We start from the raw sequence: 72,089 nt of genomic DNA on the forward strand, positions 1-72,089 counted from the left end.
CATTTTTGGTGGATCTTTGCATCATATTCACAAGCTTCACCAGGTCCTGGGATTTAGCATATTACTTCGCTCCCTCTCTTAGAGTCTAATGTAGTATCATCACTTCAAGTATCATCTACACAGTGATGATTCCCAAATTTTTACTTCAGAAATTCAACTGCCACTCTATACCTCCACTCTTAATATGCCCCAAATTGAACACTGATTTTCTTCCCAAACCTGTGCCTCATGGTAATCTATTTTGTCTTTTTTTAAATTTTCTTAACTTTTTATTTTTTTCCCTCCTTCCCTTCCTTCTTTTCTGCATCTGTGTATTGTTTTGAAATTGAGGTATAATTTCTATACAATATAGTGCTCAAACTCAAGGGTCTATTGTCAATTTAATTTTTCAACAAGTATGTAGCTATGCATCTAGCACCCTGGAAGGCTTTCTCATGCACTCACACAATCAGTATACTCTTTAGGACTTAATTGATTTCTTGTCACCTTTTTTGTATTTATAGACCAAATTTTAAGAGAGTAGCAATGGAAGTCAACAGAATTGAGTCACTATGTGATTTCATAAAGTTTAAGGAAGTATTTTATTCCTGACTACCATTGAACTACAAGTCTTAAAAGTCACATAATCAAAAAGAAACACATTTCCATAAATATAGAATGAGAACTCTATAGCAGAACTTAATGTAAAGAAAACTTTTCAAAAGGAATAATGTAACTACATTTTTGGTCCAAAAGGTCAAATAAGTTTTGACTAGATTAAAAAAACAGCATTGTGTAGTGCTTAAAGGCACTAGGCTTTGTCAGGTATATCTGGATAGAGTTCATGCAATGACTTTTGCAGGCTATATCTGGACAAGGTACATAATTCTCCCTCCCCAATTTACTCATCTGCAAGGTGCAGACAAAGGACTATTGTGAGGACAAAGGGCAAAGGTGAATACGAAAAAATCAGAATAGCACCTGGAACGTAACAGGTTTCTAATTAACTCTGGTAGCAATAAGTGGAAACAGATAAGTAAATTAAAATTTATTGAGCATCATTAATATCTCTTACTCCTAAATATCTTATAAGCTTTATTTCACTTAAAATTGAGAAAAATTATCTCAATTTGAAATAAAGAAATAGGTATCTGATGACATTTTAAAATTCTACATACAAATCAAGAGTATCTTTTATAATTCTATTTCCCAACACTAGGGGATTTGGTTTTATGACAGTTCCCATTAATTGTTTTCGTGCGCGTGTGCACGTAGGTATGTGACAGGGACAGGCAGAGGTAGTGCTCCCCTCTATTTGCTCTTGAAAGAGCCATAAACCCTAAACTTTCCACCCTAGGGATTTTGTCATATGTACTAAGAAATATTGTCACCTCCCCCATAACATCTGCTCTTTTCCTACTCTTCTACTCAGCCTCTTTCACAGATCTAGGCTGCTAAGGACTCTGACACCTGGGAACACGCAGTGAGCATGTAGCCAGTAACTCCAGACCTCAAAGATGAGTTTGTCTACCAGATGCCATTGAAGCCTCCAGTGCCACTCATCAGCCACCAGTCTTTGCTGCTGGCTGCCAGTGTTACAGTGATAAAGATGAATGCTTCATGCAGCCAACATGAAGGTGTGTTTTCTGGAACTTTCTTTCATTCAAAGCCATGATGTGTTCCATTTAAAAGTCATGAGGGGACATATGTAATACTTTTGATAATGAAGATAAATTAAAATAAATGAATAAAAAGTGGTAAGCCTACATTTCTTTGGCACTATGTATTATATCATTTTATGAATAATTTTTACCATCCTGAAGAATGGTGTGTCCCCCTCAGTGGCTGGGAAATTTTATGTTCTTATCTCCTACTTTAAAAAGCTGTGCATTCTTAAGGGCAGGGATTCCTTCTGCTTTGTTCCTTAGCAGCTATATCTGTCTCAATGTGTTGAAAACTATCAATTCATAGCAATACCTCCAATTCTAATACAGCAACACAGGGTTTATTCCTGCATGCCTCTCTTCCATATGTGTAAATCTTTTCTCAAACAGTGAAAAACCTGATTCCCATTTTTTGTGATATTTTTATTTATTTGTTCAATTATAGGATACATAGTAGTTTCAGAACTATTAACCCGTGTGTCTAAGTTTAAAAACAAACAAGAAAGTCTTATTCACTAGAGTTGAACATTTGTTTACATAAGTATAGAAGACAGCCCGGCCGGGCGTGGCTCAGCGGTTGAGCATCGACCTGGGATCCAGGCAATCAGGTTCGATTCCCGGTCAGGGCACATGCCCGGGTTGGGGGCTCGATCCCCAGTGGGGGCGTGCAGGAGGCAGCTGATCATTGACTCTCTCATCATTGATGTTTCCCTCCCTCTCTGTCCCTCTCCTTTCCTCTCTCTGAAATCAATAAAGATATAAAGATATATATATATATAACATATATTCCAAAATGGCATCCAAACTTCCCTTCTATCCTTGGTTTACTGAGAGTTTTATCATGATTAGATATCAGATTTTGTCAAATACTTGCTTTTTAATTATTGAAACATGGTTTTCTCCTTTGGCCTGTTAACATGGCGGCACACGAGTTTGATCTGGATGTTAGCTCAACCCTGAACCTACAGAGCAGATCCCATGAGGTTAGGGTGTATTATTCTTATTTTATAATCCCAGGTTAATTTACTTAATTTTTGTTTGGAATTTTTCTATGCATGTTCGTGAAAGCTATCAATCTATAGCTTTTGTTTTTTTAACCCCCTTTAATGTCTTCGGATTTAGTAGTAGGATAATACTAGCCTCAAAGGAAGAATTAACAGTATTCCTTCTTACTCAATTTTCTGAAAAAGACTAGGTATAATTTGTATAAATTCTTTTTGAAATGTTTGGTATAACTCTGCAATGAAACTGCCTGGGCCTGGAAATTTCCCTTATAGGAGTGTTAGAATTATGAATTCAATTACTTTAATGAGTGTGAGATACTTTAGATGATTTCATCTTGGAGGCATCAACAGCTCATGCTAGTTCACCTTCTGTCTGGCCAGCCCTATTTTCAGACCACTATCAACAGTCATTTCACTTTTTTTAGATTTTCAAAGTATATTTTCCCATCCATGAAACGGGCCTACTTTATTCTGTTGTTTTATTAATCTTAAATTACAGTGTAGGCAAAGACTTATCAGTGGTAAATCTCTCCAAAACACTTATTACTATTGTTTTTCTTTTTGGGGGGAAAGGATATATTTGTATATATTGTCAGATAATACCCTCTTTTTTAACAATTTATCAACTAAAAGAGTTATCAAAATGTCAAAAAGTGAAACAACCACCAACCAAACAAAAACAAACAAATACTAAGTATACATTAATTCCTTTTGTTGTTGAAGTTTAATTTTATAGGTAAATATTTTGGAAATTTTGTTCTTTATAATAATTTATCTGGGCTGAGTCTAGTTGGAGTGATGATGAATTCTATAAAATATGCACAAGAATCACATCTATGTGGTTGCTTAGATAAGTTCTTTATTCTAAAAGCTGATTACTTTTGTTTAGAAAGGAGACCATACAACAAAGCCAGATTCAATCTTTGAATTCATTCTTTATACACATAAAAAGTCATGTAGTAGGAATGACAATGATGTTACAGTTGGTTTTTTCCAAGTTGTTTCAGGAAACAGATGATTCTTCATCTTAGTCTGAAATTCTAGTGACCTTTTAAATCCTATAGTTATACAACTTTAAAAATCCTCAGCTTGATTTAACTGATTAACTTTAAAGTATCAAGTTTATCAATCAGTCCAAAGCTGTGGTCATGGACTACACTGTTTTTGTAAATAGATGTATGAAAGAGATTTCTGTGAAGATCCAAGAGAAAAAGATGCATTACTATTTGGATTCAAATTTGTAACTAACATGCTTACAATTTCCCTCCTGGGATGTGTCAATTAAAGGATGAAGCCCTTCTCCACTTAGTCTTGCATGTTGCAAGGTTGAGTTTTTCAGTAAATTTTGTTTTCGCATAAGCAAGTAGCCTTGCACTTTTCCTTGAGCAAATCATGTCCACAGCCAGCTGTTTTCTTCAAGGAATCACAGTTACTAAGCAAATCCTCATAGGCACAACTGTTGGCTGTAACAAAAACAGATTAGTCACATTATTATCATTTTCCTTAGTAGCAGCAAAACAATTTATACATTCAAAATGCACAGGTGTGATGGGGCCTGGCTGGGCAGTTCAGCTGGTTAGAGTGTCTTCCCCATACACTAAGGTTTCGGGTTTGATTCCTGGGCAAGGCACATATAAGAATCAACCAATGAATGCAAAAATAAGTGGACCAACAAATGGATGCCTCTCTCTCTTTCTCTCTCTCTCAATCAATCAATCAATCAATCAATAAAAAATGCATAGGGGGGTAGGACTGAACAAAGAAGTCAGCGTCTCTTACACTATAATGGGCCTTTCACTTCTTGAGGGACACATAAGGTGCTTTAGTTGAGCTCCCTGTTTAATCCATCACTTTTAAAATTTTGAACTTGGTGACAGACTTGTTTCTAAACTGAATTGATCTACTTTCCTCCCCTAGCAAAGGCAGTAAAATGAATATAAATAAAGCTCTGTACACCTGCAGAGGCTAATATGGAAGCAACTAGCCACATATAGCTATTTAAATTTAAATTATTCTAAATTAGATAAAACAAATAATTTATTTTCTTAATCTTACTAGCCACATTTCACATGATCAAAGGCCATGCGTGACTAGAGAACTTTAAGACACATGTTGATAGAGACACTATTGGACCTCGCTGCTTTAGACTCCAGTGTTTTTCTTTCTGGAGAAAGTGATTTCTGAGGGAAGATTAAGGTGTTAAACAGTGATCGTATGCCCCCTTTCCTTCTGGTATTTCTTCTTGGATGTTCCCCAGGGGCCCCAAACTCAACACATCTCAAACTAAACTCATCATATCACCCACAACGCAAGGCTGACGACTCTGGGGGTTTGCCTTCCTACAGCCCTCCCACGAACAGAGAAATGGCTTTCTCACTACTCAGTACTTTGGGCCAGGAACTCAATCAGTCTGAACTGCTTTTCTACTTCTGACCAGCATCCAACCAGCACAGGTAACAAACACTGGCTATTCTACTTCTTGTCTCTCAACCCATTGCTCTTCATTCATTTTGCCAGTAATGCATTAAAAACATCCCTTTTTTTACAACCCATGTTTTTCAAAAGTTTTCTATCTAGATTCCATTCAGTTGTTCCTACACACTATTGCTAGAAACCTTTATATAAAGTATGATTCTGAACTTGTCAGTTTTTTGTTTAAAATCTTTCAGCTGAGCACTAGCCTGGTTGCTCAGTGGTTAGAACATGAGCCAGCAGACTGCTCCCGGGTTCGGTTCCCTGTCGAGGGCGAGTTCCTCGGTTGCAGGCTCGATGCCCCAGTCGGGGCATGTGTGGGAGGCAACCAATCGATGTGTCTCTCTCACATCAATGTCTCTCTCGCTCTCTCTCTCTCTCTGACTCTCTCTGAAAAGCAATAGAAAACAATATTCTTGGGTGGGGATTAAAAAATATATATATTTCAGTTGAAATGCTTATTGCTAATTGGATAATTCCAAGCTCCTTAGCAAACTGCATTCAGCAGAGGTATAAATATTCAACTTTTTTCTTCTTTAGTTGATTTATAGCTTTGATATCATCAGTACCCTGAATTACAGCTGTAGTTCAGCCAAAAAGAGTGCTAACTGAAGGTGAAAGCATTTGAAAAGTAAAAATCTCAGTGAATGGCTCAGCCCTGTTGTTCATAATTTTAATAAAAGCATCCCAACTATAAAAGGCCAACAGCTATTTTTACTTCTGTTTGTGACAACTTAAAAATGATGTATATGACATTTATCGTATTCTCTCCTTTTGCAACAACGTTTGTGGGTTCTATGAGTCAATTTTGTGTAAAGGTTGGATTTTGTCATTAAAAAGTGCACAAAAATACTGTAAAATTATAGGGTAAGTGATCATTTATGAAGCCAGACACTATGGCTCCAATTGTATTGTAAAAATGTGGTAATCAGCATGAAGAACACATTAGCACAAAAAGAAACTTAATAGTTGGCTTGCCTGTCTAGACTGAGCCACAATGTAATCTCACATCCGTAGATTTACACACTTTCAATCCTTTTAAAATACCACCTTTTCTGTGATGATACTTTGATGAAATGAACTAGTTACCAGAAATATGTACAGTTAATACTTATGAGCTCTGCATAGTCACAAAAACCCACTAATGGCAGATGTTTGATTATGTTAAAGATGACATTATTTTTATTACAAAAAATATGGAGATTACATGTATAACATGTTTACTTAGCACACATTCTGCTGAGGAATCTTTCTATCTTTTGCAGCAAGATAGTATTTAAATTGGTAACTTTAGGAGATTTCCTAATCCATAAAAAGAAGATAAAATATGGAGCCTTTGTGATAATAGCTGGTTAATCACTTTCCACTTACTGCACAGGCCGCTCTCACAGTTACCGGGGCAGCTGGCACAGGGTGTTCCTTGTTGGTAAGGGGTGTTCTTTTTATTCACATTGTTACCGCTGAAATTTAAAACACATGACGTCAGGTATGTTTCACTTTGCTGTTTCCTTTATGCTCAAAGTCTAGCATCAGTCACCAAATAGACACAGCTCTTACATGTAGTCAGTTATGTTAACAAAAGTGAAACGTTATAATTCCCAATGTGTAATTCAGATGGCCTCTAAATTAAAAAAATAGCTCAGACATTGCCCAGTCTCCTTGACTATAATTCTGCAGGTTGAACAACTGCGATAATTCAGAGTGTATTTCAACACTCGCTTCATCTCCCCGGAGACTTGGGCCAATGGGTAAGGCAGTGAACTCCAATGTGGTGGCAAGGGGTAGAACGTATCTCCTAGACAGAGATCTTTACTTCTAGACAGGGGGCGATGCTATATATTTCAGTAGTCAGTGGTGTGTGTATTTGTGGGGTTGGCAGAGTTGGGGAAGGTTTCTGTTTCCAGCAATGGTGTGTGAGAGATTTTTATGTTTACCAAAGAAGGAATAAACTGACCAAGAAAACAGAAACCGAGGCACGGATGCATGGACCAGACTGCCAGCTGTCAGAGGAGAGGGGCAGAGGGCACTGGATGAAAGAAGGTGAAGGGATTAGCCAAAGAACATATATGCATAATCCAAAGACACAGACAGCACAGTGGGGCCGGTTAGAGGGAGGGGGGCGCGGGAGCTGGGTGGACCTGAGCAACAGGCCGTGGAAAGGGGGACATCTGTAATAGTGTCAACAATAAAAATAAAGTTTTTAAAAAAAGGAGCATTAGTGTAAAAAAGTTTTGATAAACATCAATATCCAGGGTGTAATCACCTTACAGGGACCAAGTTGTCACTCCCTGATGATCCCTACCCTTTTGGCCAATTAATTCATTTGAAAATAGATGAGAGTCCAGATCTCAGCCAAGTGGGCCAAGGGCCCAAGGCTCCGCATGTGAATCTCAGTCTTCCTGCACAGAATAGAACTGTATGTGTGTGAGCCCTTGGAAAAATCATAAAATAGACACAGAAGTGTTTTGGATGTTCTCTCATCTCTGCTTTCCCTCGTTGCTCACGCCACCTCTCACTTCAGATGCCTGGCTCCAGACACCTCCCCTCTCACAGTCAGGCAGTGATTCTGAATGCATTCTGCCATGGCATTTTCACTTCTTTCTAGTAAATCTTAATAGATCCTTGTAGGAAAATGACTTTGGAGGCCACACTTCTCAAGTGGGAGATCAATATCCCAGGTTGTCTGCAATCTCAAAATAAATCCTGTGGGAGGTTTGGTTTGGGGGATCTCCCTGTCTCTAGTCATAAAGAATTTCAAACATTAAAAGAAACTAAGGCTAGCAGATATGTTGAGATTAGATCTTCAATATATCCATAGGATTTATCGAGGATGACTTCATATTGTTTGATGAGACAACATATTTCCTGCTACAAATCTAGACAGTATGAGATGGCTCATTATGGAGCTGTATGGTTTCTTTTGATGTTGTTGGTTGGTTGTGTGGGTTTTGTGTGTGTGTAAAAACTATTGAGAAACAAAGACTTAAGATGCTAACTTTTTCTGGACTCTGAAATACATTGAAGAGTTCTCAAAAACCCGTTGAAAAGCAAAGGAATGGGTCATTTTTAACGGCAAAAATGTAAACGGTTTTTAGAGAAACAGAAGAGGAAATATTTTAGCAGAAGAGGCATAAATCACAATTTTTGATCTCCAATTTGCCATGGCACCTCCACCTCTTGCTTAATCAAGCTTCCACCCTCCCAGAGTGTAAAATTAGCGAGCACTGATACCAAATCCAGAGAAACACACACTCCACAAGCTCACTGAGTAACCTTGAGCCCTAGGGAAAGGCAATGGGGAGAAAAGACATCATTTTATAATTGAGAAAAGAAAGCTTCAGATGTATCCTTGGACCTGAGCACTCGGTCTCTTCTCTGATAAGTTGAATGTTTCTCACCTTAAAAAGCACTGCCTAAGATTTATCGCTCCCCTTCACTGAAACATATATTTTTATTCTGATGTGTTGAATATATGAGAATTTAAAAATATTAAATTGCAGATGGAATTATTGACATTAAACCTTTATCGGACGAAAGGGGACTTTAGTTCCCGACAAAATGTAATTTAAATTGTAAATGTAATTTTTATATTTTTTAACATCAGTAACATATATTAAAAGATAACTTTAATAATAAACAATACATTTTCTTTATAAATGTTTTTACTTTTCATAAATAACTTAAAAAATAGATAAGATAGAGGCAAAAAAGTAAATGCCTACAGAGCTGAATTTAAATGCCGTCTTTTAAAGTTTAAACTCTAAAGTGTATACTCACGCAGGACAATAGTGGCAAACGTAGTAGTATTTTAGACTCTCTTGATTTGGGCAATAAGCAATTCCACATCCAACTTGGTAAGATGAATACCAAACAAGCTACAGATCCACCAGGGAATATATCAAGAATACAGTAAGAAAAGGAAAAGATTAAAAAACAAATACCAAATAAAAGCTTGAAAAAATGTTACTGCTATAGTTTGAAGCCGTGTATTGTATGGAAATATTTAAATGATTGAAACAGTCACAGACTTTAAACATATCTCATTTTCATGTACACTCACTACTTTATTCATTTATAAGGCTGGCAAAATGCAGAGTGTACTTTCCAACCAAGAGTTTTGCAAGAACTAAAACGGAAATAAAATGACAGCTGAGGTGAAGTACTGATCCAACGCGAGGACTGGATTGTACCTGTGCAGGCTCTTTCCCTCAAACTAAGCACTGGACTTGGTCATAATTTGAAGAAGCTTTCTATATTAGAACATTTGTGGCGGAAGTATTTGCACTTGTTCCCTTTACCTGGGTATAATGCCCAACCACGGCATTGGCAGGCTTTGGCCCTACACCATAGACAAAATCTTCGCTCTCATCGTACCAACTTTGGATTGCAGTTGACCAAGCAGTGGGGTCACTTGACATAAAGAGATTCTCACCACATTTTACACCTGTGAAGGAACAGATCATGAGGAAAGCAATAAGGTTGCAATGGTGAAAGACATCAACTGTATGACCACCAGGACGTTGCCTTTTGTGGTGCCTAAACTTGCCAACTGTTGATTAATACATTAAAAGGTGGTTCCACTCCTCACCAGCTAGAAAGCCACACAGAAGACAGACCTGCCTAGCACATTCACATGCAGTGGAACGCTATGGTCTCAACCTGAAAACTTGAATAGGTTGAGAAGAACTTATTCTTTAAACGTTTCCCGCCCTCTGGCTTCTGAGAGATGCATTTCTTTTCATGCTAAAGTCCTTGTGTGTGTAATGCCTCGCGGGCTCTCGGCTTTGTAAGCTTGCAAAAAGCAGCAACCAAATTTTATTCTTTCTTTCCTCCTCTTGCTCACCCTCACCAGAGATTTTTCACATACAGGACCCTGAATAAATGTTTATGATTGTGATTTTGTGTGAACTTTGGCAGGGGGGGTGGGGAGGGAGGAAGTTTTACAGGCAGTCTTTAAGAGCCCCAAGAAGCAACTGGCAGGAGGAGGAATGACAGTTTTCAAAACTTTGGATCTCTGCTTAATCAACAAATCGGAATGTTACAACGCTAAGTGCTCCTCAGAGAGTAAAGCAAGAAAGACTTTACTGAAGGTGACATTGGCAAGATGGTGGAATAGGAAGCCTGGACCTTCCTGCCCCCAACTCACTGAACCAACAATAGTTCATGAACAAATTGCCCTTGTGAGAAATCCAAAAGCTAATTGAAGGGCTCCTATACCTGGCAGAATATGAAACCAGAACCACTGAAGCCTGCAGGGAGATTGGAACACTTGCTAGAAGCCCTACTCTCAGCACAGTGCCATATGATCAGAAAGAGACCCCCCACCTCCCAGCTCCTACCAGGGGAGGGAATGATTTGGTTCCTGTGCCCAGTATCCCAACTTTCCCAAGGGGACTCTCCAGAGGGCTGCTTTCTGTCTTGCAGGTCTTGGAGCTCTGAGAGCCAGGCACAGACTAGCCACCTGAAGGAGAATGGATATGGTGGCTTGGGCAGGTAGACACCATAACTGTGTCCTCTTGACTCAGCACAGAATAAGAAAATGAAAAATCTTAGCTCTCAGCTTTGGAGGCAAAGAGTGATCAGTGAATTTAAATTTCCAATTTTGCCAGAGTTACCCAAAGAACTGGCATCTATCTTGCCAGTCTTGGAGCTCTGATGGGTTTGGCAGAGTCTTGCCCTCTGGGGAGAAGAGAGAAGAGAGAAGGCAGTTTGGTTTGGCTAATGCCATAAATCTTCCTCTCAGATCAGCATAGAGCAAGCAGACAAAAAACACAGCTGCTTGCTTCTCCCTGGGGAAGAAAGAAGTTGGCCTGGGCATCCAATGCCTCAAATTTCCAGAGGCTGACCAAAGAACTGGCTTCTGTCTTGACTGTTTGGGAATGTTCACAAGACCTAGCATAACCTAGCTGCCTGGGGCAAGTGAAAACAGACAGAGATTTGGGCTGATAGTTGCCATAGTTTCCCTTTCTGGTCCAGCAAATAGTGAGCAGATAAGAAGTTAGCTCCTAGCCTCTCCCTGGAGAAGGGAAGAATTTAATGGATTGGCCCAAATACCACTCATTTCTTGGGCCTGCCTGAGAAACTAAGGATCTTTTCTGACCACGGTGGACTAGAATAGACATTTCTTCAAATCTGATGTAAAAATGGCCAAACGGGTATATGAAAAGGTGCTCAACACCATTAGTTATCAGGGAATTGCAACTCAAAACCACAGTGAGGTCTCACCTTACACCTATCAGAATGCCTATTATATAAAAAACAAACAAACAAACAAACAAAAAACAACAAAAGGCAAGTGATGGTGAGAATGTGAGGTTGGAATTCCTGTACACTGTTGGTTAAAATGCAAAATGATGTACCTGCTATGGAAAAGAGTACGGAAGGTCCTCAAAAAATTAAAAGTAGAGCTACCAAATGATCCAGCAATTCCACTTTTGAGTATTTATCCAAAAGAATTGAAATTAGGATCTTAAAGAGATATGAGCTCTCTGATGTTCACTGCAGCACGATTCATGACAGCCAAGACGTGGAAACAACCAAATATCCACTACAGATGAATGGATTAAAAGTGTGATATATACACAATGGAATATTATTCATCCTCTAAAAAAAGACGACATTCTGCAACATGCGACAACATGGATGAACCTTGAGGACATTATGCTTAGTGAAATAAGCCAGTCACAGAAAGATGACTTCTGAATGGCTCTACTTTATATAAAGTGTCTAAGTATTCAAGTCAAAGAGTGGAATGGTCATTGTCGGGTCTGGTAGGAAGAGGAAATGGGGAGATATTAATCAACGGGCGTAACGTTTCAGTTATGCAACATGAATAAGCTCTGGAGGCCTGCTGTCCTACACTGCACCCAGAGTCAGTGCATGTACAGTTAACATTTTAAGAGGGTCATCTCATGTTAAGTGTTCTAAAATAAAAATTTTAAAAAAGAAACAAGGGCCTGTAGCCCCCAAACATTTCCTTATCTTTTCAAGACCTCACTTAATATTTACATTATGATGGCTTGAAATTTAATCTCTACATGAGTATAAAATATCCCCTTTAATAGCGAAGGAGAGAAACTAAGAATCTAGCGGTAGACTTGGATCTTTAAGAACATTTGTTTCCATCTTCTACTGAATGCAGTCATCTGTCTTCATAATTCCATCATAACGTGAGCACCAACAATACAAACAGTAATAGTTCTACTGAAACGACAGGTAAATTATTCACTACTTTCCAACTAGGCTTGCCTGTATGTGTACTGTGCTTGATAATGTAAATAGAGTATGTAAAGTTTATGCACACAAGTGTTTTTCTTTTCATAGTTTTCTTGGATCCTTGATATGTCTTATACGTTTTTTGACTCTAGCATATTATTCTATGCATTATAGTCACACAGTCCATACAGAATACTTGGAGGTATGTTATCAAAAGTTTTAAAAATGAATCAGCATACCCCAATTATTCATCTTGATTTAAAAAGGTTCAGTATTTTTTTAAAAAAGAATTGGGAACAACTTCACATAATTCAATACTTTTTATGAACACAAAATAAATAGATTTCAGAACACCAAATGGTTATACAATATCACAAAAGGACAGTGGAGGGGAAATCAGAAAGTTTGGTTAACTTTCCAATATATGTCACCACATCAGGTTATGTTCTTGGGTAAGTCATTCCTTCCACTTCCTAGTTTACTCACGAGCTGGTTAAGAGGAACAAATGAGATACTGCTTGAGGAATTTTTTGCATAACATAAATAATTGATAAGCACAAAATGGTACTTATCATAACTATCTCTCTGTATACAGATACTTGGTTTCAAAAAGACAAGTATAAGTAACATTTATTCACTGTCTTGATGCCACACCCCAGAATGGTCCATTCTAGTTTACTTGCCCACTGTTATTTTATTTCTTCATTTATTCAACGTATATTTGCTAAGCTACGTACTGAGTTTCCGGTCCTCGGGTTTACTGTGTTCTAAAGTGCACCTGTTTGCCCACTTCTGGGCATTCGTTGTTGCATCTCTGTTCCATTCCTAAGTGTCATAAGAAAAAAGTATACACTTAAAAATTCAACCCCAACAAAGCATATGTATTATAATCTGATTCAAAACTTCTATAGATATATTATCTATTTGTCATTGATCTTAAATATCTTTTGTTTTTTTAATATGTATTGATTTCAGAGAGAAGAAGTGGGAGAGAGAGAGAGAAACATCAATGATGAGAAGGTCACTGATCGACTGCCCCCTGCACACTCCCCACTGGGAATCGAGCCTGCAACCCAGATATGTGCCCTGACTGGGAATCAACTGAGATCTTCTGGACCCTAGGTCGATGCTCAACCCCTGAGCCATGCTGGCTGGGCTAAAATATCTTTTGTTGGTGTGTCTTTACTGCTGAAGTGCCAGTTTCCCACAAAGACAGTCCATGGGTGATGTATCTAATGAGAGAAATGTCTAATACAATAATATCTGACTATGACCTCACAGCAGCCACACCTAGGATTTTTAGTAATGGTGCTGTTTTAAATACTGATCAATGTGTGAAGTATTATCATTACACTTAAACAGTAATTAGCTGGCCTAGATTATTCCCAATTTCATTTGTAGCCCACTGTTTTCATACAGGAGATATTTAGCTTTCTGGGCCTATGCCCTGGAAAATGGTCTATTTACCCTAAATGGCACTGGTTCTGAAAGAAAGGGGATTTATTTTAGACAAAGAAAGATAGTGAAGAAAAAAAAAGTAACAGCTACATATTTCTTGCCTGAAGATTTGGCTTCTAATTCTGCCTTTCCAACTGTACAACCCTGTAAACTTAACAAGTTATTTAACCATCTTAAAGTAAAATTAAGACTTTCTTCCTTGCCCATAACACAGCTCAAATGAAATAGCAAAACAGAGGTCGAATGTTGTAAGCCACCAAGTTCTTAACAGGTGCCCGTTACCAGCTGCCTGCTCTCAGCACCGTTTGTTCCCACCACTTTCCTTACATCACTGCCTCTTACCATCTTTAGCATGTTGCTGGCAGGTGGAGAGACTGATTTCCTTAATTCATTGTGTTTGTTTACAATCTCTTTTTGGATTTGCGTTTGAGTGGTTACCAAAGCAGAAAAGGCTGGATCCTAAAGGGAAATAAAATTAAAGTTTTTTAAGATGTTTTAAAAATTTTTAACACATAAGAGTAAATGAGTTAATTCAAGGAAGCACCGATCACTTTAAAAAGTGTTGAGATCAAGCCACTATTAGTTGTTAAGCATTGCCAATGAATTTGTCAAAGCTATGACATACAGGAAATAAGTCACTTGAAGCTTTGAGAACAGAAATGTAACTTGTGGCATGACAAATTTAGAAAATCCTTTAAGGCCACAAATGCCCGTTTCTAGCTTCAAGGAAACTCTTAATATGACATACAAGTGATAATATTTTATAACCACAAAGGGGCACAATAGCAACCTTAAGATGTATTCATTTACATTTGATCAGGCTACAGCAGGGGAAATGAGGGTGGAGATCAAGGTTGACTCTAGACTTGGAGGACACTGACCTGACATGGTATCTGTACTGAGAGACAATGTATTTAGAACGTATTAGGGAAAGAATACTTAAGCTCAGTCAAAGTGCATTCAAAATTCTAGAAAATTCATTCTGCCTATTGTGGTTAGATTTTACGGAATCACTAAAAAGGCAATTTTGCAATATTAAACAAATCTCCAAGGCAATTTGGAGAAAGCAAAGCCATCCAATTAATGGACTATTGCTAATTTTTTCCTTTATTAACAGAAATATAATTAAGTTATTAAATCAGGTGCCGATATTTTTGGTTTATCTTTGTGTGTGGGAATGTGGGAAGTCTAAGTCTGAAGGTAGAGTAGGGTGTGTGAATTGTTCTATAAAGTTTATGCAATTTAATGACCTAAATTTACAATTATCTAAAATACTATTTCATCATGTAGTCAATATGAAAACTATTAATGCGATATTTTCCTCTTATTTTTTGGTACTAAATCTTTAAAATCCGGAATGTGTTTTGTACTTACAGTACATCTTGTTTTGGGCAAGCCACATTTCAAGTGTTCGATAGCCACATGAGACCAGCAGCTACTGTACTGGACAGCACAGCCTTAGGCTTTCATCTAGATAATTGTGCTAAGTGTTCTGAGCAACCACGGAGTAGTGCTTTGTGATGTACCGGACACTCTTGCTGTTCCCACTCTCAAAGTGCCTTGCCATCCCACAAAGTTGCCTGGAGGGCCCTGAAAAGATTTTCCACCCTAACGTTACCTTTCCTTCTGTAGGTAAAGATGGAATCAGGACAGCAGCCAGAAGCACCATCACTGGGAGTAAGGCCATTGCTGGGAAGTAAGTTAAAGAGAACAAAGGTCTGCATTGAAAAGTGTGGTACATGGGCTAAGAGGGGAAAACCAGTGTAACGATCATGGTTATCTCACAGCAACTGTGACTCCCAAGTTCATAATGTAACAAGAGAAGATTGTCATATGGTGCCAGTAGAATCACAGTGGAACCAACTTTGTCTCTGATAGGGACAATAAAATAGAAACCGAAGAAACGACTGATGCTCCAGAAGTATTTATATAATATATACAAATTGTCATGCTTTCATGTTTTTCTATTAAAGACAGTTCTACTTCACTTGTTTCAAAGTCATAAACATGGGAATTATTTATAGTATCTATTTTAGAATGAAATGTAAAGATTTCATTTAAGTTTCAATTTGATATAGTGAGTAAAAGAGTAAAATTTACTTGAGATCATTCTTTCAATAAAAATTTAACCATAAAGTTTTGAAAATCGTGGATGGATTAAATATATCATTTTACCATGGGCAAAAAAAAAATGATTGACAAATAAAATGTTTACATTAAAATAAATGAGTGATCACTTACCGTTGGTTCTCAGAGCAGGATGAAGTATCTGCGTTACCTGGCAGAAGAAGGAAGGTGAAGAGAAGCCAGAGTACCATATCTATTTCACCTATTTCTGTTTTAGCAAGTTCCAGTTGTGCAAATAAATCTAAGTCAATAAATTTTTGAAACGGAATCTTTTACACCAATAGCTTCACATTTCGTTGCCAGTTGTCTGACATTGGTTTTGACATTATTTGGCTCCCATGTAGCTCTTAATCTGAGTAAGTAAAACATCCCCTTCTCTTCCCTTACCAGCCTGCTCTTCTTAGGCACACTAAAATTTGGATGCTGCCTTTTTGACATAGTATTTTTATAATAACCACTCAAGACAGGATAATCACTGCAAAGGTAACCAGGATTCTACCCTGTAGCTGAATTCCTGTGGCTCAGCTTTCTGTGACATTTACTTCCTAGCTAACAACTTTCTATAGCTTATTGGTTGAGAACATAGTTTTTAAAAACGTCAGTGCTGGGAAACCCTCTTGGAGATTCGGTTTTCTCTTCTGTAAAGTGTAGATTATCTTAGCATAGGTTTGCTTTGAACACTGAAACACATAATATACATAAAACAACTAATATAATGCTTGGCATAGAATACTCAATAAATGGAAATTATTAATATTTTCATTATTATCTTTTACAATGTGTGGTAGTTTTCTGAGCTCATAAATTCTTCCATAAATGCATGTTATTTGATTAAATTGTTAATTTTAGAAGTGTTCATAAGATCTGCATTTATTAATTATTTCGCATTTACGGGAAATTTTATAGTTTGCATTAATAAAAATATAAAAATTTACGGCACTGCGTATAACTATATACATATTCTAAACTGGCCACTTTTGGACAAGAAAGTAAAATTTAAGAAATAAAACCTTCATCAGTCATTTTCTTCCTTCTACTATAATCAGAAAAGTTTCTAATTTTCTTTTAGATATAGTACCTCTAGGGAGAGAAGATTCAGATCACCTTTAGATATGCATACCTTCCCTGGCTAACCAAATATCTGAATTGAAGTTACGAACTATCTCAAATGAAGTTAAGCACAAGTTAGAGCAGAGATGTCAGGTTAGCATGTCTGAGCGCTATTGGTAAACTATAACTTAAGGTGACATTAATTACATAATCTGCTGATTAATCCTTTAAAGACTAAATTATGTAGAGTTTACATCCATGACTAAAAAGATTATCATCAAATACCATAAACCACCACACTATGAATCCATGTAACCAAAGATTCCTAATGAAGAAATTATCTTTCATAAATCCTTCAAATTTCAGTTAAAAAACTGGACTTAGTGGCTAGATGTTCACGTTCATTGATAACAGAGTCCCATAACAGGCCCACTGCATCTGTTGTGAGTTTATTTGTATTTTATATAGATACATTTAAGATTGAAAGTTCAATGCTCTTTAGATGGCTATTAACCATTAATTTCTAAAAGCTCTTTAAGTTCGTGAACAGGCTTTTAAGAGCAGCCTTATCTGAAATATGCCTCACATTCTTCCTTGCCTACACTGAGTTATAAATCAAAGTCATACAGATATCTCATAAGGCTCTGAACACACATTTAGGAATATTTTCAAAATTAGTTTCATACCACACTGTTGTAAGTCTGGCTAATAACACAGTGGGTAGAGAGAGGGCCAAAGGAAGTCAGGCCAACTGTGCACTTTGCTGTTGTTACTTTGAAGTGGTGAGTGGCAAATCCTTTCTCTATGCTATCACCGCACCTTGGACAATAGTTAACGATGAGCCCCTGAAGGGTTACCAGTGAGCCCCTGAAGGGTTAAGGACGCATCTGTCTCCCAATCCCACTCCTCCCTGCAACTACTTGGCCCATGGGAGGCACTCAGGGCTGAAGGAGTGACATAACCAGGATGCCAGGTGGATAATCACTGGGTATTACGATTGAAAACAAGTACATTAATACATCCATTCAATAACTAGTATGTTTAACATGTTCACAGTTAGTTCTTTAATTTGAATAACTACTGAAAAGAGAATACTAGATTAAGCAACCGCATTAACAAAATGGAAACCCATGTTCATATTTGGTGTTATAAGCTCAGTCACCTTTCCATAAAATAAAGTTATTCTCAAGGGAAGGAAATTCAAAGTGCTTTGGTCTTGCTCTTTCTGTTTCACACTCAGTGAACCATCCTTAGTATAAAATCGCGGCTGGCCTACACTTGTTGCTCTTCCCTTCCTGGCCTTGATTCAGCATTTCCTGTGCACTCAGCAATGCATCCTTTACATCAACCTGTGAGAATATACTTAGGAAAACAAAAGAGATCCTATTTTATTCCCTTAAACCTGCATTCATACATAGTCGAAAGGTTGGCTGCCATTTCCCCCCTCACTACTTACTAATAGAAAAGTACTGTGCCCTTTGTTGCAGATGTTTTAAAAACAGGATACCACGGTTGCGCTGGGGTGTTTACTGGAACAGCATGGTGTATGGTTCCATAATCCTGGAACAGGGAAAAAGCGGATATTTAGAATAAAGATGCAAAGGAAAGGGAGAATCAATAATCTTTAAAAACCTAAAACTTGACACAACTGTTTAGTTTTATTCTCAAATACTTTACTGTATTAATTGGATCTCACCATTAAGACCATTATCACCTTCTGGGATCAGATCGTTTTGACGTCCTGGTATTTCATTCCAATACTAACAAAGAATTGGGTTAGCTGACCTCCTTCGAATATCACAGCATATTTTCAAGATTCTCAACTCCTCCTCTAGGCCTCTAACCCATAGACTCTTTAGAAGACAAATTTTGGAAGCAGTCACCCACATAGTGGGCATTTACAACATAGATTTGGGGGCACGGCTATATAGCTCCCCATGTCTTTTCCCGGAAGCCAGTAGATGACCTAAAGTCCAGAAGATTCAACAGCCACAATTGTAATAGTTTGTAGTAATATCCAGCTTCTAATAAACTGCAGTCAGAAGCTAAAGAGCGATGCCCAGCCGGTGAGGGTCAGCTGGTAGGGTGTGGTCCCCTGCCCTGGAAGGTGGCCTGTTGGATTCTGGTGGTGCCCAGGCCCGGGGTGCAGGCTGGGTCCCCCAGCAAGGGGCCTACAGGAGGCAGCCTCGCTGTGACCCATGTTTCTTCCTCATCGAGGTTTCTATCTCCCTCTAACTCTCCCTGAAGTCAAGAAAAATCTATTTTAGTAAAAATTAAAAACAAAACAAAACATAAGGAGCTGAAGTTCTTCATCTGACCTAGGAAAGGCCGGATGGAGAAATGACTCCAGGCTTCTCCTAGGACTCAGTGCGCTCCGTGTGAATCGAGTACTTTACCGTTTCAGACACGCAGGGTTTCCACAGGGCCAGCAGCGCCGGGCGCAAGTCCTCCCTCGGCGGGTGGGCGCCGCGCAGCCAGGAAACGCTCTCCCCGGGCAGCCGAGGCCCTGCCCCGCAGACCCCGCACACCCGCGCCCGGCCTGCACCCGCCTCCCCGCCCCGGCCATGCTTCCAGTCCCCAGCCTGCTCTCCCTCTTACCCTGGCTCAGAGCCCAGATCTTCCCGCTTCGGGCGGAGCCAGGGGCCCGCTGCAACCGGCCCTCCTCCGGCGCGTGAGAAACAGCCGGCGGGCCGCGCGCGGGCCACCCGCGGGCCACGCGCGGGCCGCGTCACAGGGCTTTGTGCCTGCAGCGCGGCCACGCAAACCGAGACCTTGCCCTCCCCCTGGAGGGCGGAGCTGGAGAAAATCCTGGGCGTTCCCCCTGGTCAAACGCATAGCTCCGCTTTTCTCTTATTGCCGTGACCAGGGAGGTCAGTGTCCAGGGGGCGGCTGAGCGGGAGGTGACCCTTTGTGGACAAGATCTGCAGAGTGAACTCGGGTCAGGGCTTAAAGAGCAGATGGGAGAAGTTGACAGCTGCTTAAGTTGTCAGCCCGGGCCCAGCGTGGTGCAAACAGTGAGCTCAGGGCTACAGGAGGAAGCTGGCGTCTTGCAGGTTTGCTCGTGAACGCTTCGTGCCCTTGTCCAGCTGTATCCTTCCCACGGCCGTTTTGTGGTCAGCAAGGTCCAGGCGAGCAACAGGAACAAGCCTTAGGGAAACGCCCAGAATCCTTGATCCCAGGCTGCTGGCTCCAAGCTCCGCAGGTGTGCAGACAGGGTGTGGGGGGGGACGTCCTGCCTCCCTTCAGAGGGCAGGCCAACCACAGATGCCTTTTCTTCTATGCTTAGTTGTTTTCAAGACTTAAAGGAATGAGTTCATGTAGCAGCGGTGGGGAACCTTTTTTCTGCCAAGGGCTGTTTGGATATTTATAGCATCATTCAGGGGCCATACAAAATTATCAACTTAAAAATCAGCCTGCTGTATTTGGTCAAACCTTTAATTAACTCGCCCCTCCTGTGATGGCTGGAACTGCTGCTCTTCGGTGAGGCCTTGGCAGGGCCGGACCAAAGGATTTCCACCCGCAGGCGGGACGTTCCCCACCCCTGCATGTGTTGGGTTTTGCGAGCTCTCTCTGTCCCATGCAAAGAGGCTTGACATTGGTCTCCAACATGTTGAGGCTCAGGAGGGCACAACTGTAACTAAGACGGCCTTGCTTCGTGGTGCTGAGTGCCAGTTCCCCTTTGCAGTGTTAAAATCCCAAGTGACAAAGGCACAGACATTCTTTCACAACTGACTAAAAAATCCTGGAATTTACAAGTCATCCTATATTGCTTTGCTCTTATGGCAAATCGAAGTTAACTCTTGAGAGCTGGCTTTTCTAAATGTTTATGAAATTCATCCCCAGATCTCTCTTTCTCACCTCTATATGTTTTGACCATATCTTGCTTAGATTATTAATTTAACGTTTCAGATACATATGTCCTCAAAATTGCTGCTCACCTTTTAGGAACAGAATTGCTTGGTACATTTGTACTTTTTCTAGTGCAAAACAATTCATTGGTATCCTACGATACACTATAATTTATTGTGGAACTCCTATTTTTTATTCTTGGAGCCACCATACCTCCAAGGTTATTACTTGTTCTCAGGAATAATGTCAGAATGAGAGTGGCTTGAGTATTGTAGTGATAGATATCGTCAGTGAACATGTACAAGGGTGGACAAAAGTAGGTTTACAGTTGTGAGTACACAAAACAGTTTATTCTTGTATTATTTATTTATTATTATATTCTTTTCCATACGAACAACTGTAAACTTACTTTTGCCCACTCCCTGTATTTGAGAAATTGACTGTGTCTATCTTGATTTCTGCTATAGCTCCAAAGCTTAGCACAATACTAGTTAGATAGGTGGCAGTTTGTAAATATTAATTCAGTGACTAAATATTAGCCTGGCTTAGATTCTTAGGGAATGCAGAGAAAAGGACATGTCATCTCTTTCCTCTAAGATGTACAGTCCTGCGGGAAAGATAAATACATATGAACATTACCAGGTAAAGCAGTTTATTGCTAAGTAGTTGAAACAAGAAATACATACAGCAATGGCGAGTTCTGTGAGTTGGTGTTATCCGGGTAAAACCTACATGGTAGAGTTACATTTGAACCTATCTGAAAAATGTATATGACTTGGTCAGAAAGGAAGGCAGGTTTTGAATACCTGGCATGAAGAGCAGAAACGGACAAATCAATGTATCACAACGGCGTATTTAAGTCAGAATGTTAGGCTGTAGAAAATGTTGGGGAAGCTTTGTACAGAAGTGTAAGGAGATTTGCTTCCTTGTATAAAAAGGAAAAGTAATTTCACTGGTGTTTAGACAGTTAGGAAATGACATAGTCAAATATTATTTCATGAAAACTGCCTGATAGCACTGTGCAGGGTGATTTGTGGAGCTGAGAGGTTGGTGATGGGAAAAATAAGAATGTGGTGGCAATCTTCCATATCGATTTTAGAGTAGTAGAAATAGAACAAAAGGATGGGATGTGAAGAGATGAAAATAAAAGCAGAGTTGAATTTGGTATGGAAGGCAAATCCAGAATAAAAAAAAAAAAGCTTGTAGGTTTAGAGCCTACACGTGTTGGAGAGCACATGGAAAGTACATCTTCATTATTGACAGGAACATTGAAGGTCCCTCTAAACACTCATGAAAGACCTGAAGTTGGCAGGGTGCTGGGCTGAAATGAGCAGTGTTCTAGATGCCTGAGAGCTGGAAAAACTGGGTTCTTGCATGGGTTCCGACGAGAAGCCGATGTAATTCCCATCCTGTTGCTTTATTTGTAAGAAGTTCCACGTTCCACCCTGTAATCTTGTGACTTTGCTAAATTTGCTTGTTAGTTCTAGTAGCTTTTTTTATAGGTTCATTTGGATTTTCTACAAGGAAGGTCATTTTAATCTGCAAGTAAAGACAGTTTCTACCTTTCTAATCTATATGCCTTTAATTTAATTTATTTTATTTTATTGCATCCACTGTAAACTTAAAAATGTGAGCGAGGTGGTGCAAACTGACATCCTCGCAGTATTTCTGAGTGTGGATTTCAGATTGAAAAGTGCTATAGTGGTGTAATCACCTGAAAAGTAATGTAAAGAGAAAGCAGCCGATCAGTAAGTATAATGTCAGCCGGAGGACTTGGTTAGATGGTCTTTACTAGCATGAGGAAGTTCCCTTCTATTCCTAGTTTTCCGAAAATTGTTTTCATGAAAGGTGCTGAATTTTGTAAGGAAATTTTTGGAATCTTTTCTGATGGTTGTGTCTTTATTTTATTAATATATCACCTTAATTGATTTTGAATGTTTGTTAAAACAACCTTTTATACTGGGACAACCTTACTTTGCCATGGTGTGCAATCCTTTTTATATGTTGCATCTATGTTCACGAAGAACAATAGTCTGTAGTTGTCTTGTGATGTCTTTGGCTTTGGCAAAAGGTAATACTAACTTTAGTTGGGAAATAGTTATCTTGTTTTCTATCATGATATAAACAAAAATATATTGAAATTAATTGTAGAATATACATGATACATATATACAATATATATATACAATATATACACACACACATTTATAATCCAGTGTAATTTAACTTAATCTCCCTTCTAGTCAATAGTCTCTTAACTAGTTTTTTGCTTCATTTTTTTCCTCTTACAATTTATATCTCATTATTTACTTATAACAATTCTTTACCTGCCCTAGAGGGCACCATGTGACTAAGTTTGTGCCTAACTCTCTGACCCCTTTTTAAAATTATCTTTACTTCGTTCCCTGTGCTCCAGCCATTTTGGGCGTCTTGCCTTTCCTTAAATATACCAAGTTTATTGCTACCTCAACAACTTTGTGCTCACCATTCTCTTTGCCTTGAAAGTTTCTCACCATTCTTTGTTAATGGTTGCTGCCTCACTTCCATTGTGTCTGTAATCCATTGTCATCACCTCAGAGAACATTTGCCTATCTTATTTAAATTAATATTTTCCCATCCCAGTCCATTCTCATTCTGCATTCTCTTGTCCATTTTAGTTTATAGCACTTATCCCTTCCTATATTATATTAGGATTTATTTGCAAATACATAGTTTTCTTTGTCCCTGCCCTATTAGAGTGTGAACTCCATGAAGTTTGGAACTTGGTCTGTCCTGTTAATTACTATTTTCAAAGGACTTAAATAAAAACCTGAACAGTAATTATTTCCAATAACTATTTGTTGAATGCAGGAATCAATTATTACACATTATGATGCTTATTATGAAAGGAAGTACAGGGAATTATGAGAGGGAATGAAGGGACACCCTTCAGATTATTTACTCAAATGGAATGACATTTAATGTGAAGGAGCTAGTCTAGCATATAATAGAGGGATGATTCTTCCAGACAGAGCTAATAGCAAACACAAATGCCCTGAGCTAGGAAAAATCTTGAGGGGCTTGAAAGAATTTAATATGATCATTGAATTTGGAACATAAAAAGTAAGGGAGAATGGAATGAAGTGAGATTAGACAGGAAAATATAGAAAAAATGACTTAGCTTCTAGCCTACCAGTTTGAGCATAAATATTTTCCTCAGTATTTGAGAGGTCTATGGAAAGGTTTTAAAAGTAGACTAATTAGGAAGGCTGTCACTGTTGAGATTAAGAACTGTGTTGCAAAGACACACTTGGGGAGCTGCATTGGCGGCCTTGGACCTGCTTCTCTTTTGCCTTTGCCTCATGACTGATGTCCTTGAAATGATTAGTGATGCTTGACACTGGATAAGCAAGTGAGTTAGATTTGACAATTCAGTCACTGGTATTATCTGAGAGTTGCTGAAAAAGACAAAAATCAAGAACATTTAGCAGTTGAATAGAGGAATTCAAACTGGGGTGGGGGTTGGGCAGGGGAGTTTGAGAAAAAATAACCAGATAATCTAGAGAACAGTATGAAGTGTCGAGGAGCCAAGAAAAATAGATCTTTTTTATTTTTAATAATGCACTTTTTATTTTGGAGTCTTTTTAGATTTACAGAAATGTTGCTAAGATAGTAGAGAGACTTTCCATATACTCTGAATCCAGTTTCAGGTTCTTGTAATGATATCATTTTACACTACCCTGGTACATTCAGAAAGACTAAGAAATTAACATTACTATTAAAAACACTACAGACTTCAAATTTCATCAGTTTTTCCATTAATGACCTTTTTTCTGTTCCAGGATCTTATCTCAAAATACTACCACATTGTATTTAGTTCTTGTGTTTTCTTAGTTTCCTCTGGTCTGTAATAGTTACCCCGAATTTCCCTTTTCTTTTTTTTTTTTATTTTCTTTATTGCTCATGATTTTAACAGTTTGGAGGAGTCCTGGTCCAGGAGTATTTTGTAGAAAGTCCCTCCATTTAAATTTGCCTAATGTTTTACCTCATGATGAGATTTGGGTTACAAATTTTTAGAAAGAATACAGAAGTGAAATGCCCTTCTAGTCACATCAGATGAAGGGTACATGAGTCCACATGACTTACTGCAGAAGATGCTGACTGATTGCTTGGTTAAGTTGGCATTTGCCAGATGTCTTTACTGTAAAATTACTGTCATTCCTTTGCCATACTTTACTCTTTGGAAACGAGTCACTAAGTTCAGCCCAGACTCAAAAGGGAGGGAACTTCCCGGAGGAAAGAGTATTTATGTATATTATATAGGATTCTTCATTAAGGAAGATTTGTCTAAGAGAAGAGAGGTTTAAAAGGAAAGTGTGGTCATATTCTACTGCGCAATTTATGCAGATGAAGAATCAGAAGTCTTCACTGATTTGGGCAGAATGAAGGTTGGGGTTTCCTTAGGAAGAAAAAAAAAAAATCTAATTTAATTAAAGGGATGGAAGTTAGATGAGTAAGAAGAAAGGTGAATGGCAGAGGAGGAATTAAAGACCACATAGGTGAACACTTCTCTGGATGAAAGACATTTCTGTAAAGTAAAAAGCAGATCCAGGAGAAAAAGATAATACTATTTGGAATCAAATTTATAGCTAACATGCCTATGATTTCTTTGCTAATAAAGTCAAGTGTAAGTAGATGTGACTCTCCTCCACTTAGGCATGAACAGTCTGTATTGGGCATTTAATAAATTTTTTTTTCACAGTTGCAGGAAGCCTTGCAACTGTTCTTGATGAGAGGATTTTCACAGCCCAGTTGATTCTTCAAATCTTTACAGTTCGAATAAGCATCTTCATAATCGCAAGTATTGGCTGGAATAAAAACAAATAAGTCAGTCACTTCATTATGATTTTCCTCCACGGCAGTCAGTAGCACAAACAGTAAATTCCATGTAAGTGAGGAGGAGAGGCTAGAGCAAACAAGTTGACGTCATTCATTACACTCTGATGGCCCTTTCATATCTTGAGGGACACATGTAGTCCCTTAGTTAAATTCACTGATTAAGGTGTAATTTCTTTTAAAATTTGGGCTTTTCCAAATGTCTCTAAAATAATTGACTGACTCCTCCCTCAGAAAACAGGGTAAAATAAATTTAAATAAATCTCTCTGGAACTGCACTATCCAATAGTAGAGCCACTAGCCATGTGGTTAATTTAAACATTAATTAAATAACTTTGAAATTTCAGATCCTCATTGATACTAGTTACATTTCAAGAGCTAAACAGTCAGTGTGTCTAAGGACTACTTTACAGGACAGTGCAAATATTGAACATTTCCATCATCTCAGAAAGTTGTATTAGATGCTGTTGCCACCAGACTCTAAGGCCACCAGCCTTTCTTTCAGGAGTAAGAAGTCATTATGAGAAGATGTGACTGTGAAAATGTAAAAACAGAATTTTGCTATTATTATTGGACATTTCCACTTGGATGTCCCTCAGTGGCCACAAATTCAACAAATCTCAAACTGAATTCATCATCCTACCTCCAAGCGTGGCATTTCTTTGGTATCCTTCCCCAACTCCCTACTCAATCTCAGAGGAATGGCAATCCCCACTAAGTGATTCAAATCAGGAACTAGGAATCTGCCAGAACTCATTCCCCTCTACTTTTTATCAACACTTAACAAGAACAGGCAATAAACACTGAGTATTCTACTTCTCCCTGTCTCTCATAAGCTGTCCATTTCTCTTCATTCATTTTGCCCTAACGCAGTAAAGACATCCATTTGTTTTTGAACCCAAGTTTTTCAATAGTCTGTCAGCTGTACTCTACCCAATTGTTTATTCATACTACTGACAGGAGCTCTTTATAAAACACAGTTCTGAGCTCATCGCTCTTCTGCCTAAAATCTTTCAGTTGGCTACTCATTACTAATAGGATAAATTCCAAACTCCTTAACAAAGAGAATTCAGCAGAGGTATAAGCATTTCATTCTTTAGTTAATTTACAGCTTTTATATTATCAGTATTCTGAATTGTGGCTATAGAGTTCACTCAAAAACAATGCTACAGTTCAGTCAGGTGAATGTATTTGAGAAATAAAAATTTTAGTTAATGGGTCAACGGTATTGTTCATAAGAATGCTAATAATACATCCCAACTAAAAAAATACCAGCTCTTTGTACCTCAAACATAACAACACTGAAAATGAGATATTACATGACATTAATTTCAATCCTTTTTGCTAAAATAGTTTTGAGGTTTCTGTTAGCTAATAATGCCATATACAGATTTGATCAATATTTTAAAAGTACATAAAACTTACTAGCAAACAAAAGTGCAAATGATTATTAAATTAAACTTGATGATTCTAACTATACTATGAGGAAAATGAGGAATTTAGTTTGTTGAATATTTTGGTAACATATGTGATTATATCGGATATGCCTGTCCAGACTGAGCTATATTCTTTGGTCTCACACCTTTACATTTGTATATATTCTCTTTTTAAAGCGCCACCTTTCCTATAAAAACATTAACTTTGATGAAAAGAAAATTCAGCCCTACTTGGTTTGCTCAGTGGTTAGAGCATTGACCTGCAGACTGAAGGGTCTCAGGTTGGATTCCGGTCAAGGGCACATACCTTGGTTGCAGGCTCGATCCCCAGCCCCGTGTGGCAGGCAACCAATCGATGTGTATCTCTCACTTCAATGTTTCTCTCTCTCTCTCTCTTTCCCTTCCCCCCTTCCACTCTCTCTGAAAAGCAATGAAAAAACTATTCTCCAGTGAGGATTATAAAAAAGAAAAAAAAAAATTCACATTTAATTATAATAAATTATTTTTACAGAAACATCTTTATATATACCAATATGTAATGGGTTCAACATAGTCACAAATATACATTGATGGTAGATGCTTCTTTAGGTTACACATGGCAACAGGCTTTCGTTGCAAAATATATATATACATACTACTGAATGGCTAAAGATTTTTGCTTAAGCACACTTTGTTAAGTAATTTTATTGTTTTCTTTTGCATGAAGGCATTGCCTAAGTTGGCTCCATTCAGAAGATTTCCTAATTTTTAAAAATAAATATCAGATCATTTAATTATACTAATAAATTAATGACTTGAAACTTACTGCATAGTCCATTGTCACAGTGATCAGGGCAGCTAGCACAAGGTATTCCTTTTAGGTAGGGGATATGTGTCTTGCTTTGAACATTACCGCTGAAATTTGAAATACAACATGTCAAACATTTTTCATTTTTCAGTTTAATTTATGCTCCAAGGGTAGCATTTATCACCATATATATCTGAGTATTTACTCAATGTTTTTAATTGTGTCAACTGAAAAACTAATAGTCCAATGTATACTCAGATAACAATGCAAAGTAAGATTGTAATTCACACATACACTTACTTCTTTGACCATAATATCACAGTCTGAGCAACTGAAATGGAATAAATAGGTTCTGGAGTTTTAAGAATACATTTTAATGTGGCAACACTTTCCATCTCTCCGTTGACTTGGTCAAATTGCAGTCAGTGCACCCTGAGCTGTGGCTAAGGGTAAAGCATATCTCCTAGAGAGATAGTAGAAGTTCCTGGGGGACAGAAGGTTATATTATGGAAAATAGTTAATGTTAAATGTAATTTTATATTTTAAAGAGAAACTATAATCATTGATCATTTCTATAATATGCACTGGAAAAAGTAATGCTCTAAGATGTAGGGTGGTGATATTTTCAAGTACTCTTTGAAAGGTGGATGTGTTAGAAAGGATTTTGAATGTCCAGAGGTTTTGTGTGTAAGATTTTTGTGTTTACCAAAAACGGGAATATTAGTTAGAAAGGTTTTATTAACACTAATTTCCAGGCAATAGTGGTCTTACAATAACTAGCCTGTACTTCATTGATGATGATTATTTTGTTGGCAATTATTATCTGAAAACGCAAGAGAGTCAAAGTTTTAATTGGACCAAGTGGTCCAAAGTCCCAGGGCAATGCATCTGAATCTCAGTTTCCCTGTACGGAATATAACTATATGTGTGTGAGCCCTTGGAAAAAAATGTGAAATAGATATAAAAGTGTCTTAGAAATCTTCTCACTCCTGTTTTCCTTATTACTCATTCCAACTCTTACTACAGATGCCTGGCTCCAGATGCCTCCCCTCTTACAGCCAGGCAGTGAGTTTGGGTGCATTCTCTTAAAACCTTTCAATTTTTTCTACTACACCCTACCCTGTGCTTGCAGGAAAGTGATTTTGAAACTGGAACCCGACCTTACCTGGCTTATCTATAGTTTTAAAATAAATCATGTAAAAAGCTTGGTTTGGGGGGAAACTCTCCTTCCAGTGGCAAGGAATTTCAAACATTAAACATAACCTATACATTGTGAATATATCTTCAATATATCCATGGGGATTTTTGTGGATAATTCAAACATATTGCTTGAGGAAGGGGTATACTTTCTGCTATAAATCAATATTTTAATGGATGGTTCTTTCAGAGATTTTTGTGTTAAATTCTAAGAAGCAAAGACTTAAGATATTACCTTTTCTTGACAATTTGAAATATATTGGGAATTTCCTGAAAACCCTTTGAGGCCCAAGATTTAATAAATTCTTAATGGTATACCAGGTATTTTTACATAAGCAGGACAAAGGGCTGGAATCACTAAACTGTCATTAACATCTGCTACTTCACATTCACCCCTGGCCATATCATCAAGCTTTCACTTTCTAGAACGTGAATTTAATAAATACTGACAGTACCACGTCTAGAGAACTACACACAATGCATACCCATGGAATAACCCTGAGCCTTGGGAAAAGCAACGGAAAGGGAAGACAAATCATTTTAATCATGATGGAAGACAGCTTCAGAATATTATACTTGAAACTGAGAAGTTACTCTTCTTTCTAAGAAGTTGATTGTGCCTTGAATTTAAAAAATATTTCTCAAGATTTATCTCTCCCCTTCACTGAAATATGCTTTTTCAATCTGAGTTGTCTATTACATGATAATTTTTAAAATAGTAAATTGCTAATGGCATCATTGACAGCAAATTTGAAAGCATGTACTTACGCAGGACAATATTGGCAAACATAGTAGTATTTTAGAGATGGTTGTTCGGGGCAATAGGCAACTCCACATCCAACAGTATAAGATGAGTACCAAACAACCTACACGCCCATAAGTGAAAATAGGAGAGCACATTAAAAAAGGAAATATCCAAAAACAGACAACAGGAAATAAAAAACGGAAAAGAATGTTACCAATGTATGATTTTATATACCTTATGGAAATACTTAAATTATCAAATTAAAGTAAAAATCTTTAAAGCTGTTACATTTTCATGTATATTCACTACTTTATCCATTTAGACTATTCAAAAAATACAAAGTATGTTTCCTTATTAAGAGCCTGCAGGCTTTTGACAAATGACAGCTCACACCTGAAATGCCCACAAAATGAGAAGACTGTTCTTTACCTGCTTCAGATCTTCCCCCAGATTCAACATTGGAATCGTTCAAAATTTGGATAAGCTCTCCCTTTAGGGCATTTATGGCAAAGATGTCTTTTTCATTTGTTTCCCTTACCTGGGTATAATGTCCAACCACTGCATCCTTATATTTTGGTCCTATACCATAGTCAAAATCCTTGATCTCATCGAACCAGGTTTGGATTGCATGTGACCATGAAGTAGGATCACTTGACATATAGAGGTTCTCACCACAATTCCTTTTATCTAAAAAGAAACAGATCATTCATTGGAAAAGCAATAAAGCATGCAATAGTTGATATGGAGAGAGAGAGAGGCAGAGAGAGAGAGGGAGAGGGAAAGAGAGAGAGACGTGTTTATCATCTATCTATCTATCATCACCTATCTATCATCTATCATCTATCTCATCTATCTATCAAGTCCCTGCTCTTCAAACTCAGTGCCCATAGTTGCTAACTGTTCATTAATACATAGAGAGCCCCTTATCAGCTGTAAGCTGAATAGAAGCCAGATATGCCAAACACATTGAGGCTGGTCTCAACATGCAAAATTTTGAGTAGATGAAGTCCTCTTTCTTTAATATCTACTCCTCTAGAGCCATTTATTTACATAATAATTTCTTCATGAATCTGTGCTCTCAGTTGTATATTGTTAGCTTGCTTAAAAGCAGAAAGCAACTGATAATTTTTCTCCTACTCTCACCTACACTTACCAGAAAATTTTCATATATAGGTTGTTATTCTGTTTAAACTTTGAAAATGAGCTTACTCTCAGTCTTCAAGAGCCCCAAGCATGAAGCAAATTACACTAGGAGGGACAATATTTTCCAGGTTTATGGGTCTCCCCTGAATGAGCAAATCATAATGCCACAGGCCAACTTCTCCTCAAAGAATTAGGATAAAAGTGCTTTGCAGCCCACAAACATTGCAACTTATTTTTCAAACCTTGAAATTAAGATTTATGTTTGGATGACTTGAAATGTAACATCTATATGCTACTTAAAGGGAGTGTAAACTACTTTTGAATAGAGGGGGGAAAAAAGATGCTGAGATTTTAACAGTAAACGGGGATTTTCAAAACCATTTGTTCCAATCTTCTACTGAATATAATCACTCCTCTTCATAATTTCATTAAATTACAGTATCAAAAATACAAATAACAATGGCAATCCTACTTTCAAAACAGGTGGGTTATTTCCTGCTTTCACATTGGGCTTGCCTATATCTGTCACTTGATAATTTAAGTAAATATTTTGTTTATTGTTAATACATATGATATCTCATTGTTTTTAGGTTCCTTGATGTAGAGGTTATGTCTTCGAGGCTACTTTTGAGTCTAATATAATATTGCATGCCTTGGAAGAGGCACCCAGAACATACAAAAGATTTGACTTACCGTCATCAAAAATTAAAAAGATACTAATGTTAAATATTTTTGAGTAAAATTCAGAAATGATTTGTCAAAATTCAACATATTTTATAAATTCAAAAATCAATAGTTTTTAAAACACAAACAAGCTCCATACTATGAAAAAGGCGCTGGGTTAGAAGTCTGAAATTCTAATTTTAAATTTCCCAGATATAACACTTACTAGCAATTATTTCCCTGCTGACAGTGAGCCCCCTGCTCTTTAAAATAGAGAAAGAGATGACATATGGCCTGGCTTTACTCTTGAGATGGTTAAGAGGTACAAATGTTATATTGTGTGGGACAGTGTTTGTAAAAGATGAAACAATAAGCACAAGGTGGTGCTTCTCAGAGCTTTCTCTCAAACAAACGAACTTGAAAAAGGCAGCATTAGAAGCAACATTTCTCACAAAGTTTTCTTAATGTAATATCAAAAATGGTTCCTTATCACCCAGCCTGGTGTGGCTCAGCGGTTAAGCATCGACTTATGATCCAGGAGATCGTGGTTCAATTCCAGGTCAGGGCACATGCCCGGGTTGCGGGCTCCATCCCCAGTCGGGGGCGTGCAGGAGGCAGCTGATCAATGACTCTCCCATCACTGATGTTTCTATCTCTCTCTCCTCTCCCTTCCTCTCTCTGAAATCAATATGTATATATTTTTTAAAGGCCCCTTATTATCTTGCTTTTTCATCTACTCAATAAACATTTATTGATTTACATACTGATTACTCGATCCTCTAATGTGCTGTGTTCTTGAAGGCACTTGTCTGCCCACTTTTGGGCATTTTCTGCTGTCTTGTTGTCCCATTTCTAAAACAAAGAGGGAGAAAAAGGTATGCACTTAATGACTCAGACCGCAAAGGTGCGCAAGCTTTATCATGAGATTGATAGGCTGATTCACACCATTATAATTTTTTCTGTACATGCATATTCTGATTATCCCTATAACCAAAGACATATTTTTTGATGTGCCCTTTTCTGGTCCATAAAGAGTTATGGTATGGCTACCCTAAGTAACTGTAAAACCTGAGAGAGTTAACAGTCTATGGGTGATAGCACAGCAGGAACACCTAAAGGCTTTTAGCTGTGGTCCTACTCTAAATATCAATAAACACGTAGCTGTAGTGAGATGATTTTTCCTATAATTCTGAGCCAGCATACTTCATTCCTAGTTTCTTTTGTTTTTTACCCCACTGAATACATTTGGGAGACATTTGATTTTTAGGACTGGGCCCAGAATGTTCTATTATTTACCCTTATTGATCCTAAAGGGAAAAGGCCTTCCTGATTCTAGATTAGGAGAGATGGTAATCAGAAAAACATAATGGTCCCTTATTGGATGTCCAAAGATTTGGTTTTAATTCTGCCTCCACAACTTAAATAGCCCCATAAAATGAACAAGTTATTAAACCATTATAAAGTACAATTAAGAACCTCTGCCTTGTCCCATGGAGCTAATGCAGGTTAAGTTTTGGGCCCCTCATTTGCATAGCCCCTTCTAAGGTTGTGCTCGGTGACCTCGGAATCTGCATGGTCATTTTTTTTTTTTAATTTGCTGTAGTAAGATAGTTTCATACTCTCTTCCTTAAAGAGGGTTCCTTTAAGCTTCAGTCAGCAAAACTGAAACTTCCCCGACCAACAGTGTGTCTCTAAGGAAAGATTTCGGGTGTAAAGTGAAACCTAGGTGGGTGGGGTGGACATTAATAATACAGATGATGACAATGATGATTGCATGTCGTCAGACTGTATGGGGAGGAACTAGACAGAAGTGCCACCTACAGCCAGAAAACTTATTGGAAAATTGTTTTGGATCAAAATGAACAGAAAAGGCCTGGTGAAAGTATCTGAAGGTCAATTTATCAAGGTCAGAAGGCACACACTAACCTCAGGGCCAGGGTTCATGAATGGGTTTCAGGGGCTCCATGGGTACCCTAAAATTGTATATACATGCATTTTTTTTCTGGGAAGACAAATTCCACTCACAAAGATGGGAAACTCTGAGATGGACATGATAGCAAATCAATTCTGATAGATTATATTATTCTAGTGAGTAGAACATATGGTGGTAGGATGATACACAATTCATAAGCAAGAATAGTATATGGAATGAGAAAAAGTATTTCTGCCTTGTCCATAACAAAGCTCTAATGAAATAACAAGAACTGCGTAAGTCACAAAGATCTTAAGAGGTCTTTTTTACTAGGAGCCTGTGCCTATCACAGCCGACTCCAGTCACTTTCCTTATGGTACAGCCTCTTACCATCTTCAGCATGTTTTTGGCAGGTGGAGTGACTGTTCTCCTTAGATCATTGTGTTTGTTTATAATCTCTCTCTGTGCTTCTGTTAGGGTGGTTGACAAATCACCAAAACCTGGGTTCTAAAGGAAAGCCAAATCAGAATTATTTTTTAAAAGTTTGAAAAATTGCATATGAGTAAGTTAATTCAAGAGAACAAAGGTTATTTAAAAAGTATTCAGTTCAAACCAATACTAATTGTTAAACATTGCCAATGAATCTGAACCAAAGCTATGACTTTTAAAAAGGAAAGAAATAGTGTTAAATTTTGAGAGTGTGGGTGTTATTCATGTCATGACAATTGAAAGCACATCTGAGGCTACAAGTACCACTTTCTAGTATGAAGAGATGTCGCAATGTGATTTTTCATATGAATGATAGCATACTGACAAAGTTGTAAGCTGGGAACCATTAAGACCTTCTCATTACAGTCAGGCTGCAGCAAGGGAATGGTAAGAGTAGGGACGGTGGCTCGTCTAGACTTAAAGGGGGACTTTGACCTCACATGGTACCTGTGTTCAAAGAAAGAATGTTTAGGCCCAGTTCAAATGCATTCAATACTCTAGTCAATGATCCTACCAGTTATGCAGCAGAAATTATGGAATTACTCGCAAGAGAGGTTTATAATATTAAACAAATCTCCAAGGCAATTTGGAGGAAGCAAAGCCATCCAATTAATGGGCTATTGCTGACTTTGTTCATTTCAGTAACAAAAATATAGTTAAGTTATTAAACCAGATGTTCACATTTTTGGTATATCTTGGGGGGTTCTAAGCATAGAGGCAGAGTAGGGTGTATGACTGATTGTTCCATAAGGTTTACTCAATCCGATGGCCTGCATTTACACAGGAGTGTGATGTTACATGAGCATTGGCAAGATTTTGGAGTATAAATCTAAGCAGACAGAGGCATTTATTGATTTTCCCTGACACCCTGGAATAAGTTATTCTCTCCTCCTACAAATACTGAGCGTTTTCAAAGCTCTCCAAATATTGTGAACATAGGTCTGACCATGTTCATATGGCCCCTACCTACGTATGCGTCCATTTCCCCCCCTGCTTGTATGCTCCTAAGGACAGGGAGGGACCAAGAATGAATGCCACTGGACCCACAGGTCGCGCACGTTCCCAGCCCCCGATTCCAAAGTTGAAAAGGTTGCACGTGTGAATGTGAATATTAGCAGGGGCCTATCAGAGCGTAAAATAGCATCCCTGAACATGTCCTATTAACCCTCAAAAACCTGCTTAAAATTGTTTCATTTCAAAGCTTATCAAAATGTGATCATCCCTGAGAAAGGAGTAATTATTTCCTGCTTTTAAGTAATTATTTCTCATTTTGTAGATAAAAATTCTACTGAAAAAGACATGCCTTTGTTTCTTTTTTAATAAGTACGAATAAAGTTTTATTTGAGAATATGAAAAGTAATGAGACATATGAAAAGTGTTGAGAACAGAATGGACAAAATATGGTATCTGTCTATCCTTAAAGAATTTATACTGAATAGGCAATATGACATAAATAATCATAATATCATGTGATAAATGAAATGATAGGTGAGATCTATTAGATATAGAGGAAGGAGGGATCAAGTTTTCCTGATTGGGGTTAGGAGAGGCTTCATGGAAAGTGGCCTGGATTGGGGTTTTGAGAGGTGAATAATGTTTTTGAGGCATCTTGAGGAGGCACAGAAAACCCCGTTGGACAGAGGGAATGTAGAGCATTGGATCAGCAAACAGGGAGCGGTGACAAAGATGGAATGGTATCACCCTTTTAAATAATTTTATAAATGAAAACTAGGAGATGGATGTGAGAGGTAACAAGGGATCAAAAAGGGCCATGAAAGGAAATCTTTAGGAAAGAAATTGGGAAGATAGTGAACTACTTGAATGAAGGCCTGAGTGATGAATATATTGTCTCCAGATTGAAACTCTGATTAGTAATGAGTGCACCTCTTGCCCAGCTGGGCATGGCTCAGTGGTTGAGCGTCGACCTAGGATCCAGGCTATCGGGGTTCGATTCCCGGTCAGGGCACATGCCCGGGTTGCAGGCTCGATCAATGACTCCTCATCATTGATGTTTCTGCCTCTCTCTCTCCCTCTCCTTTCCTCTCTCTGAAATCAATAAAGATATATATTTTTTTAAAAATTTTAAAAAATGAGTGCATCTCTGAATGCCAAGTGAGGTCTGACCCAGTGTCAGAATCCTCTGGTCTCAGGGGTCCTAGCTAATCTTGTATACCCAAAGCTAAAGAAGGGCGTGAGAACAGACAGTGAGGACCAGAGCTCCTCACATTTGGAGGTTTTCTGATCGGGAAATAGACTTCTTACGTGAGCACCTACACACCAATTGAAGGCGATAACTGACACTGCTCTTGGGATTATTAAAGTGAAGCAGCATATTAGAAATAATTAGAGCATCTTACACAAAATTGTAAAAGTTATGAAAAAAAAATCCAAAAGCTTAGTATTTCTAGTAAAATTTTTTTAATTAAAAAATAGGCATAATTGTTCTCACACAGTAACTACGAAAGTTAAATATGGTGACGCATGTGAAGGAGTTATGCTAATTTGAGATTATGTAAATATATTGTTATTTTGTGATGGGGATCACATTGAAATAGATTAAATAAAAGCAAGTCAGAAAAGATCTTGAGATAAGAGGAGTTCAGTTAGCTTTTAAACCCATAGACCAGTGCTGTCAACAGGAAAATAATTAAAGCATCACATGTAATTTTAATTTTTTTGGTGGCTACTTTACAAAAAAACAAACAGATTAAATTAATATTTGTAATACATTTAAAAAATATATTCAAAATGTATGCTTCCATCATGCAATCCATATTAAAATTATTAATGAGATATTTTACCTCCCTTTTTTAACTAAGTCTTTGAAGTCTTTGAAGTCTATGTATTTATTTATGCAGATCTCGGCTCTGACTACCCATATTTCCTGGGTTCAATACCTTCTTGTGTTTAGGTTCTACCATACTTTACGATGCACCAGACTATCTAGTCTTGTTTACTTCCAAAAACTGACCTAGTCACTTGCTGTCCTTCAAGGTTGCTTGAATTGATCTGAAAATATTTTCAGCCATGACCATACCTTTCCATCTGCAGGAAAGAAGGGAAGCAACACAGGGACCAGGAACAGCAACACCGGGAGTAACGCCATGGCTGGGAAAACAAAACAAAGCCAACAAAGGCCTGAGTGGGAACTTCTGAGGAACGCAGCGGGGAGGGGGGAGTGAAACAAGTAATCAGTTATCCCGAATTTATTGTAACATAGCATATGGGGTGCAGTAGAAGGATGATGGATTCAGCCCCAGAAATAAGCTTCTAATGAAGACGACAAAGAACAAACAGAAGTATTGACTGAAGCTCTTGAAGTAGTAGCCCTGGAAATGTTAAGATTACACTACCCAGTTCCACCCCAGTTCCACAGTTTTGTCTATGTAGCAGCTCTTTGCAGGTTCTAGGAATGGCTTCTTCACATTGCCCATTTAGGGCTAATAATAGCTCCCAATACGAGTGTACTATTGCACTAGTCCTTGCTGGTTTCCTTGACCCTGCTTATCTTTAGAAATATCCCCTTATTAACAGCTCTTCAATTTACCACTTAGCATGTGCCATTTCTCCCTCCTCACTCATAGACTTGACATTCCTAGAACCTTAGGTAAATCCACTAAGAAAAAGTGATTAAAAAAAAAAAAAACTTTCGATCACTCTCTGCAGCTCTGTCCATATGTTGTCATTCATTCCCACTCAAACCTTTCTTTTTATTACAAAGTCTCAAATTCCAAAAAAGGTAATACTCTCCTATTGGATCTAAAAACAGAAAATCATTTTTAGGAGACTAGCAACAGAATCTGTATTAATACTTTTCATATGTTCATATCCTCTGCCTCACTAATTCAACTTGGAATCCTGAAGAAATAATATATACTGGAAAAACTTCAGGCATACATTTTTTTAATCACATTAATATTTATAAGGATAAGACAATTACATGCTCAATAACAGGAAGATAAAATGTCTAAATAAATTAAAATACACCCTCTTATTAGAGTATATTAGATGTAGAATTATGTTTATAATGGCTTTGTAACAAGGAAAATGCATTATGATTCTCCTGGAGCAACCACAACAGGACCTCATCCCCCTCTCCCTCAAAACTCAAGCTCAGACAAAAGGACATATGAGATGGAACAGAAATACAAGAGACCGAGTTTATCTTCTTGTGATGAGACATTCTTTTCTTCGTTTTCTAAAATGAGTCTACATTATAGTAATTAGAAAAAGAAAAGATCTTTATTCTGAAGAGATTGTTAAGTCTTGGAAAAGTGCCTCTGACTCTGCCCAATTTATTATCTTAGTTACTTTTTAACAACCTGGTGTAGCTAATAGGTCAGGCATTATGATGTCCAAGTAAGAGAAGAACAGAGGCATAGAGGTATTAAGTGATCTCCTGACAGCCTCATCACTAGTTAGTATATAGCTGAGACAGAACCCAGGAATTCTTTTAACCTCAATATCCATGTCCCACTAAACTGTACATTAGAGATGAGGAAAGTAGGACTGAGATCTAGCATCAGTGGAAGAACAAAGCATTTAGCTCCATGCCCCTCCTCTTCCCCAGGTGCTGAGAGAATACAGTTGAGTCTACTTTGATGAGTAGAGCCCCACAGAAAGCATTAGAAAGAATTAGGTAATTAACTGCCTCTTCCTGTCCTCTCCTTGCATGTAGACAATTTCCAAATGTGTGTAGTTACACATTTCTTCTGCTAATTACTGAGAGACATTAGATTCTTTTCAAATCATTTCCCTTAAGAGTTATTTTGCTATGTGCAAGTCACCAAGCCTCACCTTTTATATGGTTTTCCACTCTGCTGTTTGTAATTCTCCTTTTTTAAAAAAGAGATTAGGAATTTCTCTTGTGTGATTAGAGAAAAGCCAAATCTGGAGATTTCAAAGGTGTGCAGTTCCAAGTGTTGATGGTTTACTACTATATCATTACAGACAGCAGAGACTAAACCCTGTCTTTCTGAGGCATAAATGTAAATGATACAATTAAACTGTAACATACTGTTCCTACTTCGCCTTGGTGTTAGGACCACCACTACCTTTCAAGCACTCACTAGAAAAAGAAAGTAATTTTTTTCTCTAATGACATATCACTGTTTATTAATTGATAAAAACATATTTACAAAAATTATGCCAGCATAACTTGCCTTAAAAGTCCATTTTGTGGATATAAGAAATTTGAAATTATAAACTAGGGAGAATTTGCTTAGTTCTAAGAGGAGAATTCATAAAAGGGTCCATTTAAAAAAAGGGGGTAAAGGGGATGGGAAGAGATTAACCAAAGAATTTATATGCATATATGCATAACCCATGGACACAGACAATAGTGTAGTGGAGGCCTGAGGGTGGGGTGTGCAGGGTAGAGGGGGTCAATGGGGGGAAATCAAGGGGACATCTGTAATACTTCCAACAATAAAGATTAATTTTAAAAAATTTTTTTAAAGTAAGCTTTTAGTCTTCTTTTGCAGTCAGAATGTGAAAACAGGCAGGCTTCTGGCTATCACCCCAATATGAACTCTGAAGGAATGAGAGAAGCAAAAGAGAAGTGTGGCTTCCGAGACAGTATCAAGAAGACAGAAAATCTGAAGGGAGTTAAGTCTCTCATGATCCCCAGTATGTATGTATGGGCGTGTGTGTGTGTGTGTAGTGAGTGTGAAGTGAAGGCAGTGTTGCATCCTGGGGCAGTGTCTTGCCTGATCATGCAGTTTCAGTAATAAATTTTAGTTTTTGCTTTTACCTCACGACAATCATTGCTTCACCTATATTGCAAAATTCTGCAGCAATAGAGCAAACCACCTATTCTGGTGCCATATGTTTGCAAGACAGCATCATGGAAACATAAGAACCTCCATCAAGCCCGGCTGCACACGGCTCAGGGGTTGAGTGTCGGCCCAGGATCCAAGCGATCGGGGTTGGATTCCCTGTCAGGGCACGTGCCCGGGTTGCGGGCTCGATCAGTGACTCTCTCATCATTGAGGTTTCTATCTCTCTCTCTCCCTCTTCTTTCCTCTTTCTGAAATCAATAAAGATATATTATATAAATAAAAAAACCTCCATCAAGTGTGAAGCACTAATGAAAATAAAGACATGTGGACTCCCCTACACTGTTATTAGTCATGCCTCTACTCTTTCCCCCTGCCTAGGGTTATGCGAGTAGAAACTAGTGAGACTGCTTCCTCCCAAAGCTGTTCTCCCTAAAGAGTAACCCGAGGGGTGGCAGAGAATGGAAATGATTCTGGGATTGGTTCCCCAAGCAGATGACAATAATAGTACATAATGAAATTCAAAAATCCTAACAAAATATTCACTCACCAATTTCAAAAATACAATTAAGATATCATATACTCAAATAAAGTTGATATCAGGACTGCAAGGATACTTTAAAATTGGAAAATGCATTGGCCAAATTTATCACAAAAATGGACTAAAAAATGATGAGGCAAAAATATTTTACCAAATTCAATTCCTATAGCTACAAAAAAGAACAGAGGAGAGGTCACTAATTTGGAAATGACATTATACTAGATATCTACAGCACACATTGTAGTTACTGGAGAAACTATGTGCATTCCATTTAACACTGGGAACAAGAAAAAATGATGAATGTCATTGCTATTGTTCAGCATCAAAGTGGAGAGTTCCTGATCAAAACTATAACAAAAGAAAAATATATATTAAGTAATCTTGTAAGGGAAGAGATAATATTTTTATTATTTTCAAATGATATGGTCATCTATCTAGAAATTACACCATAATCAACAAGTTTGCTAGATGCTATATCAACCTACAAAAATACTATTGCCATATACCAGCAACACTCAACTAGAAAATAAGATTTAAAGAAAGATGCTACCTATAATAGCAACAAACGCTGAAATAACCAAGAATAAAAAAATCCTTTTGGAGGAATGCTTTGAGAGATTTCCATGTTCTTAAACTGTATTTGTTAATATACTAAAGATATCAATTTGAATTTAACCAATATGAAAATTCATTATAATTCCAATAAAAATGCTCATTGGCATATGGGTAATTAAGTAAACTTTTTATAAAAATAATTGGGGTATCTTTTCACATTTAGTTATTAAGATAGACTTCAAACTTATGTTGAAAAAAATTTGATATTATTGTAAGAACAGGTAAATTGACCAAAGGAAGTGAATAGAAAATTGAAGAGACAGACCAGAAAAGGTAGCATAAAAATCTATTTAAGAGGAAGAGCAGATTATCTAGATATAGTGTTAGAAAAATTAACTCACTATATGGAGACAAATAAAACCAGATCCTTTTAAACCATCACCTATAAAGGTGAGTGTAGAGAAATTAAATTTGTAAATAGGTAATAAAAAAGTTTACTTTTCAGGGCTATCCCTTTGCCTTACGTGAGTCACGCACAACAACGCCGTTATATGGTGATGCTGTGTGTGTGTGAAGCACTGAACTCCTCTTTTGGGGCTTATTTAAAACTCATAACAATCTAGGTATTTAGATGATGTTAGTTAATATCCCAGTCTACAGATGGACAGTCCCAGGATCAGAGATTTAATCATGAAATACCTTGAACTTGCAAGCAGAAGAACTGGAGGGTAAACCCAGAAACTGCCTTCAAAGCCCTCGCTCCTGAAAAGAGGGAATGAAAAGGTATTAAACAACACAGACCAGAAGACAGGCCATTAAAAGCACTGACACACGGGTGTGCAATGTGTGCATTATAGGTGCAGACGCATTTGTATACTAATCACAGCACAGGAAGTGTCCGGTGTGACATTTTCAGACCCTCAGTGTGATAGTTAATCTTCATTCTGATCACTTTCCTCCATCTCACCACTTCTCTGTGACACAGAAAGCAGCCTGGACACCGCACGACGTCTGCAAAATGTCTAGACTCCATCATGAGGGAAATCTGTAAAGATTTCTAAATGATAACAGTCATCTTGACAGTTCCTAAAAAGCAGGTTTTTGGACAGCTCCTGAAAAGCAGGCGTTTTCTGTTTATTTCTTCCTTTTCAAGGCTGAATCACCTCCCCTTTTCCCGAACTGACTGACCATCACTGGGAGTCTCAGCAGGACCCGACTGACACACCGCTTGAGAGCTCCCACGCTCTTCCTCCCCACGTATGTCTTCCTCAAACCTGAGCTCAACTCAGTGCCCCAGCTGACTTCAAAACACATCCTCAGAGAGTAGCTCCGGGCTGAAAACATGTCATCAGTTTAATTTCTTTGATTTTCCTCCAGAGAGTAGTCAACCAGCCACACGCCAGCGCTGGCTTTACCCTGCGCAAGGGGCAGCCCCAGGCCTTCTCTGGCACTAGCCCGCGCCCTCCCGGCTCCCTGCCCCACGCAGCCACAGAGGAAGGGAGCATCAGCAAAACGTTTTGAAAGGAAAGTCTTTCCTCTACAAGGGAAAGAACTCTACATGCTGTGCTTAGGTAGCTCCATGGTGTTTTAGTATCTGTTTATCCGAACTCACTCCTTATTATTAGGAATATAAAGTTCTACGTGGAAATTGCTTCCTTATATAAAACATGCAAAACAGATATTATATTTAAATTATCTATACAAATTTAGCTGCCTAAGTAGATTGACTTTTGGTTGGAAAGCTTCAGAAAGTCTATCTTATATTGATAATCTTTAATACAATATTTTTTATCTCAAGGTCAATACTATAATTTGGTTTTGATGGGTTTAAAGCTATTAACAATAGCTTCCCACTCTTATTTTAATAATGTCTGTATTAATACACATCCATATATGTGAATATTAGTAAAGTTATTAATATATGGACATATGCACACACATATAACCATAGTTTTTTTCCTATTAAAAGAAGTTTTAGCAAAATTGTTTCCAAAAGACATAGACATGAGAATGAGTTATGCTGCTTATTTTAGAATACAAGGTAAAAAAATTAATTTAGATGTTAAGTTTAATAAAAGTGTTTTGGACTATTAGAGCTATAGGTTCCTTTCTTAGCTTATGAAGAGCGTAATAACAAGGTTATTTTCGTAAAAGTTATTAATAGAGTTTTGAAAATCATAGATCCATTTACTATCTATCATTTACCACTGACAAGGCAGAAACACACTGGCATAATAAATTGTTCACCTTAAAATAAAGCGGTTATCACTTACGGTTGATTCTCGGAGCAATGTAAAGTCTCTGCTTTACCTGTAGGAAGGACGGTGGAAGGAGAGACGGTCAGAGAGGTATATATGCATCACACCTATTTCCTGTCCTTGGCAAACACTGTTTGTGCAAGTAAATCTATGTCAACAAAGTCTGAAACAGGATTTGACATACCAATAGTCTCAAATTTCATTGCGGGCTGACTCACTGAAGTTTTGGCAGTATCTTGTGATTCTCCTCATGGCTTTTTAAAATAAATGGCTATTTTGCCCTGGCCAGTGTAGCTCAGTGGTTACAGCATCAGCCTGCACACTGAAGGGTCGAGGATTTCCATTCCTGGTCAAGGGCACATACTTGGGTTACAGGTTCGATCCCTGGGCCTGTGCGGGAGGCACCCAATCAATGTTTCTCTCCCTCCCTCCCTTTTTTCTCTCTTTCCATCTCTCCCTCCACTTTTCCCTCCCTTCTACTCTCTCTAAAAATCAATAGAAAAATATCCTCAGGTGAAGATTAAGTAAATAATAAATAAAAGGCTATTTTAAATTTAGCTATTGTACATTTACTTGTTGGAGCTCATATACTGTTATAATTTATCCTGATTTTTACCAATCAATATTTTGACAATTCTGAACCAAATTATTCTCATTGCAACACTGGAGTTTTCAAGATTACTTCTGTATGAGTGAAGCTAAGTTTATCATTTTCATGAACTATGAAGAATAAAATATTTTTGTAGTGATCTAAAATATGCATTAGTATTCTTTTGGACCTTATTGCTTGGGAGAACAATTTAATATTTTATATTTATAAATGTAAGGTCACAGTGCCTGTTGGTATTCCTAAATTTTAAGTTCTCTTGATAGTACAATTTTTCTCTGGTTTTATGGAATTCAACATATCATCAATCTACATTACATACTAAGTTATCATCATTTGATTCTGTTCATCCATATATGGATTTATTTAATTGCTGCAGGTTTGTTTCCATATCTCAAAAATGAAAAGGGGTGGGCTATTGATTTCAGGTTCTCTCTACCTCTAAAATGTAATGATTTTAAATACTGGGTTTTTATAAACGAGGGAGTATAAATTAATAAATCACAAGTAGTGTGTACATAGCACTGTCCAGCATTTCTAGGTGCTCATGTTAGCATATAGATTGCACAGTGTGCTGTGCAATTCAGGAATTTCTGTTCATTTCAGGCTCATACTAGCTTTATGGAGGTAGGTGGCCAAAGTGTACTAGAGCAGAGACGAGTGCTTGTGATATGGTATCAACACAATTTAATTATAGTTAATTATAGTTAACTAATTGAATATTACTCTTAAGTGTTCTTTATAAGAGAGTTAGGAATCCAGATAGATTTGATCATAATTTTTTTTTAAAAAAGCTCTAACCATATGGCTGCCAAGTGTCCAGTTAATTCCTAAAATGTATTTTACCCCATTCTATGTGATATGGGAGCGCTCAATAAGCTGAATCAGCCACTAGAATAAAATCACCTTGGAGTGACCATCTATGCAGCCATTTTTCTACCAGAGGTTGTGTTCCATGGGCAAGACCAGACCCAGAAGCACCCAGAGCCCATCCTACTCCCTACTTACTGGTGTGGAATATTGTTAAGAGCTTGGGATTCATGGTCTGATGGGCACAGATTACATTTCTGTACCAGTGTGTATTGGAAAATTATTTTTCGGTCCTTGAGTTTTTACACCTACAAGTGCAAATAATATTATTTTCTTCCATTGTGATACACTGAAGTAATATGTGTAAGTTGCCTGGCATGTAGCAAATGTTAGTTCCTTCCTATTTTATGTGCTTTTTTTTCTTGTGTCTGGACAAATTTGTCCCTAACACGTGTAAGTTATGAGATTGCACTTAAATTTTATGAGAGATGGTGTGACTAAGTAGTTGTATGAGAAAAGTAGATAAGAAAGTGTGTAAAAAGGGAAAATATGTTTTTGACTTATTATTAGCACTTACTAGATTTTCTCTAATTTTATATCCATAGTTACGACTAAATGATCACTGCATCCACCATGATATATAGGTATTTTGCTTCTCAAATATTAGCACACTTATCATTAAGTTAAACAAAAATCAAAAATATGTGGCCCCTTATGGTTACAAAATGCCACACACATATTAGACTGTCAGATTGACCCGAACTTTTCAAAATTGTTGTTTGAAACCACCTTCGTTTCGTCACCTCCAAGTATTAAGATGTCCTTTTCTGTTTATACATCAAGCATGGTCATTGCTGGTCCTTCATGACCCATCCCTCCGATTTTATTAATGAGTATCCTCCAGCTTATTTCTATTTGTATACCTGGAGTTTATATTAAAAGAGCAAATAATTTGCTCCTGTGTATATATTTATTCAATTCCAACTGTTCTAATGGAGCTTGTCATTGAATATCTCAGTGACCTTTGCTGTTCATCAATAGACCTGTTTAGAGAATGTTGTTTTTATTACTCCTTAAAATTAATGTTCTGTTCTTGAGTTTTGACCAGTACACGCTAACCAAATTGGCTATAATATGAATTAAATGAAACGCAGGTTTCCTCCTTTCCTAACCAGCCTTCCTCTCATCTTTGACACCATTGTAACTGGATGCTGCCTTTTTTTTTTTTTCAATCTTCACCCAAAGATATTTTTTCCATTGCTTTTCAGAAAAAGTGGAAGGGAGAGAGAGAGAAACATCGGTGTGTGAGACACACATCAATTGGTTGCCTCCCGCAAGTGCTCCCACCAGGGCTGGGGATGAGCCGGCAAAGGAGCTGCGTGCCCTTGGCCAGAATCAAACCTGAGACCCTCAGTCTGCAGGCTGACGCTTTAACCACTGAGCCAAACCCACGAGGGCTGGATGCTACCTTTTTGACACTTCTGTGCTGACCACCCCAAACTAACTAGTTACTGCAAAGGTAAAGAGCATCCCTGCCTTGTAGCTGACCTTTCATGGCCCAGATTTCTATGACTTTTTGTTCCCAGTTACCAACTACCTATAGGTTACTGGTTAAGAGCACAGTCTTTGGAAACGGTAAGGTCTGGGAAATCCTCTCCAAGTTCCAGTTTTCTCTTCTGTAAAATGTTTATTTTCATATCATAGGTTTGCTTTGATGATTGAAAGCATATTGTACATAAAATTCTTAAAACAGCTCCTGGAATATGGTGCTCATTAAATGACACTAATATTTTTATTATTATTTTCAGTGGGACTATGTATTTGTTGAGCAACTAAAATGTTTCTATAAATGCCCTTTGTTTGATACAATTGCTAATGCAGAAGTTTTTATAAGAACTTTTTCTTTCTTTAGATCTCATGGGAAAGAATTAGTATAATTTAAGCAGCAAGTCTTCAAGGCCCAGTTCTATTAGAGACAATCAGGTTGACAATAAAATGATTGATCATCTTTGGTTCTCTGTACCTTTGCTAAGAATTGAGGATTATAGAACTAAGTTCATTTTATTTTATTTATTTTATTTATTTAAAAATATATCTTTATTGATTTCAGAGACAGGAAGGGAGAGGGAAAGAGAGAGATAGAAACATCAGTGATGAGAGAGTCATTGATCGGCTGCCTCCTGCACGCCCCCTGCTGGGGATGGAGCCCACAACCCGGGCATGTGCCCTGACCAGGAGTCAAACTGTGATCTCCTGGATCCTAGGCCTATGCTCAACCCTTGAGCTACGCCAGGCCGGGTAGACCTAGGTTCATTTTAGAATTAACATTAATTTCACTATATCCTCATAAATAAATAGCATGTTTATAAATGAGTTGTCTTGTTAAATTATCTTTTAATATATTGATTTAATTAATGACATTAATTTCCATAAAAAGGATCATTTATGTACCAATTTGTATTGTTTTCTCATTTGTATTGTTCCCTTAGTCCCTAAAGTTAATTCCACAATGACTTCTTTTTAAAATTAAAATAGTTTTAACTTATAATATTGTGTAAATTTAAGGTGTGCAATATGCTAATTTGATACATTTATCTATTGTAACCTGATTGCCATTATAGTGATAATTAGCGCATGTTACATAATTATCCTTTCATTTCAGCATTTGGAATAACTAAGTTCCAGTTTCTTAGCAAGTTTGATGATTATAATACTATATTGTGGCCTATATTCTCTATACTGCACATTAGATCTCTAGGGCTTATTTACTACTCATTAAACCTTTGTACCCTTAAACAACATCTGTCTTGTTCTGCTTTCCCCACTCCCTGGTGACCATCACTTTACTATACATTTTTAAGAATTTGGATTTTTTAGATTCCACATATAAATGATACCATATATACTTGTGTTTGTCTGTCTGACTTATCTCACTTTGCATAACGTGCTCAAGGCCCAACCATGTTGTGGCAAATGGCAGGATGTCTTTTCTCCTGGCTGAATAATAGCCCATGGTATAAATATATCACATCTTCCCCAATTCATTCTTATCATTCATACACCTCACTACGTGAGCACAGTATCTGAATTATAAATTGTTCACGTGTCCTTTTCTTCAGTGTGTGAGCAATTTACATATATGCATACATATAAACATATGTGTCTCTTAGGTCAGGTTCCTTAGAAATAGAGAGGCACAAGTTAGATTGCTTGTGGCCTACCGAAGACGTGCCCTTCCAGACAAAGCTGTAATGGAGGTGTGGGGTGGGCCTGGGAAGGGCAAAGAGCTACGGAAAAGCGGGTTCTCAAGTACAGTTTCTCCTTTCCTGATCGACAGGGGCAGAGCTCCAGACAGCCCTTTCTAACCTAAGAATCCATCAGTCACTGTCATTGGTGGGATGACAAGACTTCCCAGGGACAGTGTCTCCCATTGAGCACAAGTAATTCTCCTGAGAAGAGGAGCAGATGTGGGCACTTAGTAACCAGTACCCACAGAAGCTGGGGTCAGAAGCATTGCCCTGGGACAGACCCCTTTGAGCTATATATACAACGTCTACCACTCAGTTGGATAACATTTGCATTATTATAATTGGTGCATAATTTAAAGGTGATAGAAAGAATAGTGAAGGCATTTATCTTCTCCATGACTCAGCTCTCTCATCTGAAAAATGATAGGGCAGATTAATTTGAAAACCTTTCCATGCCTAAATTTCTGTATCTGTTTTAGGAAAAGAGAAAGCAAGGTTCTATTTATTTTTCTCTCTCTCATTACCTAGATGCATTTATTTGCTAAGTCATTGATTTTTACCTGTCTTGGTTTTAATCCACTTCTCAGTTTTGCTACCTATAAAATAAGCATAAAAATAATACATAGTGTTGTGAGGCTTTAATAAATTTAATGTGTGGAAAACATTTTATAAAACTATCTTGCACGTAGTAAGTGTCCCATGAATACTAGCAATTATGGGTGTATGTAAAGTGGTGAAATAACAATACCTATTCAGGGCTAGATTTTTGACTTGTGAAATTTACTCTAAGTAAAGTAAAATTGTTATTTATCATTATAAAGTTCCTAAAACTAATATATGACTTGTTAAGGATTACACAGTTAAGGCTCTTACACGGATATCCTGGTATCTAGCTTAACTCGCAGCTCCACAGAAGGGAAGTTAGTAAGGAAGTATCCAAAACTGGGGAGAATTGTTATGTTTTGTCAAGCATATCTTAACTTTGGTCTTCTCAAATTTAGTGTCAACAAACAAAATATATGTACAGGACAAATTTTCACAAAGAGAAACTAGATTTTTTTTCTTGGCAGGCCCTGAGTTTTGTATGTCAATTCTATTTTTTTTTTTTAATTTTTAAATTTATTGTCGACACTATTACAAATGTTTCCCCTTTTCCTCTCTTTTACCCACTTCTACCCAGCCCTGCCCCCTCCCTCTGGCCAGCACGACACTGTCTTATCCATGGGCTATGCATATATGTTCTCCCTTCTCTCTGACCTCTGTCAGTCTGTTCCACGTGTCCATGCCTCTGATTCTATTTTGTTCATCAGTTTATTTTGTTCATTAGATTCCACATACTGTATAAGTGAGATCATGCATGTCAATTCTTTAAGTTGTAGGTACATAATAGGGATTTAATAAATATTTGTTAAAAATTTGCTAAGTAAAAAGTAGGATTAATAGAAGAGATGTAAACATATTCCCCCCCCAGCCAAGTACTCCTTAAAATTGCTGAAGCTCCTCAGTTATAAACCCAGAAGTTCACTTCATGGTAATAATTATGATCACATAGTGCACACTCTGAAAATGTATTATAAAGAACACTATTTAAAAAAAAAAATCACTTAAGACCTTATCAATTATAAATAAAAAGAGTAACTATTTTAAGGTAGCTTCTTTCATATATTTAGGGTAGTCTGTTTCATATATTTGATTTTTTTAATTTCAAAATAGAGTCAGGCTGTTTTTTCCCAAAGTTAACATAGTTCATCTATGACCTACCTGGAAGATGGTAAAAAGGCTGGCATTTTGAAAATCATCTGCCACTGAGAAGTTTTTCAAATGAGTTTCTTCTTTTATTTTTATTTTATTTTATATTTTATTTTATTATTTTATTTTAAATGTTTCTTTATCTTTATTGTTGAGAACATTACAGATGTCCCCCCTTTAACCCCGCTGATCCCCTCCACCCAACATCCATCCCACCCCCAGGCCTGCCCACACCAATGTCCACATCCATGGGCCATGCCCATAAACATACAAGTTCCCTGATTAATCTCTCCCCACCCATACCCCCCTCCCCGCCCTCCCTCTGAGATCCCTCAGTCTGTTCCAAGCCTCTATGCTACTGGATGCACTTTGTTCATCAATCTATTTTGTTCATTATATTCCACATATAAGTGAGATCATTCGGTACTTGTCCTTCTCTGACTGGCTTATTTCACTTAGCATAATACTCTCTAGTTCCCTCCATGCTGTGCCAAAGGCCAAAAGGTCCTTCCTCTTCACAGCTGCAAAGTATTCCATGGTGTAAATGTGCCACAGCTTTTTTATCCACTCATCTACTGATGAGCACTTGGGCTGTTTCCATATCTTAGCTATTGTGAATTGCACTGCTATGAACATAGGGGTGCATAAGTTCTTTGCGATTGGTGTTTGGGGTTCCTTAGGATATATTCCCAGAAGTGGGATTACTGGGTCAAATGGCAGGTCAATTTTTAATCTTTTGAGGAACCTCCATACTGCTTTCCATAGTGGCTGCACCAGCCTGCATTCCCACCAGCAGTGCACCAGGGTGCCCTTTTCTCCACACCGTCGCCAGCACTTGTAGTTCGTTGACTTGTTGATGGCAGCCATTCTGATAGGTGTGAAGTGATACCTCATTGTGGTTTTAATTTGCATCTCTCTGATGATTAGCGACGACGTTGAGCATTTTCTCATATGTCTCTTGGCCATCTGTATGTCCTCTTTGGAGAAATGTCTATTTGGGTCCATTGCCCATTTTTTAATTGGACTGTTGTCTTCCTTTTGTTAAGTTGTATAAGTTCCTTATATATTTTGGATATTAACCCTTTATCTAATGTGTCATGTTCTCCCATACAGTGGGCTCCCTTTTTGTTTTGTTGATGGTTTCCTTTGCTGTGCAGAAGCTTTTTATTTTGATGCAGTCCCATTTGTTTGTTTTCTCCTTAGTTTCTCTTGCCCTAGGAGATGTATCAGCATACATATTGCTATGACAGATGTCTGAGATTTTACTGCGTATGTTTTCCTCTAGGATTTTTATGGTTTCATGCCTTACATTTAAGTCTTTTATCCATTTTGAATTTACTTTTGTGTATGGTGTAAGTTGGTGGTCCAGTTTCATTTTTTGTATGTATCTGTCCAATTTTTCCAACACCATTTATTGAAAAGACTGTCTTTACGCCATTGTATGTTCTTGCCTCCTTTGTAAAATATTAATTGACCATAATGGTATGGGTCAATTTCTGAGTTCTCTGTTCTATTCCATTGATCAATATGTCTGTTCTTGTACCAGTACCAGGCTGTTTTGATTACAGTGGCTTTGTAGTATAACTTGATATCTGGTATTGTGATCCCTCCAACTTTGTTTTTCTTTCTCAAGACGGTCATGGCTATTTGGGGTGAATTTTGGTTCCAGATAAATTTTTGAAGTGTTTTTTCCAGATCTGTGAAATATGCTGTTGGTATTTCAATATCGATTGCATTGAATTTATAGATTGCTTTGGGTAATATGGACATTTTAATGACATTAATTCTTCCAATCCATGAACATGGTATATTTTTCCAGTTGTCTATACATTCCTCTATTTCTTTTTTAGTGTCCTGTAGTTTTCTGAGTAAAGGTTTTTTACATCTTTGGTTAAGTTTATTCCTAGGTATCTTATTTTTTTAGTTGCAATTGTAAATGGGATTGCTTTTTTAGTTTTTGTTTCTGAGAGTTCATTGTTGGTGTATAAAAATGCCATCTGAGTTTCTTCTTTTAAAAAAGCAATATCTACTCAGATTGTTCAGAATGAATTGTGAAGATACAGGAACTCATGACATATTTTCTAGCAATGATAATGGTCACTATGTACTCTTTGTGGGACAGCTTTTGGGGCGCAAGAGAGGAGAAAAGAGAAATTAGTTATTAATGTCCCTCCAACCTCCAAAATAGGAAAGCAATTTGGTATTTTTACAGATTTATAGTATAGATATCTGGTTCAAGAGACTCATCCTGGCAAGGAGTGGAAGCAGAAGAAAAGAGCTAAAATAAGAATATGAAAAATTCAGATGCCATAATTGAATTCATGAATTTGGGATTCACAATGACAAGGGGAACCTTGCAGTTATGAATTAAAGATCGAAAATGAGTGGCATATACATACCTGAAGCTGTTTTTCTGTGACTTATGAACATTAAAAATACAATAGCATGAAATAAAATTCTTAGGGCACAGTACTTTTTCTCTAAAGTTTCTGTAGGCATTGGAATTTATTTTTCTGATTTTTAAAAAAATAATTACCCTAAATTTTCAGCTTAAAAAAAATACTCATGCCTGGATCTTACCCATGGAGATTAGGATTCAATTAATTAGTACGTGTCCTTGAAATAGTGATTTTAAAAATCTCCCCAGCCCAGCCCGGCATGGTTCAGCAGTTGAGCATCGACCTAGGATCCAGGTGATTGGGGTTCGATTCCTGGTCAAGGCACATGCCCCGGTTGCAGGCTCGATCCCCAATGACTCTCTCATCATTGATGTTTCTGTCTGTCAGTCTCTCTCTCTCCTTTCCTCTCTCTGAAATCAATAAAGATATATTTAAAAAAAAAAAAACCTCCCCAGATTGTTATTGAAGTCAAGGTTGAGAACCACTGTTCTAAAAATACAATCACTGGAAAACCAAATTAGTTACTCAACAAGTATTTCTTGAGGATATACAACACACCCAGTGCATAATACCAAACACTATAATGAAAATATAAGACTGGCATGTGGAATAAATATACAACCATCTGTTAGTGCACATGATTGATGACAATATATGCAGTGCCCACTCCAATGGTTGTAAGAATTTAATCAAAAGAATACAATTTGATGCCAATTGAGCATATATACATACAGAAATTTGAAGGTGAGTTGTCATTTGAGAATGGATAAACTTTTGGGTCTTAATAAAGTTACCAAATCCAACTTGGATTTTTTTTTAAAAAATGTTTTTATTGATGTATAATTAATATATGAAGAACTCACATATTCAATGTGTACAGTTTGATTAGGTTGAACATATGCAAATACCTATGATACCATCACCACAATCAAAGTAATATCCAAACAAGAACAATCACAACAACTGTTACTATTGAGAATTCACTTTTTGTTTCCAGATTTCTTTTTCTTTTTTAAATTTATCTTTATTGTTGAAAGTATTACAGGTGTCTCATTTTTCCCCCCATTAACCTCCTCTACCTTCCTCCGTCCATCCCCTCCCCAGGCCTTCACCCCATTATTGTCTGTGTCCATGGCTTATGTATACATGCATGTAACTTCTATGGTTAATCTCTCCGGCCCCCAAACTCCCTCCCTCTGAAATATGACCGTCTGTGCCATGCTTCAATGTCTCTGGGTCTATTTTGTTTGTCAGATTTTTTTGTTCATTAGGTTCTTCTTAAAGAAGACCCTTCAACATTTCCTGTAGTGCTGGTCTGGTGGTGATGAACTCCTTTAGCTTTTTCTTACCTGGGAAGCTCTTTATCTGACCTTCAGTTCTAAATGATAGTTTTGCTAGGTAGAGCAATCTTGGTTGTAGTTCCATGTTTTTTATCACTTTGAATATTGCTTGCTACCCCCTTCTGGCCTGCAAAGTTTCTGTTGAGAAATCAGTTGACAGTCGTATGTGTGCTCTCTTGTAGGTAACTAACTGCTTTTCTCTTTCTACTTTTAAGATTCTCTCTTTGTCTTTAACTTTGGCATTTTAATTATGATGTGTTTTGCTGTGGGCCTCTTTGGGTTCCTCTTGTTTGGAACTCTCTATGCTTCCTGGACTTGTAAGTCTATTTCTTTCCCCAGGTAGGGGAATTTTCCTGTAATTAATTTTTTCAAATATGTTTTCAATTTCTTTGTCTCTTTCTTCTCCATCTGGTACCCCAATAATATAAATGTTGGGCCGCCTGAAGTTGTCCCAGAGGCTCCTTATACTATCTTCATATTTCTGGATTCTTTTTTCTTTTTGCTCTTCTGGTTGGGTGTTTTTTGTTTCCTCATGTTCCAAATTGCTGATTTGATTCTCAGCATCCTCTACTCTACTGTTGATTCTCTGTAAATTATTCTTCATTTCAGTTTGTGTAGCCTTCATTTCTGATTGATTCTTTTTTATGTCATTGATGATCTCACTAGTTTCCTTAAAAGTCTTACTAAGATCCTTGACATACTCATTAAATTCCTTGAGCATCCTTATAACCATAATTCTGAGCTCTGTATCTAGTAGCTTGCGTGGTTCTATTTCATTTAGTTCCTTTTCTGGAGTTTTCTTCTGTTCTTTCCTTTGTGACAAGTTTCTTTTCCTCCACATTCTGGCTGCTTCCAGGTGTTTGTTTCTATGTATTAAGTAGAGCTGCTATGTCTCCTGGAACTTGTAGAGTGACTGTGTGTAGTAGGTGTCTTGTAGGGTCCAGTAGCTCAGCCTCCCCAATCACCTGAGCTGGGCCTTCTAGGTGCTCCCCTGTGTGGGCTGTGTGCACTGTCCTGTTGTAGTTGAGCCTTGGTTGCTGTTGGCGTCACTGGGAGGAATTGACCCCCAGGCCAATCGGCTGTGAGGAAGAGGTATAGCTACAGCTGAGGAGCTACTGTGCTGGAGACACTCCTATGGAGCAGGATTTACTTCAGTGGAGCTTTGGCCTTCACCAAGTCCACTCCTTGAGTGTGTCACTCATGGAAGTGGTAGGGTTGTAATCCAGAGTGGTTGAAGCTGACCACTGGATGCACTGTCTCTGGGGCCTCCCAGGAGGTGCAGTCAGCCTCTGCCTGTGCCCTGCCCAGGGCCACATAGCATGAGCTACACAGCAAACGGTAGTTGGCTGCTACTTTTGCTGGGCTTGGAGGTGGCCAGGAAAGGCCAAGCTATGAACCAATGCAGGCTGCCACTAGTGCCAGGCCTGGGGCCACTTATTAAGCCATTAGGAGCACGCTGCTGCTTGTTTGAGAGATTTTAGGAAAGTCCCAGGCATGATGCTCAAGAGGCCACTTGCACAGAAAAGCCACTGGAAAAGGCCTGGATGAACTTGCTGGTGGGAGGGGCAGAGCCTCCGGGAATCACTGGGGTGGGGCCAAAGGTGTGAGTCAGGTGCTGGAGATTCAAATATGGTGCCTGCCTGCTGGCTGTGTGCTGGGAGGTCTAGTCAAAGGAGCAATGGCCTCTGCTTGGGAGGAAGCTTCTCCTCTCCAATTTTAGGCAGGTTAGTTCCTCCCAGAGTGTCCCAGGTCCTTTCAAGCTGCTGCCCAGCGTTGGGCTCAGAGGAAGCGAGTCTGAGTGAGTCCCTGCATGGGCCCTTTAAGAGGAGCTGCCTGGGGCTCCCGCACCCTCCAGGGCTCACTCAGCTCCAATCCCCACTGGTTTCACAGCCCAAAGGTGTGGGGAAGTCTCTTCCTGGCCCTGGAGCCTTGGGTTGGGGCTGCTGTGGGGCTGGGACCCCTCCTTCCTCTGGGAAACCCCCACCACAGAGATTCCCTCCCTGGTTTAAACCATGGCACTGGGTGTGGGCCAGTGGCTGCTTCTCCGGGATTCATCCCCGATCCACCTGCATCCGCCCTCCTCCTACCTGTCTTGATGCTCCTTCAGTTCCCTGGTTGTAGGGTTTCTGTTCAGCCAGATTTCAGGAGGTTCTGAGTGATGGTGGTTGTGTGTCTTAGTTGTAATTTTGATGTGTTTGCTGGAGGTGGCGGGGACATGGTTACCTGCACCACCACCTTGTTCTTCCAGCTTCTTTATAGGTCTACTTTGGAGAGTTACAGTCTCTGGAGCATGATGGCATGAAGGCTCATACTAGATATTTGTTAAAGTGTTAACATTTTCCATCTCAGCTTTAAATAATAAATTCCAAGGTATAGAAATGAAAGAAAATGGATGATATTTAATAGCAATGACCATCTTAGTTAGGTATACAAATGTCAGCAAAATAAAATCAAATTATTTTAAAGTTCTTCATGTTCATCATTAATTTGTAAAACAATTTTTTATCTTCCAAGCAAAAAAAAAAAATATATATATATATAAAGAATAAAAGGTGTGCCACACTGGGTCCAGATAGCTTCCTTAGTCCCTGGCATAAATTATACTAAAAAATTAATTATTACAATCTTCCAGCAAATAAGAACATTTTATTTATTTATTTATTTATTTATTTATTTATTTATTTATTTATTTGAGGGGGGGTTGGGGGTAGACATCAATTTGTTGTTCCACTTATTTACACATTCATTGGTTGTTTCTTATATGTGCCCTGACCTGGGATTGAACTCACAACCTTGGTTTATTGGGCTGATGCTCGAACCAACTGAGCTACTCGGCCAGGGTAAGAACATTTTTAAGCCCATAGAAACACTCCAATGAAAACAAATCCTACTAGCTCTGTTTATACCAAGTTGGCTAAGACCTGGTAGACTGTTAGATCAAAGGAGTGACTTAAACACTGTCAGGTAATTTTTTTATTGAGAACAATTGTAAAAGGCTAAATTGTTTCCTTGGGTGAAGAGTAGATACATCTCAGCCAAGACTGTATTCTTTAAAGCTCATTTAACTCCTTTTAATTCTTTAGTTCCATGATTTCTTTCTGCCACAAATCGCACTTCACCTCCAAGTTGCTCAGCTGTTTTGCTCTAACTTCACCTCCCTAATGCTTTCATTTTTAAGTTTGGTTGGGACCAATATGAGATGATTAAGTCCAAAAAAGAACATTGATTATATATCTATGTGTGAATACGCACATAAAAAGGTTACCAGAGTAGTTGCTTTTTAAAGTGACATAATTTTGTTCTGTTCATAGACCTTGTCATAATAATGTCATCAAGGCAGACTTCAGTAGAAATCCACTGATATAATTATTGGTATTAATTTTCTGGACTTCAAGCTACCAGAGTTTCTCTAGATCTAGCTAAGAAAATACTCTTAATACCTCACAAATAAAGACATGCTGCAAATAAGAACCAGGTAATCATCTATTTCTAACATAGTGACTCTTTCCTTTATCTTAGAAGATATTGAGGAAGACAGAGATTAAAAAAAAAATTAGGGACTTCATCTTCCCTCTACCCTCTTCACTGGTGCTGAGTACATCCATCAGTCATAATAATCAAACATTTTATAAAGGCTTTCATGATTATACATTTCTAATTTCATAGTAAACTTCTTTTCTTAAGAATAGTTTATTGATTTTCAAAGAGAGAGGAAAGGAGAAGGAGAGAGAGAAAGAGAGAGAGAGAGAAACATCGATGTGGGAGTGTAACAATGATAGGCTGCCTCCTGCAAAACCCCTCCTGGGGATCGAGCCCACACCCAGTATTGTGCCCTTGACCCAGGAATTGAACCAGGGACCTTTAGGTGCACAGAACGAATCCCAACTAACAGCCACACCAGCTAGGACGTAATTTCATTGTATTATAATGAGATTTCAGTAGGACTCAGAAAAGCTAAGTGGGCTCTGCAGGATCTGACATGTTACCCCAATGATGCTTGACATTCCTTATGTTAGAAATTCCCTTGAGAGAGCAAAGCTGTTCCTTCTCCTGTTGGGAGTAGGCTAGTGTAGCATGGGTGGCAGAGACGCAGTGAGGGGTGAGTGGGTAACATTTTTGAGTTTAAATCTATGCTTGTCCCTTGCTTTTGACTAATTAAGTCAGTTATCCATGAATGGGATTGCTCATTTTACAGGTTGTTAGCAAACTAAGAAAAAGTATGTTCGAAAGCAGGTGCTTCATAAAAGTATAATTCCAAATAGGAAAATGCAGACATCTCTGAGAAGTCCCTCAGAGGAAACATTACAGATAATTATTACTTTTTTTCCTCAAAAGGAGAAGGGAAACATCAAAGTCAAGCCTACAGAGAGTAATCTTTTGTTTAGAGGGAATTTTTTTATTTATATTAAAATACTGTGAAATCCAGACATGAGAGCCTTTGCTCTTTCTGTCCATTCTGCCTGAGGGGCCCCACATCTTTCCCCATCTCATCCCTTTTAGATGCTATTAAATACTAGTTATTCTAATTGGAACCATAGATTAGGCTAGAGAGCTTAGATTGCAACAAGTAATTATCCCAAGGCCTCTCCGATGTTATTTAAAAAACTGAGACTGCCCCCCTAACATTAGAGCCTCCTCCATGATTCAATCAAGGACATTCTACATTCCTCCTTTTTAAAAAACAAATGAACAAAAAAACATCGATAGACATTTGAGTGATAAGTATTTTATTTTATTGACTGTTTTTAGAGAGAGGAAAGGGGATATGTATATATAATCTCCCCATATATATATTAATTTCCATTATATGCCCTGACCTGGGATTGAACCAGCAACCTTGGTTTATCAGGATGACGCTCTGACCAACTGAGTTACTCTGCTAGGGCTCTACATTCCTCTTTCCCCATTCTTCCCAATGGTTCCAGTCCATTTAGTCATCGCACACAGTGCTTATTCATCCAGAACAATGAACGATTATAGCCATGGGGATTTCTGTAACAACAATTACATAGAAATAATTATCAATAATTTCCCAAGGGGACCTTTCTTTTCTAGCCAATTTCTTCAAGTCAACTAAAAGGGATGTGTGTGTGGAATGGCCTGCAATTCACAGTCCATTAAATCTCTTTATCTCATTCCATCATGTTACAATTTCTATTGTCCACTATTTATCTTCCCAGGTTGTAAAAAGAGAATGACTATAATGTCCTTGAGGTTTTTTATGCAGAGTTATATGGATGCTCAGGTCTTAGCAGTTTCCCTAGTGACACTCTAAGGCAGCTGCTCAACTCTAAGTCATTTTTCTACACCCCCGCACACAAGCAATAAGAGCAATATATGATTTAGTGAGTACCTATTGTATGTATAATTTATTGTCTCTTTTGTGAAGAGAAGAATAGATGGTATGTAATTCATTTGGATATGTTAATACAGGGATCCCACTGATATAATCAAAATCAGCAAAGGTGCTTGATTTTTTTTTTTTTTTAAAAACACACAGATTGTTGTATTCTATGTTGTCTTGTTTTTTTTCTTACTAAAAATACTGAATCAGTAGATCTGGAAGTGATGCTCAGATTTCAGCATTTTCAATGAGCTTTCCAAGTGATTGTCAAATTTTGAAAACTCTTTGAAAAGCTATTCATGGGTGGAGTCACTTGAAAGTTTCTCTAAAGCTGATTAGAATGACCAGTAATTTCTGACAGTTTGAAAGCAAAAGAAGATGCTATCAAAAATCATTGCTAAGGATAACTTAAGTCTATCAGGACCTCCCAGATGAACCAAGAAATACTGTTATTTTAGTAAGAGCTGAATACTAAGACACACGTTTTAAATATGAGACCCGGGGCAAACTAAACATTTTGGATGTATCCTAGACTGTTGGCTCCATATTACACATTACCCCTACTCATATCCAATTAGAAATGTGGATTATCCCTCCAAGTTATTGCTAAAGCCGGCTCATCTTTTCCATTCCTGGCACCACTGTGCCAGGTCGAGCCCTCATCCTTTATCATCCAGATGATAACGCTGGCCTTCTATCTCCTCTCGTGATCTCCATTTTCGTCTTTCTCCCGTTCTTTCTTCCCAACTGATGCCAGAGTAATGATACATAAGTTACTGGTCTCTTACCATGCTTAACATTTGTAAAAGCTTCTGCAGGATTTAAACAACAGTAATGAGCAGAATAAACAATAGAAGACATGGATACCATGAAAATAATCACACAAATAATAACTTGTACAATGGGAAAAAGAACAGTGTTCTTATTTAACCAGTAAGCACTTGGTAGTTAAAAATACCAGTTGGCAAATCGAACCTGCTCTTACCCTTTCAAGTGCTCCTTGCCCACTACAGGACCACCCCGGCCCCTGTCTTCAGTCCCTGCGTGGACATCCCCACAATCTGGCAACACACAAGGCTAAGCCCTGGAAACGTCCGAATAGGTCAGTGCCTGTGTTGTACTAGTTATGAAATATTTTTAATAAACAATTCCCTTTTCATGGTATACAAGATTCCTCATAATTTGGCTTTTTCATACCCCATCTGTTCCATGGGTCACCTCCTCCCACTGTATGCTTCACTGCTCTGAAAAATGACATCTCCCCTGTCTTCATGCTTTTGCACCTGCTTCCTGAATCACCCCCCTTCCCTACCTTCCTTCCACCTAAACTCTTACTTTTATTGTTTGTATCTCGGCCTAATTAACATGTATTTTTCATGATGGTCTTTCTTAGGCCCTGTAGGCAGATGTGAATACTTTTCCTGTGCTCACATTTCATTTTGGACATGTCTCTAACTCAGTAATTTTTACATGTGGCTTTTTAATGCATGTCCATTTCCCTTCTAAACGGTTATATCCTCCAACCCTGGATTTTCATGTATCCCTGGTCCTTAGCACTTTTCCTGCATGTAGCATATGTCAATATATGACAAATAAAGGATCGATAATGAATAAAGAATGCTTATTGGAAAGGGTACACGAATGACAGAAAAAAAGTTGGTTACAGTAGTCAGGGAGGAGTTTCCTGACTGTGATACATTTTGAGCTGAACTGTGAAGGAGAAACAGACTCTGTGGAATGGAGATGAGGGAGGTTTACGTTCCCATTGAGGCCAATGACAAAAGCAAAGCCCGGGAAGAGAAATGAGAGGATAGGGGAGTAGAGAATGGCAATGCTGGGTTAGTAAGTGAACGACATAGAAGGAAGGGAATTAATTATCCCATCACATTTTGTGACAGCTTAAGGAGAAAGCTCTAGCTCCTAGCAATAGCCTTGGGTTTGTAACACTTGACAGCTTATTCTTCCCTGGGGCCTGGTTCCAGCTCTACACAATGTTACCATCTGTGTTCCAGAAAGATGTAGATCTAGGGTAAGCATTAACCAATGTCCCCGTGCTTGCACATCCCCAGCTCATCCTGTTCTCTCAAAGGTCAGCTGATAGCTGTTTGGGTCTGCTGGTTCATTGTCTCTGAAGAATGTGGCCCTTGTCAAATGTTAATCCCCCTTAAATAAAGGCCCAGGGAATAAAGAAATCCATTATTTAGTGATTTCTGTGGATGTTGCTACACCTGGCACTGGCTCCTTGCTCTTTGGCATGTGACCTTTCCATGTTTGCTTTAAGAATTCACTCGTGTTCAAAGGTCATCTGTTACTCAACAGAAGCCGATCTTTGTGGAGGTAAAACTATTTCTCACTCCCCATTGAGAAAACACCTCATCTGCTTTTAATACGAAGCTTATGGATTAACTGCAGTTGTCTATTATTATTTTTCAATTTCTAAGGTTAATAATCATCCCTAGAAGACTCACAGCCACTGTGAAAGCAGCCTCGCCTTCATCAGGTTAAAGAAGTTCTAGGCCCGGATTTTGTTATTTCTTTCCAGTTACGCAAAACTGAAAGTAACCTATCTTCATTTCATTGTAAAGTTAAGCAAAAGCAAATGTTTTTACAACCTTGTGTCCCTGCTTAGGAACAGAAAATAAATTATAATTATAGATCTGTGCATATGAATAACTAGTGCTGATCCCTTTGTGTGGTGTCAGACCATGTTCTTGACTCAAGTGACATTGTCCTTGGCATGTTTCTTTCTTATATGAGGTAAAGAAATTTTTCTTCTGCCTGCTGGAAAAATTTATAGGTAGAATTACCACATGCTCACCTCCAGTTTTCAAATTTTTCCTTTGTCCTGAGTTGGGTCTTCAGGTTATTTAGACACGTGTTTCTACTGCCTGAAGGATACCCCACAGCCTAGGGAAACATTTGAAAGTAAGATACTATTTTTTATTTTATTTTTTTACCATTAATCCCAGGTACCACAGGGGACCTATGTCCTGGTAGAGCAGGGGAACCATCTGCATTATTTTATTGTTGTCATAATTTTAAAATTTTCAATTACAGTTGACATATAATATTATGTTAGTTTCAGGTGTACAACATAGCAATTAGACATTTATATAACTGATGAAGTGCTCCCCCTGAAAAGCCTAGTACCCACCTACACTGTACATAGTTACTATATCATTGACTACAGTCCCTACGCTGTAATTTACCAGAAGGACACTGCTTTTGTATGCATGATTCTCAAGATCAGTTCTGAACCTGTTTTCAACTCGCCCGTTGCTCTTCATTTTATTGCCTAATCTGGCTTTTTTTATACTTCTCTCTCTTCCAGCTCCTTCTACTAAGAGCACCTTGAGCTTCTGATGAAAATCACACTTGACCCTGCCGATCAAGCTCCAGCCACATGGGACTTTCTAACTCTTTGAATGAAAGCTCATTCCCTGTGTAGGGGCTCTGTATTTTCTAGACTCCGCCTGGATTGCTTTATCCTCATGGTTTCATGATTTTACCTCAACTAGTCCTTTTTTAGCAAGGCCTTTCCTGACTCCCCTAGACTGTGCTGCACATATAGGCTCAATACAAATTTGTTGAATAAATGACTGGATGAGTCTGTTATTACATGTTGCATCTCCTCTAAATGGGGATCGTTACAGCATATACTCCATAGGGTGGTTGTGAGAATTAAAGCACTTTACATATGTAAAGCTTTAGAACATTGCCCATCACAGAATAATGCTTAATACAGGAAAACCACTATATGATTATTGCAACTGATATTATTAGCATTATTTTACATGTTTACTAAGGGCCATCTCTCCTCTCAAAGACACTAAAAGCATGAGCTATGTGACTGTTTTATTTGTAACTAATTTTTAATATCATTAATTGCATGGAAGGAAGGTTCTTCTTTATTTTTAATCTTAGACCTCTGAGTGAAGGTGACTCGATCCTTGACACTTTTTCTGAAATTCTAGCCAGCCCCAAACAAGAATTCCTACAATGGGTGTATCTAACTGATCCTGGATCTTATCTGCAACTGTAAGTTATAAAAGATAAGACCTCATGTGAAATACATCAGAACTTAAATAGAGCCATTATATCTTAGTTGTTGAAAGGACATTAAATATCATCTGATATTTAACCCAATCCCATAAACACAAGGACTAGAAATTTCCGTACTTGAATTATCTGATAGAATATGGGTTTTGTAACTCTTCATAATTTGTTTTAGTGGGGGTCTGTTTGCTTTTTTTTCTTCACATTGCTGCAAAGTAGATCTTGTTCATGGATTTTATTAATATGCAACTTATATTTTGAATATAGGGACCATGAACCAGGAGAGTAGAATCTACTAGCTCGTGTCAATGCCGTATGTAGCAGAGAGAACTGTTGGTCCATTCCTCTGACTTGGCTCCATGTACAAGGGAATTGCTGGGATTCCTGGTATAAAAGGAAGAACAGTAATTATGTTCTCCTTGGAGACTTTACACTCAGCATCGCCTTCCTCGCTCTCTAACCTCTCCTGAAATCCTTAATAAGATAGCAGAAAGAAGCAAAATTTTCAAAAACTTAATCTATGTTTAGTCTAGTAGAGTGGTTCTCAACCCGTATCAGACCCAATGTTTCCTTTTTATCACAAAAAAACTTTAAACTCTTTTTTCACTATTCTGAAAAGAAACTTAGGGGATAGGATATCTAGGGCTTCCCCCAGAGTGTGCAGAACTCTGGGAAAATACTTTCTATGGGACCCGTCTCTCTGTAAAACATCTAACTCACCTGAAATCAACATGTAAATGCCATTCTGGGGGCCCAGTATCATTTGATCCTGTAAGAAAAAAGTACCACACTGACCAGTGGGTGCAATCTACTCACCAGGCAGCCCACCTGGAAGGAAGGCCTTGCCCTGAGCCTGAGGTGTCTTGGAACTACAGGAAAATGAAAGAACAGAGATATGGGGAGACACCAAAAAAATAAGATTAGGGTAGTTAATTAGGGACAAACAAAAAATAGGGTGGAGCAAAAGTAGGCTTACAGTTGTCCATATGGAAAATAATACAATAATTAATAAATAATAATCTAAGAATAAACTGTTTCCCCTACTCACAACAGTAAACCTACTTTTGCACCCTACCTTATAAACTACAGAAGTAATGCCAGCAGTTTAGAGTGGACATAGCCACCTTGGACACCCTTAAAATTCCTCCAGATTCACTAACAAATGAAAAAAAACCTGGAAGGACATGTGAAATTGAATTTTTTGTAAGAGTATGACAAAACTGTCATGCATGGTCAGTAATTGATGATTGTGATCCAAAGAGACACAAGGCTTCCAGGCTGAAGGACAACCTCGACAGCTGCACAGTGATCTTAGAATTGCTGGTAAAACATTTATAAAGCATCCTGCCGTGAATGGCCGACTGGAGGGGCTGCAGGCATCTCATTCAGCTGTGTCTCAACTGCTGTGTTGCATGGTTTCAGTGAGGAAAAGGCAAAAAGCTGTGTATCTTTGATTAAGGGAAACATACAGAGCTAGAGTTTTATATTTTTTTGAATATTGATACTCAAGTATTAAATACTGTAAATTATTGTAGAAAAAACTCTACATTTTTAAGAAACTTGCGCAAAGTTTCTTGCTCACCGTTGTGTGGACATGTAAAGAAATTGTTAAGCTCAAGAGGCCTAGTTTGTGACTTTTTAAACAAAAAACCCCCAAATTTTCACAGGTAATTGCGTTCTCACAACTGTAAACCAACTGTTGCCCACCGCTGTGATGTACCAGCAATCTCTAAGTGGTATATTTTATTTTCCCCAGAGTAAAAAATAAAATCTTTCTTTTACTGGATCCATACAAACAAAAATTATTAATTATTACCAAAACTAATAGCAAAGTATTGGAAAGCCAAAATATGCGTATTGAAGAATACAGCTTCTTTTCTTTTTTTATGCTCACCGGAGGATATATTTTCCATTGCTTTTCGGAAAGAGTGGAAGAGAGAGAGAGAAACATTGATGTGTGAGAGAGAGACATCGATTGGTTGCCTCCTGAGCCCTGACTGGGGCCAGGAATGGAGCCTGCAACCGAGGTACGTGCCCTTGGCTGGAATCAAACCTGGGACTCTTCATCCTGCAGGCCAACGCTCTAACCACTGAGCCAAACCAGCTAGAGCCAAGAATACAGCTTCTTAATTTTTCCTCTCATGATGTCTCTGAAATACTTCTGGAATCATTGTTGTAGCCGGCCTGAATTCAGAAAGGGTCGCCTGGCACTGTGTGTCCAGTGGTTAGAGCACAAACTGTAAAGAGGTTCCATTACTCAGACCTGAACAGGCCCCTCCTTCTCTCTCTGCTTAAGGTTTTGTATTAGTAAAATGGGAAAACTCTACCTTGGAGAGTAGTCCTAAAAAGGAAATGATGTAGCATGGGCAGAGTACTTCATCTAGGGGTTAAAATACCTGCTCAATAAATAAAATCTATTACTAACCCATATGAAAAGGAAAAGCAGCTGTAATTTGTCATCAGTTGATTCACTTGGTAAAAAATACTTGTTAAACACCTGTAACGAATGTACCAGGCAATTTCTTATGTGTTGCAGGTGCCAAAATAAATATTTCAGAGCACATCCAACTCAAGCATTGCCAAGGACATTGGAAGGCTACAGGTGAACAAAGAACTTGATGCATTTATGGGATCCACCTGAATTTGTTCAATATATATGGTTCCTGTAAATATTTCTTTTTTCCAAGGGAAATTTTATCTTATAAAAATGTTCTTTACCCTAAGAGTGGTAGTATAGATGAACCATTCTCCCACTATTAATAATGTAAGTGCTTACATATTCAGAAATTTTTGCCAAACACTGTGGTGAGCACTTTAGAAAGATTGTGTCTTAAGGTCTTTTCTCTCTCTCTCTCTCTCACAAACACACAACTAATAATCTTAATATCATTCCACTTTGTACACAAGAAATTAATGATGTATATGTCTTCTGTTTTGGTAAACTATGCAGAATATTTGTTATCAATGTCTTGTGATTTTCAATAATGACTTCTCACTGGTTATAGAGGAATTCTACTTTCTGTTTTTCTCTAATAATTGATTATCCTGCATCCTGGTTGTTTGGCTTTCTTATCTGCAGCATACTATGCTACATGGAATATTCTGTTTCTTTTGCCAAGAAAAGATACTTGACTGGTTGTGAGAAAGCTGTTCCTGTTATGTAGCCCTGTGGACATTGTTATACTTCTGCTCTCAGTGTGCAGCTTCTATTCTACCATTTATCTTCGAATATCATGTACCTTCTAATTTCAATTGATAGATCACAGCATCATCAATAAGAATCTCCTACCTGATAAATACTATGCCAGGCCCTGGAGTAGAGTGTTGAAAAGAAGTAGTCTTTGACCTTCGAAAGCTAGAGGAGATGAATATATAAACAAACAAAAGTTCCAATAATATTAAAGAGTAAAACAAGAGGCTTGCATAAAGAACAAATTACTCCAAAGATACGGTTTATTTACCTGGATGTGTGGGTTGGGCCAGGGAAAGTTGAGGTAAGGCTTCTTGCAGGGGTAATGTCTGGGCCTATCCAGTTAAGTCCACTTTCTTCTCAATTGTAGATGTTTCCTAATCTAAAAGATGATCGAAGCACCGATTTAAACTCTATCCAGCAAAACTGTCATTCAAAATAGATGGTGAAATAAAGAGCTTTCCAGACAAAAATAAAGCTAAAGGAATTTATCACCACCAACCCAGCGTTGCAAGAAATATTAAAGGGACTCTTGTAATAAGTTGAACTAGTGAGAATGAGAAACATAGACACAAAGAAATAAAATGGCAATAGATAAGTACCTATCAATAATAGCCTTGAATATAAATGGATTAAATGTCCCAATCAAAAGACATAAGGTAGCTGAATGGATAAGAAAACAAGACCCGAATATATACTAGGTCCTGAGATCTACCTCAGAATAAAAGACTCACACAAGCTGGAAAAAACAAAAGCATAAAAACCTTCTGGAGGACTTTAAAGGAGAGATTGACAGCAATACAGCCATAGTAGGGGATTTTAACACCCCACTGACTTTACTGGATAGATTTTCCAGTCAAAAAAATCAACACGAAACAGTGGCTCTAAATGACACACTAGGTCAGATGGATATTAACTGACACAGAATATTCCACTCCAAAGCTGCGGAATATACATTCTCCTCAAGTGCACATGGGACAATCTCAAAGACAGACCACATGTTAGGACATAAAACTAGTCTCTACAAGTTCAAGAAGGTTGAAATCATATCAAGCATTTTCTTAGACATTTACACCATGGAATACTATGCAGCTGTAAAAATGAAGGGTCTCTTTCCCTTTGAGACAGCATGGATGGACCTAGAGAGAATTATGCTAAGCAAAATAAGCCAGGCAGAGAAAGACAAGTGTCACATGATCTTACTCGTATATGGAATCTAATGAACAAAATAAACCAATGAACAATATAGATCCAGAGACACAGAAGCATGGAACAGGCTGATGAATCTCAGGGGAAAGGTGGGGGTGGGTGGGTGGGGAGGGATTAACATAAGAATTTATGTGTGTATATGCATAACTCACAGACACAGACAATAGTGGGGTGAAGGTCTGGGAGGAAGGGTACAGGGGAGGGGATCAATGGGGGAAAAGGGGAACATTTGTAATACTTTCAACAATAAAACATAAATTAAAAATAAATAAATAAAAATAAACTGTATAAGAGAGTATACAATGAAAAGTACACAAGCAACCAAATCACAGCTTTAAACAAACAACCACAACCAAGCAAGCAAACAAAAACAAACCAAACACTACATTGTACAGGTATTTTTCTGAACTATCAATTTTCTCCTTTAGATATGAACTTCGAACTCATCTTTTTTTTAATAAGGTAAAGAGTAATTGAATCCATTTCACTATGTTTTATTCTTTTTTTTTTTTTTTTTTAAGTTCTCAGACACTATAGTTTTGGGGGAAATTGCTTTCATATATAAGAATTAACAGTCAAATTACAAAAAGAATTTATAGTTGGAGAGCCAACCTACCGGAGCAGAAGCAAGGCCACCAACAAACTTCACAAAACCTGTACCTGGGTGGCCAAACTGTTACTGTAATTGAGAAATTGCTGGAAGCTCAGAGTAGACAAGCCTGAGAGAGGAAACATCCAGGGAACCAGTCACTGGGAGGTCTCCATAATCGCTTTTGTGAGTTTTACCTCCAGGTGTTCTACTAGATTCTCACAGTAAAGAATAAAGAAAAATAACCTCAGGCTTCTGGTAGGAGGCTGGGGAAAGCAACCATTTCAAAATATGACAGAACATTTTTATCTACCTAACAAAGCCTGACCTTGAGAGAAATTGTTTTACCAGAGCCTAATCTACTGGGGATCAGAGCCTAACTGACCTGTGGGAAGGGAAATACTCAACCAAGCCCGATCTAGCCTTCCACACGGGGAAAGGGGAATACCCTACTCTAGCCTCCTCTGTGCTTCCTGTGCAAAGAAGGAGATTGAAAACAAAACAACAAACAAAAGAGCCTTGTGAAGATCACAGGCCCTGGACATACATGGGCTGGTTAAAAGGCTGACAATCATAGGACCATAGGGTAATTCTTTACCCCCACACCACTACATTCCTGAAGGTCTGTTTGCTACAGCCCCTTTACCCAGTACATCATACCTGCCTTTCAACAAAAAAATTACAAAGCATACTAAAGGCAAAAAGAAATCAGACAAGCAAACACAGTGTGAAGAGACAGAACAAGCATCGGAACCAGACCCTGATATGGCAGGGATTTGGGGTTTATCAAACTGAAAATTTTAAACAACTATTATTAATAAAATCAGAAAAATTCAGTTCTTCCCTAAATGTCTCTGACACTCTTCAAGCTGCTGTCCCTTTGCTGGAGATTAGGGCAAGTACCTATGAACAAGTGAGTCTGTGCTCAAGCCCTTTAAGAGGACGCCTGGGTCTACAGCAGCCCTCAGGCCGACCCAGACCGAGTCCTTGCTGATTTTCACAGCCAGCTGCTGGGGGGACTTCTCTTCCTGGCACTCGTGCTATAGGCTGGGGAACCTGGTGTGAGGCTGGGGCGCCTTGTTCCTGGTGGGGAATCTCTGCAACTGAGATATCGCTGCTGATCCTTACCCACTAAATATGGGTGTGGGGTCAACCTGTTTCTCATCTCCAGCCCTCCTACTTGTGTCCACATAGCTTTTTCTTTATATCCTTAGGTATAGCAGTTCTAACATTCAGCTAGCCTTCAGGTGGTTCCCAAGGGGGGTTGTTCAATAATTTAGTTGTAAATTTGATGTGGTCGTGGAGGAGAGCACAGTGTTTACCTACTCTGCCATCTCGACCTGAAGTTGGTGTGGAGGAAACTTAGATGCATATTACTAAGTGAAAGAAGCCAATCTGAAAGGCTGCATACTGTGTGGTTCTACTATATGACTTTCTGGAAAAGGTAAAACTAAGGGGACAGGAAAATGTTTAGTTGGGGCCAGGAGTTAAAGAGGAGGGTGGGGAGAATAGAGCACAGTGAACCTTTAGGGTGGTGATACTATTCTGTATGATGCTATAATAATGGATACATGCTATTATACTTTTGTCAAAACCTTTAGAATATACAACACCAAGAGCAAACTCCAATGTAAACTATGAACTTTGGAGATAATGATGTGTCAGTGTCAGTTCATTGATTGTAACAAATGTTCAATTTGGCTATGAACCTAGAAAACTGCTTTAAAAAATATATTTAACAAAAAAAAAACAAAATGAGCCCTGGCCGGTTTGGCTCAGTGGTCAGAACATCATCCCTTGGACTGAAGAGTCCTGGGTTTGGTTTTGGTCAAGGGCACGTACCTAGGGTGCAGGTTTGATCCAGGTGTGTGTGGGAGGCAACCAATCAATGTATCTCTCCCACTTCCACTCTCTCTCTCCTTTCCACTCTCTCTGAAAAATGATGGGAAAAATGTCCTCTGGTGAGGATTAAAATAAATAAATAAATAAAAGCAAGTGACTGTCAGAAAAAACAAATATTATCTTGAGCAATATTAGAAAAGAGGGAAAATTGAAAAGCAAGTTAATAAAATAAGTTAATATACCCAGATCTCAGCCGGGTCCTAAAAAAAAGTATTAGTATAAAGGTTTGGAAATAAATGATTTGAACCATCACTTCTGATCAAGATGGAATAACAGGAGCTAGAATAGACCCTCTCACTGGAAACAATTGAAAACAAAAAAAAAATTAAAAATCTATAAAACAACCCCCGAGGGAGAGGAAACAAGATAAGCCCCCAGCTGCCGTTTTTACTGCCTGGAGAAAGTTTCCAGGCCACAGAGCAGGGAGAGGAACTGCAGGGTCTCCAAGGCAAGAAGATGCCAAGTAAAACAATCTTTTTTACATATAAGATCATATGCTTTTATAATTTGTTATTTTCTAATTATTCCATTCTTTTTATCTTGCTTTATTAACACACCTTGATTTAGAAAACACAAAGTTTTCCATAATCCATAAAAGACTTCTAACGACTAAGATATGAAATTACTTAAGCAAAATTAATGGAAGTATAAGGCCATGAGAAATAGCACTTACTTTAAAAAATTATTTTATGCCCTGGCTGGTGTGGCTCAGTAGTTGGAGTGTCTGCCAGTGCATGGAAGGGTCAGGGGTTCAATTCCCAGTCATGGCACGTACCCAGATTTTGGGTTCAATCCCCGGTGGGGGAGTGTAAGTGAAACAACAGATCAATGCTTCTCTCTCTCTCTCCCTCTCCCTTCCTCTCTCTCTAAAACCAATGAAAAGCGTGTCCTGGGGTGCGGATTTAAAAAAATTATTTTATTATACTTTAATTAGCTGATGTTGCTTGAAATAACTTATTTCAATGCAGATTTTTTAAAAATAAAAAATGCATAGAAAATAAATGAATAGTAGTAATGTCAAATGTGTGAGTTAAATAATTGAAATTGCAAGTTTGGACAAACAAATATATTTGTACCTCACTTGTTGTTTGTACCAAAACCCCAAGGTGATCCCACCATCTTATGGTAACATTCTAAGTTTAAGGGGTTTTGTTTTGTTTTTTATAGTTCTTAACAAGTAGAAAATGAAGTATTTTTAATGTATACAATTGTAATATATAACTATAAAATTTTAGTTACCACTGTACAAATTATAAGCATATACATATATATGTATGTGTGACATATATTCAGATATATATATAGTGTCTCCAAAAATGTGTACACACACTATGAATAATTATAAAGGCAGTGTTTATTAAAATACATTTCATTTTCACAATTGAGCTATCAGCTGTTAAAGTGTATATACATTTTTTGGGATACCCTGTATTTATATATAATGATATTTTATATATATATATCTTACTTTCTAAGTCTGCCTTAAATTGTTTTTTCCTCCAATCTTCTAATTCAAGTCACTGATTATTTTCTCTATAGTTTCAGTTCTTTTACTTACTTGCTCTCACCCCATTTCATATTTTGTACTAGCAATACTTGAATTTATCATAAGTTTTTATACCTTTTGCCAGCCTACTTTTAATCTCATATTATTGTCTTAACTCATTTTAACTGCTTTCACAATTTTCCCCATGAATTGCCCTTTTCCATTTTTATTTTAGGGATAATCATGTACAAAAAGCACTATCTTCAGGGATCTTCCAGTGTATTATATCATTTTTAATAGGTTCCTCTCTTTGAAGTTGTCTTAAATTCACCCTTTATTAGTCTTCCTTTTAGTAATAGTTTTAATAGGGCCCATGATCACCCAACCAGAAAGTACATTGCCCTATTTCTTATTAGCTAGATATGATCATATTACTAAGTTCAGGCCAAAGGGATATCATCAAAATTAATATGCACTACTCCCTGTTTTCTTCCTTAAAGATAGTATGCTTGCTCTGGATCCCTCTTCCCCTGTCCAGTTGGCTGGAAAATGTCAGCATCAAATTGATCTTGGTGCTCCTAGAGATGGAAGCCATGTACAGGTGATGGATGAGCTCAACAAGAAGTATTTACTTACTCATAACCTCCCCTGAATATCACATGAGAATGAAATAAATTTCTACATTGACACTTTAGGCTGAATAGTTCTTCATTGTGAGGGCTGTCTTATGTATTGTAGGATGTTTAGTAACATCTTTGGTGGCAAGTGCTAGATGCCTACAGCCCCTCCTCTCCATCCCATTTGTGACAAACAAAAGTGTGTCCATTTGGCAATGTTCCCCTACAGGGAAAACTTGTCCTTGGTTGAGAACCACCAGTTTATAGGCTAAGGTAGAAAATGCAGATGGTAAGTGGGATGCTTCCTTAAAAATGCTCAAATATGGCATTTACTTAGGGGTCAGGTG

At 37.9% G+C, this 72,089-nt stretch overlaps 2 protein-coding genes across 3 annotated transcripts; both read right to left on the bottom strand.

The window, feature by feature from the left end:
- Positions 1 to 3,489: 3,489 nt before the first annotated feature.
- On the bottom strand, positions 3,490 to 19,410 carry LOC107536847 (cysteine-rich secretory protein 2-like). Its single transcript, XM_016212691.2, has 10 exons — positions 19,366 to 19,410; positions 18,426 to 18,529; positions 16,034 to 16,070; positions 15,411 to 15,481; positions 14,135 to 14,251; positions 13,072 to 13,159; positions 9,418 to 9,563; positions 8,897 to 8,994; positions 6,491 to 6,579; positions 3,490 to 4,110 (listed from the first exon to the last, which is right to left on the bottom strand). The coding sequence occupies exons 4-10, from the start codon at positions 15,477 to 15,479 to the stop codon at positions 3,983 to 3,985; spliced, it is 735 nt and encodes a 244-aa protein (XP_016068177.1). The 5' UTR covers positions 15,480 to 15,481; positions 16,034 to 16,070; positions 18,426 to 18,529; positions 19,366 to 19,410; the 3' UTR covers positions 3,490 to 3,982.
- A 6,127-nt stretch (positions 19,411 to 25,537) lies between these two features.
- LOC107536854 (cysteine-rich secretory protein 3-like) lies at positions 25,538 to 37,180 on the bottom strand. Of its 2 annotated transcripts, none has more exons than XM_016212701.2 (7): positions 37,103 to 37,180; positions 33,967 to 34,083; positions 32,425 to 32,516; positions 30,397 to 30,538; positions 29,882 to 29,979; positions 27,935 to 28,023; positions 25,538 to 25,665 (listed from the first exon to the last, which is right to left on the bottom strand). In XM_016212701.2, the coding sequence occupies exons 1-7, from the start codon at positions 37,169 to 37,171 to the stop codon at positions 25,538 to 25,540; spliced, it is 735 nt and encodes a 244-aa protein (XP_016068187.2). In that variant the 5' UTR covers positions 37,172 to 37,180. The 2 variants fall into 2 exon arrangements, with proteins under 2 accessions (XP_016068187.2, XP_087673258.1); XM_087817132.1 differs by having other exon boundaries at positions 30,397 to 30,545; positions 32,429 to 32,516; positions 37,103 to 37,171.
- Between the last annotated feature and the right edge of the window lie 34,909 nt (positions 37,181 to 72,089).

Source organism: Miniopterus natalensis, chromosome 5 (genome assembly GCF_054644295.1).
Source record: "Miniopterus natalensis isolate mMinNat1 chromosome 5, mMinNat1.hap1, whole genome shotgun sequence".
Lineage (NCBI taxonomy): Eukaryota > Metazoa > Chordata > Mammalia > Chiroptera > Miniopteridae > Miniopterus > Miniopterus natalensis.

Excerpts from the sequence above, each read along its gene's own strand:
- LOC107536847 (XM_016212691.2), bottom strand. The coding sequence starts at position 15,479 with ATGGCCTTACTCCCAGTGATGGTGCTTCTGGCTGCTGTCCTGATTCCA. Across the intron at positions 13,160-14,134 it reads CCAGCAACATGCTAAAGATG|GAATGGAACAGAGATGCAAC; the intron begins GTAAGAGGCAGT and ends TATGACACTTAG. Across the intron at positions 8,995-9,417 it reads TGGTTGGGCATTATACCCAG|CTTGTTTGGTATTCATCTTA; the intron begins GTAAAGGGAACA and ends GTGGATCTGTAG.
- LOC107536854 (XM_087817132.1), bottom strand. The coding sequence starts at position 37,171 with ATGGCGTTACTCCCGGTGTTGCTGTTCCTGGTCCCTGTGTTGCTTCCC. Across the intron at positions 34,084-37,102 it reads TCTTTCCTGCAGATGGAAAG|AACCCAGGTTTTGGTGATTT; the intron begins GTATGGTCATGG and ends GCTTTCCTTTAG. Across the intron at positions 25,666-27,934 it reads CTGTGACAATGGACTATGCA|CCAATACTTGCGATTATGAA; the intron begins GTAAGTTTCAAG and ends TTTTTATTCCAG.